A 72,089-nucleotide genomic window follows, 5' to 3' on the forward strand; every position below is an offset into this window, starting at 1 on the left:
CAGGTGAGGTGTTGCTGGGAAGGGGCATGACCGCACAATAGTACCTCCAATTCAAATTATGCCACCCAGTAGTACTCCTTAAAAACATTATGCCACACTCTGTAATGCCCCTTAAAACACATTATGCCGCACACAGTAATGCCCCTTAAAACAAATTATGCCACACACAGTAATGCCTCTTAAAACACATTATGCCACATACAGTAATGCCCCTTAAAACACATTATGCCACACAGTAATGCCCCTTAAACCACATATGCCCTTAAAACACATTATGCCACACACAGTAATGCCCCTTATAACACATTATGCCACACAGTAATGCCCCTTAAAACACATTCTGCTACACAGTTATGCCCCTTAAAGCTTAAAACACATTATGCCACACATAGTAATGCTTCTTAAATCACATTATACCACACACAGTAATGCCCCTTAAAACATATTGGGCGGAATTCAATTGTTTTAGCGTGCCTTATCTCCTGTCTAAAGTGACCTGGAGATTCTGGGTTGCCATTCAATTCATGGTAATTATCGCATTGATCCTTCCCCTCCCCCACCTCCCCCTCCCTCCCTGCTCACCTTCTGCATCTTCCCTGCCCTGGGCAATGCTTCTCTTCGTGCCTGGGGTGACAGGAGGTGCGGCTGCCGATTAAGGAGGAAGAGGAACAGTGACGGAGCCAGAAAACAAGGGACAGCTGTTCCCCTTGGCGGCACGGCACTGGCCGGAACAGCCCGTCTGGCCACCGGGCCAGTCTGCCATTTGACAGAAATGCCAGATGGGCAGTCCAGCCCTGGGTTTAGCAGAGGGGCTGAGAGTTAGGTAGGAGAGAGAAGCTGTCACACATAAGGGGTAGGGGCGAGGATACATGATGTTGGAGTTAGAAGATGTCAAAAGTAGAGGCTCAGAGGGCTGCCATATACAGAGAATGGAGATTGTCACTTGCAGATGAGAGGGGGAAAGGCCATCACACGCAGGGCATGGAGACAGGCTGTCATATTAATTATGAAAGGGTAAGAAAGGCTGGGGAGGCAGGCTGTCACTTGCAGGAGAGTGGGGTGGAGGGGGACAGACGCAGAAGAGAGAGAATGGGGGGCCAGGTTGTCACGCGCAGAAGAATGTACAGGATGGAAGATATAACCATGAGATAGTATTATTTTAAAATATAACAGTATACATACACAGGCAAACCCAGATATCACTGCCAGGGTATGGAAGCTTATTTTCACCTCTGTGCTGTGGTCAGATATGCCAGGCCGAGCAGCTGCTTTGTGCTGGTACAGTCAGTGGCTATGGCCGGCAGAGCTGTACGTGGTGCTGGAACAGGAGCAGCGGCCCCCATGCTGCTTCCCCCTCAGTGTCCCAGCGTAGCCTCTATATCATGCTTGTCTGAAGTGACAGTTCCCAAGCAGTGCCTGTGCTACAACTCCACCCAACTCCTGTAGCAGGATTTTTTTTTTCTATCTCCAGTAGGTTAACAAAAGAAATGTCACCCGGCCCCACAGGCACGTCGGCCGACCGAGATTCTTACCGGTAAATTCTATGGCCAATCCGCCCCTGAGTACTGTACATCAGTGCTTTTAATTGCAGAATTGTGACACAATACTAATTTTATTCTAAACTAAACTACTAGGTGGTTTGTATATAATACAAACACCATTCTGTTGTGGCTAGTATTCATCATAGATCTCATTCTCTGTTGGCCAGTGTACAATACAGGCCCATTTTTTTCAGAGGCAGAGGAGACTGTGGGCCTGATTCAGACCCACTCGTGAGCGCACAGCGCTCGCTAGCGGGTCGATGGTCCAACACTGCGCATGCGCACGCCACAGCCAGCTCCGGCGTGCGCATGCGCTAGACCCGGCCAGCAACATGCGCTCCGTTACTACGGGTCTCGCACCAAAACGGGGCGGCTGTCGATTGTGAATGATAGCTCGCCCCGTTTTGGAGGTGGCCGGGGGGTGGCTGGCCAAATGGAGGTGTTACAAAATGCCTGCCGTTTGGGGGCGGCCACAGTAGTGAGCTGTCGGCTCTATTAGAGCCGGAAGCTCACTGGGGCTTCCGATGGACGAGATCCTACCACAAGGGTGTCGTCGCGACCATCACCTGGCCGCTCGCAAAAGCCGTGGGTAGTCACCCACAGCTTAGCGAGCGGCCAGGAGGTCGGCTCCAAAAAAAAAACAATGCCGCCCTGATTCAGAGCGAGCGCTCTGAAAGAGCGTCCGGCTCTGAATCAGGCCCTGTGTGTGCTGGGCATGAGAGAGAGGCTGCTGCCACTGATAGGTAAGAGGAGGGGGTAGGGGGGGACACGGTGGACTCGGGCCCCTCCAACAAACACGGGCCTGGATAATAATTAGTAACCCTCCCCTCTCGGCCCTGTACACAGATACTGGAACGAATATACTGTATACCGTATCTTGTAACTTATTACTGAGACTTCCAACTAAGATTTGCTGGTGGGCTTTGAGTGTCCGAGCCTGGTGTGAATAAAATATTCGATTTACACAGATCCTTAAGTGCTAGTTTTGGCATGAAAATCAAATAAAATGTGAATTATTTGCAAGTTAAATTAAGATAAGCAGATAAAATGTTATAGTGTATCGAACGAGGATCACACGATACTTTGTACATGAGGAAAGAATGTAGAAATCACTTAAACAAATATGTTTTTAGATTAGTTAGGACAGAATTCTAAGTAATGTTTTTACTACAAATGAACCAGTGAAATAGCTCTCAGCTACTGCAAATACATACGGCCTGGGAGGCCATCCCTTCAAATGGATTTGAAATCCTTTCTTCAGCAAACGGTCTGGCGTTGATCATGGTATGCTGGCATTACACATGACAGCTGTGCTGGGCTAGGTCCAGTGTCAATGTATTTATTATACGTATGTATAATTCAGTAGGTAGAAAGGACAAGTACAGTAAATCTGTGATATGTGAATCAAGTTCTAATATCTGTAATAGTTTAGAGTGGAAGATGTGTTATTCCTTTAAAAGCGTAAATGTCCCAAATCAACACTGAAATAATGACATCACACCTATCTATTTATACAGATATTATTTAAAGGTGGTTACTGTACATGTCTAAATGTTGGGTGGTAAGGTTACATATGTATAAATAATATCACACTATAGCTATTCAGGGGATCACTATAATAAGGAACATCAATATTGGGAGCCATTTTTCTATAAAAGGGATAGGAATAATATATGTTCAAAGAATTGCATATGGGAGGTGTTTCCATACAAGAACATGAATTATAGCAACTCTTCTACCCCAAAACAGGCAACTACACAAATAATATAAGCTACCTGACTGATAGTCACTATTATGCTAATGGCACAAGGGTGCATTATATGGGATGGGTGTGTTATAAGAGATCGACAGGTATTAGGTTCAACACCAAATGGTCGACAAGCAATAGGTCAACATCCAAATGGTCGACAGGCAATAGGTCATCATGGTCAAAAGGTCAACAGGTACAAAATATCGACTGACAAAACGTCGACTGTGCAAAAGCTCGACATGTTCAAAAGGTGGAAATGGACAAATGGTCGACACATTTGGTCAACAGATTTTTTATTTTAAGCCTAATCCCAAACCTCCCACTAGCGCCTAACCCTAACCCTCCTCCTGGTGCCTAACTCTAACCCTCCCCCAACCGCCTAACCCTAACCCTCCTCCTGGTGCCTAACTCTAACCCTCCCCCAAGCGCCTAACCCTAACCCTCCTCCTGGTGCCTAACTCTAACCCTCCCCCAAGAGCCTAACCCTAACCCTCCTCCTGGTGCCTAACTCTAACCCTCCCCCAAGCGCCTAACCCTAACCCTCCTACTGGTGCCTAACTCTAACCCTCCCCCAAGCGCCTAACCCTAACCTCCTACTGGTGCCTAACTCTAACCCTCCCAAAGTGCCTAAACTTAACCGTAGCCTAAAGCTGGGTACACACATAACGATGTGTACCCAGAGCCAGGTGTGTATTAAGAGAGGAGGGGGCCCGTGTTCACTCCCCGTCCGGGGCTCCCTCCTCTCTCCCCAGCTGCCGCCAGCGAACTGACAGCAGCAATAGACTCCGGCCACTAGAGTATGCCCGGAGTCTACTGTGCATGCACAGTTCACCGGGAAAATGGCCGTGGCGCCCATTTTCCAGGCGTTTTTAGAAGCACTACTCCGTGGGACATCAGAGAGGTAAGTAAGAAAAAATAGAAGTATGGGTGTGCGGTGCGGGCCTCCCTGGACCCAGGGGCCCATGTGCACCACACACCCTGCACCCATTATAAATACGCCCCTGCCCAAAGCAGTGGCGTGCATACACACTTGTTGATGCTGGCAGCGATGGAACAACAGCGGGGGCCATGCTGCATTAGGCAGCATGGCCCCCACTGATGTTATCGCCTGTCGAACATGCATGCATGTCCAAGGAGCAATGTCGCTGACGATGCATGGGAGCACGCATGGTCAGCGTCATAACGGGTACACACTGGCCGATGTGCCCAATATGTCGTCCGATCCAGCGGATCGGACAACATATCGTCTAGTGTGTACACGGCATAACACTAACCCTCTCCCTAGTGCCTAACCCTAGCCATACCCCCCCGGTAGCCTAACCCTCCCCCCAAGTGCCTAACCATAACCTTCCCCCATGTGCATAACCCTAAAATGTGACCATTTTTGTGTTTCAGACAAACTTTTGTACCTGTCAATCTTTTTCTCTTTCGACCTTTTGTCAGTTGATCTTTTGTTCCTGTCGACCATTTGTCCCTGTCAACCTTTTTTCTGTCGACCTGTCAACCAGATACCTGTATGTGTGTGAGCATGTGATAGGGAATATAGATTGTAAGCTCCACTGGGGCAGGGACAGATGTGAGTGGCCAAATATTCTCTGTAAAGCGCTGCGGAATATGTGTGCGCTATATAAATAACTGGTAATAAATAAGTAAATAATAATAAAATGAAGACACGGTTAAAATGTTGACAGTAAAAATGTATGCATGCACACGGCATCTATTCGAGGGGGAGCCTGGGGGCAGCCCAGCACCCCCGTTCGCCCCAGCAGTGACGCGAACGGGGGTGCCGCGAGACTCCATCCCATTTTAGAGAGATCTCACCCATATCTGTGAGGCTTACAATGGAGCTTATCCCACTTTCCTGGATCCTACAACTGATGGTTGGGAGGTATGCACACTTACCCTCTCAGAGCTCACTCACTGATCCCCTTACAGCTCACACTGCCCCCTAACAGCACTCACTGCCCACCTCAGAGCACTCACTGTCCTCTTCACTTGTCCACCTCACAGCACTCCTCCTTCCCTTCATTATGCACCTCACAGCACCCCCCACTTCAAAGTCTACCTCACAGCACCCTCTGCCCCTTTAATCCCCACCTCACAGTATCCCTCGACCCCTTCATCCTTCTCACAGTCAGTGGCGTAACTAGGGTATTTGTAGCCCAGGGCAAATTTGAAAAGGGAGCCCCATGTGCACGCGGCAAAAAAATGGGCGTGGTCACTTAAAAATGGGGCGTGTCAACATGACACACCCCTTTATTTTCAAACTGAACATTCCTATCCATATGCACCTTAACCCCAGTAGTACCCCTTATACAGTACCCCCAGTATGCAGTTGTGGTCCCTCTCATGCAGGCCCATAGTAGTGCCCCTTATACAGTATCCCCAGTAGTGGTCCCTCTTATACAGCCCCCAATTAGTTCCCCTTACTCAGTACCCCCAGTAGTGCCCCCCCCAAATGCAGTGCCCCACGTAGTGTTCCCCCTTATGCAGTGCCCCCAGTAGCAGTCCCCACAATGCAGTGCGCCCAGTAGCGGTATCCCCTTATGCAGTGCCCTTTTATATAGTGCCCCCAGCAGTAGTCCCCCCCATGCAGTTTTCCCAGTAGTGGTCCCGCTTATGCAGGCACCCTGTAGTGATCCCCCCTATCTAGTGCTCCCTGTAGTGGTCCCCGCAGTGCCCCTAGCAGTAAGCCCCTTATATAGTGCCCCCAGCAGTAGTGTCCCCCCCTCCCATGCAGTGCCCCCAGTAGTGGTCCCCCTGATGCAGGCTCCCAGTAGTGACCCCCCCCTATCCAGTGGTCCCTGTAGTGGCCCTTCCTATTATTGCCCCCAGTAGTGGTCCCCCGAGTGCAGTGCCTCTAGTAATACTAGGCCCCTTTTAGAATGCCCCCAGTGGTAGTCCCCCCCCCAAGTAGTAGTCCCCATTAGAGTAGCCCCCCCCAGTAGAGGTCCTCCCAATGGCACCCCCAGTAGATGTCCCCCCCAGTAGTAGCCAACCCCTCCCCCGTTGTGCAGATAGGTTTAAAAATAAATAAATATATATAAAAATATACTTACCTGATTCCACGCTGCTCCTGTCCGCGATGCCGCTCCCGCCCTCCAGTCCGCCCTGGCTGGCGCGCTCAGCATTATGGGACTGACGTCATGACGTCAGTCCCATTACCCACTGCAGGAGCCGGACGGAAGTCCGGCTCTTGCAGTGGGTGCTGCAGCAGTCAATGAGAGTCTATCTGACACTCATTGGCTGCTGTTTAACACACGCATCGCTGCCAGCGCTGGCGGCGATGCGTGTGTTATGCACAGCCTGAGCCCGCCTCCTGGCGCTATTGGGCAAGCGCTCAGGGGGAGGGAACGGGCTCAGGCGTGCAGCACAGGACCGGCGCTGGAAGCCTAGCGCCGGTCCTGTGCAAATGTGTAGCGCTGACCGCACTCATTGCGGTCGGCGCTACACTGGCTATCTAGGGCGGGCGGGCTGGTACCGTGGCCGGCCGCGCCCCCCCCCCCGCTCCGCCGGTCCAACGGCGCCCAGGTCACGAACCCCGCTCGCCCTGCCCTAGTTACGCCACTGCTCACAGTACCTCCCTTCAGTAATCACCTCACAGCACTGCCCCCTTCAATAATCACCTCACAGCACCCTCCTTCAATAATGACCTCATAGCTCCCTCTTGAGAAAGTCCCGGTGATTTACGGGACGAAACGTGTTGACGTCATCCACACACACAAGGTCCCTTCACCAGCAGCATTGCAGCTTGCTGTCACCATCGAGCGAGTCCTCAATTGACAGACCGCATCCTACTCACAGCCCTCCGCCACTCTGCTACACAGCAGTCTACATACGTCAACTGCAGCTCTACACCATTTGAGAGCATCAGAGCCAGGACGGGCTCATGCACGGACACACTGTACTAAGGTTATATCATATATTACCATATTAACTGTGCCAGTAATTAACTTTGAATGCGGATATTTGCTCACACTGGGACGCCAGTAGTGAAGATAATACATCAATTAATGGAGCATTTTGTGTGGCTATTAACTGTATGTGGAATGGGATATTAGTGGGAGCTTATTTACTGCCAAATAGTGACAAGCTATTCATTTTCATTTTTATAGATTGGGAGCCTGTTTGATATAGTAACTTCTGTAGCATTAACACATTGTTACAAAGTCTCACAGACAGAGACATCTCAATTGAGAACAAGTTAATTGTGGTTTTATTTAAATTCTCTTGTTGTTTGTGGTATGTTGAGTGTTTTATTTGTGATTCATGTATTAAAACTTTGTAATTTATTGACGCCTCCTGTTTATCAACAGACAGCAAACCATATTCATTTGATATCTTATTTAATACACACAGTGTTTAGCACAGTATACCCCTTTTTTTGTTTCACTATATCCTATAGAGACTGTGGTCTCCAGGGTTCTAACTGAACCCTTAACTACTTGCTGCAAACACTGGACCTCATTCAGAGTCTCTCGCAAGATGCGATCGCTCGCTGGCAAAAAGGGGCCGGATATTGTAATGAAGCGCTCGCACTGCGTCTCGTAAGGACGCCCACTATGTTTTTGCGAGCTACGGCAAAGTGCGCTCGCAAGTGTCTAAAGACGCCCCCTTGACACTCGCAACAGACATCATCTCCGGGAAATGAAGGATTCATTGGGACCATCGAGAGCCATCGGAGCTGCTCGCTGCCCTTGGGGTTGTCATAGCCTGCGATCAGTGTGGGCTGAAATACATTCAGGCGACGTGTACCATGACGCTTCTTTGTAAATTATGCACGCCCTTTCAACGGCATTTTGGTCGCCTGACACGCCTGCATTCCCACATCCACTCCCTCGTTCACAAGCACCTTCCCCTGTTACCACCCACAAACGGCACTATCTGTCACTCAAAGCACCGACCTGAAAGTGGCTTGCGAGCTACCAAAATCAGATTGCAATGAATGACTTGCGCACACGCACTGCGAAAATCGCTTCCAGCGAGCGAGCGTGCCTTAGCGAGCGGGTCTGAAAGAGGTCCACTGTGTTTTATTCAATCCATACAATTAAGCGCCAGGTGTGGTCAGCAGCTACACTGCTGGTCGTTGCTATCTTCTCACAGCTCCCTCCCCTTAAATAATCACCCAGCAATCTTAGCTTCTTTACTTTGATCTCTGGTCTCCCGTTCTGATCTGTGCTGGCTCTTGTGTTTTGATGGCGGCTTTCTCCCCTGCAGCGGCGTGCAGCAGCCTGCCCTGAGGTAACATTATGTCACCAGCAGCATGCCCGTCCGGCTGCTTGATTGTGTTATAGGCTAGCAGCATAGAGCAGCTGGGGAGCATCATCTCTGCCTGCCTCCCACAGCCAGCCATGAACATGCAACTACGGGGGCGGCCCTAGATCATCAAACTTACACCGGCCTGTGGGGGTGGGAGGCAGATGGCACTCTGACCCCAGGCCAGTTCGCCCCTGGGGAGTCGGCTTTTATGTGAGTGGGAATAGTTTGAATTGGGGGCCTGATTCAGCAGTGCACTGCTGATCGCAGATTCCCGATTATCGGGAATCTGTGCATTGGTAGGACCCATTCTGCAAGTGTGCAAAATGGGTCCTGCATAGTCGTACGCAGGCCCTTGAATGCCTCTGCCTGATTGACAGACAGAGGCATTTAAGGTGCGGTGCAGGGGTGGGGTTGGACGGCGTTCCCGGAAATGGGGGCGTGTCCATCCCATTTTATGGGAGTGGCCAGCCTAGGATCTGTGTTGATCAACACAGTGTCCTGGGCTCGCAAGCCGGCCAACTTCAGTAAGCTGAGGCTTACTCAGCTGGCCAGAGGCCCGGCGCCATCCACCATTATGACCATCGACCACCAATGGTCGCAGTCACAGTGCTGGGATCACAAATGCAGCAGGGGATGTCATACACCTCCTGCTGTATTTGCATAATAGCCTGCGTGCACTACACACTACAGTATGTGCCTGCATGCAGCTTTGTAGTTGCGATCCTCACTGACTCAGGCCCTGGGTCAGGAAGGGAGGTAGAAGGGGAGCCAGTGTAGGGCTTGTAGTCATAGTTGCTGACTTTCTGGAGCAGCCAGATCGGCAGGGTAACGGGGGCGTGGCCAGAAAAGGGGGCATGTCTGGATGGGTGCCTGATGTTTGGAGGCGTCACGGGGGCGGGGTCACGCGATTACGTCATTTTGGCCCCGCCCCCGCTACACAATGCCAATACAAGCATTGTGAAGCAGGGGGCGGGGCCAAAATGACGTGATTCAGCGCGAATTGCATCACTGGCCGCCCTCGCAGTGGGGTTTAACAGTAAATTGCGGGGGGGCGGGTCGGGGGGATCGGCGGCCGCCAGGAGGGAGGCTCCTGGCCAAATCGGGAGGTAGGCAACCCTGCTTGTAGTAGAGGGGAGGCAGGTGTAGTGCAATTCGTCAACATTTTGGTTGTCTAATTATTGTACCTGTCGACATTATGTTGTCTGTTTTGAATGTCTAATAACTTTACCAAACCCAATGCTACACCTGCATATTCTTCTAATGTTGGGAAGACAACATTTTAACGCTCTGTTTTCCTGTGCATCGCAGGCGGTATTAGTTACTGGCGTTACTATTGTTCATTGCAGTATTTAGGCTGCCTTCTACATACAGTACTACATGTACCATACACACCATTGGTAAAAAATGGTGTCATGTGTCCATAGGAAGCATTGAGAAACACAATTAGTAAAACTTCATTATTTGAGTCACCTGTTACTTGAAAACAACTGTGTCGCTGTATGTATACGGCAGGTTAAACTATTATAATTAAGAGATCAATTTCCTGGGCATGTTCAATATTTTAAAATACCATCTAGAAAATGTTACTGATATATTTTTTTGGCAGGCAAATTTATTAACACTATCTAGTTTTGCCTATAAATAAAAATAAAAAATGGCTGCTTTAAACTATGGATGTGTGTAAGGTAAAGTGGGCATCCTTATGTAGCGGCATAGCGATCGCAATGGATTAGCATATCATCGCAGTTGAACTGCATACGTAATCGCAGTTGCGATCCGTAGTGAATGAGGTCCTCAGAAGGATATTATATTACAAAACGGTCTAACCTCCTGTTATTGTTTGGGGTCTTCTACAAAAATATTTCTGTGAATGTTGAATTACTGTCTACTGGATCAGCTTTAGGGTCTTTGGCCCATTAATGCCTTGTACATTGGCCCATTAAACGCCATTGTATCTCCTCCAGCTACTGTGCACAGATCTACTTCCCAGGAAGAGGCTTCACAAACTGATTGTAAAGTTAGAGCATCCTGGAGCTCTGCTCCCGCAGCTGTCAGGGAATGCACGGTCTCCTCACAAGGACCTTTCATCTCCTGCTACTAGATGATCTATCCTTTTACTAAGATGGTGAGAGACCAGATTTCACGTCAAAGCGTGAGTGTGAATATGAGAATTATAACCCCACAGATGTTGTGGATCTTGTGCTGCTTAGTCCAGAAATGCATGAGGAATGTTTGCATGAAAAACTACATGTTATTACAATAACAGACACTAAAGAAGTTGCCTAAGAGGGTTTCTCCAGCAAAATAAAATATGTTTATCCCAGAATGGGTATGTAAAGCGGCTGTCGGGATGCCTCCTGTCAGAATTCCGGCAGTGGTATCCCGACAGGGGTAAGTATGCTAACCCTAACCCTCCCTTTTTGTAGCCTAACCCCCCACACCCCGCACCGTAACCCTCCCCGTTAGTGCCTAAACCCTAACCCTAGGTTTCCCCTCTTCGTGCCTAAACCTAACCCGCCCCCCTTAGTGCCTAACACTAACCCCCCCACCAGTGGAGCCTAACCATCCCCCCTAGGGGTGCCTAAACCTAACCTCCCCCCCCCAAATCTAACCCTAACCCCGCTACGCTACCTAACCCTCCCTTCCCAGTGGTGCCTAATCCTAACCTTCCACCCTAAAACCTAATGCTAACCCCACTATTTTACCTAAACCTAACCCTCCTCCCCGCGGCTAACTCTAAGGGCGCCCCGGCTTACCTTCGTTCGGGCAGTCGTCCTCCTAGATTCCGGCGTCGGGATTAATATAGGCATCAGTATTTTGACACCTATATTAAGTACATTGTTTTCCTCCCAGTGTTGGGATTGATACCGGCGGCATCATGGCCACCGGTCTCATGACTACATCCCGCTTCGCCTTCGCTTAGTGCAATTATCTATTTTAATATGTTTTGCAGAGCTACAGCGCTGACTGCAGCCTCTGTCTGTCTCAAGGCAAGGTCCCAGCTACAGTATAAGCTGTTATAATACAGTAGTTCTAAGAGTTCCCAAGCCGAACGGTGAAATTGCCCAGGGCTCAGGGTCCTTAGGGCAGCACCATCACTACCCCAGGACACCTGCATTTGGCTAGCAGGGTGCCTGGAACAGCACACTACAGATAAAGGGGGTCATTCATACCCGTTCGCGAGCAAAGGACACTCGCAAACGGGTCGATGTTGCCCCACTGCGCATGCGCACGACGGAGGGAGCTCCGTCGTGCGCAGCTATACGAGCGTCCAGGAGGACGCTCCATTTTCATGGAGGAGGGCCCTGATTCAGAGTGAGCGCTCTGGTCAGAGCGTCCGGCTCTCAATCAGGCCCAAAGGACGCTCCAGGCAGGGTCTTAACTAGGGGTTTGTGAGCGTTGCCGTCGCACAGAGAGCAGGGCTCTCTGGGAATTACCATTGCTGCCCAATGTCCAAAGGGCCTTTCTTCTGCCTGTATCAGCACCCTACAGCCAGGATCACTGCTTCAGTGCTGCCTTTTGACCCTCCAGCCGTGCACACTGCAACCTGTACAAGCCTCCCGGAGTGTCATCGGGACTCTCCCTGCAGTGCTAAACTTCCCGGCACTGGAGGTGACGCCCTCTTGGCATGATGTCATGCCCGGTGAGTGCTAAAGATGCTCTGGCAATGGTCTATTACCAGCGACCCTGCCCCTATGGTGAGACATCATGATATCACGGGTTCGGGGAACGGGGATGGCACTGGGTGGCATAGAGCCCTGCTCTGGAGCTGTTGATACCTACTGTATAGCAGATTATACAATTTTTATTTGGAAAACCCTTTAAGTAGATGAGATCCATAATAAATTGCAATGACATTAAATACTATAATATTAAATTTGAGCCCGTTATAGCAGATTTTTCATACCTGCCCATAACTCCTGCACTAACATTTTCACCTGCTTGTACATGTAACCCATTCATTACCTGCAACCTGACTGAATTGTTTAATCATTAACCATATTAATGGATGCACACAAACCGTGGTAATAGATAAGCCACAAAGCACAAAAACAAGCAAACCATAACAAATATAGGACAATATACAGTATATATTTCAGTTTCTATTGTTCTCCTCTTTTAACATTTCCTCCACAATCCCATCCACTCACAGTTCATCAGAATATACAGGTGTTAGTAGTGTGTGTATCAGGACACATACTGAACCCTGCTAGGTCCGTCCCGTTCTGTTACAGTACCAGAGCAATTAATCACATGGAATCGGTATGAAATACTGATGGCTGAATAGCCGCCGGTTCTCATACCAACGTCGGAAGCCTGAAGGGAGGACATCCCAATAGCAGCTCATAAGTATCCTAACCATCCCCTGTCCCCCCCTAACCCTCCCTTGGTGGTGCCTAACCCTAAAACTCCCAGGGTGGTGCCTAACCCTAAGTCCCCCCCGGTGGTGTATAAACCTAACCCCCCCTTCGCGCACCCTAAACCTAACCCTCCCATGGGGAGGGTGTGCCTGACCCTAACCTCCTCCCCGGTTGGTGCCTAACCCTAAACCTCCCTTCCCCTAGCCTAACCCTCTCCGGGGGATGCCTAACCCTAACCCCCTCCCCCCCGGCTACAACCTAACTATCCCCGGCTTACCTCTTTTTGGATGCCGGCCATCGGAATTCGGCATGGGGCTAAAGATAGGTGTTGGCATTTCGACGCCTACCTTTAGTCCCGGGTCGGCCTTCCACCATCGGGATTCCGACGGACGGCATTCCGAGCAGCAGTAAATTAACCACATCCCCAAATCCCATTATCACACTTTAGCATTCTCGTGTACACAGACTAATGCAAACTAAAATATGGTCAGTTGCCATGGGTTACAGCATATGCGGTAATTAATATATACTAGCATACTGGATTTGTCATTTGTTGGGAAGAAGGGGTCTCTCTCTTTCCTCACTGCGGGTGCCTGAATGAAGGGGCAGCGGGGAGAGACCAGATGCAGCAAGCCCAGGAGCCGGGCATCGGCCAAGCGATGGTGCAACCTGGGTAAACGGGCCCATGCACCCAACTATGGATTGTGTGATCCTGCGATGGGATCGGAAATGTCGATGCGCCGGTCGGAAATGCGGACTGGCGGCCATCAATTTCCGCAACATGTTGGATTTCACTGATTTGCCGATCACAATCAAAATATGATTGTGATTAGTACATCAGCGAAATTTAACATGGAGAATTTCACCAATCCTTGCATAGCCGCTGGTCGGCATGTCTAATCGGCGGATCGGTGTTTCCAATCCGATTGCAGGATCGCGCAACCAGTCGGTAGGTGTATTGGGGCCTTTACTCCCTGCTGTCCCTTTAATCAGACTCCTGCAGTGGGAGCCCTTGGCATGTACTCCAGCTCACATTGCACAGAATGGAGACAGGATAGACCATAACCAATTATTAGATAGATGCTGGTTTGTGTCTCTGCATATTGTATCTAGGGCTTGTTAATAGGTTAGGAAACTGTCAGAGGAAGCCGAGTCTCATGATGTGTATATACAGCAAAGATGAAATCACCAATTTGTTTTTCAGAGTAAATAATTATGGGCGTCCCTACTCAGAAAATGTCAGAGCGTCGCATGTAATATATCTGTTATTGCCGTTTAACCAACGAAGTCTACAGAAATTACTTTTTCAAAATGTCCCTTAATAAGACAGAATATCACCCCTATATAATATTTTTTCAGGTATTTATTTAAATGTGTAACACATATGCTGCTCCCTGTTAGCGAGTTACTCAACATCAGAAGACATGTAGCCTGTTGGAATGATCTCTATGCTATTTTTCCCTGCTGGACCGAATTATAATGTATCCTCACTTTGGTAAATCATGCTATGGGCTGATCTTTTGATTTAAAGATCTGAAAGTTTGCTGTAATGTCAAAGTGCCCTTTCTTCAGTAGATTAAAGGCATTATTATAATTCAGTGCTTGCTAAGTAGAGGTCTATGAATTAGCATACTTTTTCTGTGGCTTGGTGAAGTGATTTAGGCTGCCATACAAGTTTTGACTTCCAAAAGGTCACATATGTCCCCCAACTGTGACCTATTGCTACACTTTGTGTAATACAGTTTTACTACTGTATAAGTAAATGTACATGTTTCCATTCAGCTCCCCAAGAGTAATTGCACATGGGCTGCTTAAATGCTACTGAGCCAGAAGGATACACGGGAGGATTATAACTACCCAAGTACTGTACACTACCCCTAATCCTCTGGTCACAAGGACAGTGTAAGACAGGTGCAATCTGACTGAGCCAGTTTAAACCCTGTGGTTGTGGGAGCAGTGTACCTTTAAGAACTTTGATGTTGGTGTCAGTCATTAGTGTTAGCCTATAGGGTGCCTTGGGGGTTTGGCCTTGCTGATATATTAGGTCTGTTATCCAAAGACTCAGTCTCTTTGTATCTGGTAATTTCCAGCCCAGGAGTCAAGGAAGTGGTCTGTGCATTTAATTGTATCAGTTGGTGCAGGATGTAGTCAGGAAGCCGACGGTCTAAATGCCGACCACTGATTTCCCAACTGTCTAATCCCGGCAAGGTACTAATGACAGGCGTCAAAATCCCGACGCCTGTCATTAGACCTACGCCAGGAGCCCGACGCACGGCATACCGATCGAATGTAAGCCGGGCACGGACCGCCGCAGGGGGGGAGGGTTAGTTTTTAGGGTTAAGCACCCCCCGGGAGGGTTAGGTTTAGGCTAGGGGAAGGTTAGGGTTAGGCACTACCCCCGGGAGACTTAGGTTTAGGCTGTGGGGAAGGGGGGGTTAGGTTTAGGCACTTAGAGGGGGGTTAGGCACTTGGCAGGGGGGGAGGTTAGGGTTAGGCACCCCTAAGGGAGGGTTAGGGTAGGGAGTAGGGTTAGCAGCACTTACCTTAATTAGCAATCGGGATCTTGACCCCTGCCGGGCTTCCGCTGTCAGGATTTGAACCGCCAGCCATGCGACCAGCGGTAATACCTACTACACCCGTTGGTGCATAGTGTTTTTTCTTGCTATTTACTTCTTATTTCTTTCTCTATCCTTGTCTTTCATCTATTATTTTCTTTCCTCTTGATCCAGTCTTTTTGTTCTCAGTCTTTTGTTACTTTCCCTCAGCTGTCACAGTACCCAGGGGGTCTAGGCCAGGAAGGGGGATAGGGCGTTTTTGCAGGTCCCAGTTGAGCACCCAGCAGGCCAGGCTGGGCCAGTGATTCGGGTGCAGCATAGTGCTGCTGTGCAGGGTGACATAATGCCCTCTCGTAGCCGGATGGCTTATAATGCTCTGCTTTATAGTGAGGTGGTGTCTGCGGGGTGGGGCCGCTTTTGGTGTGGGTCACTTGACGCTGGGTCATACTTAAACCCCCCCCGTTAGCGCAGCATGTGCGGAGGGCGCACTTGCGTAATTTCTATGTTAAATAATTAGCACTAGGGGTGAGCGGGTTCGGATTTCTGAAATCCGAACCCCCCCGATCCGAGGCCGATCCGAGTCAGGCTCGACTTTTCCTGCCTGACTCGGATCTGAAATCGAGGCAAAATGTCATCATCCCGCCTTCCGGGTCTCGCGGGTTTTGGATCCTATATAAGGCACCCGCGTCGGCACCATTTTCTCACTCGGCTGTGGACAGTGAAGAGGGAGGGTGGGAGTTAGGGCTGGCTGGGCTGTGTAGTGCAGAGTAGTGATGTGCTGTGCTGTGCTGCGCTGTTGTTGTCCACTACTTCAAAGTCCATAGGGGCTGGCTGTGTTGTGCTGTGCTGCTGTTGTTAATAGGGGCTGTGTCCACTACTTCAAAGTCCATAGGGGCTGGCTGGACTGTGTTGTGCAGTCAGTTGTCCATAGGGGCTGTGTCCACTCCAAAGTCCTGTGCAGTGTCCCAGTCCTAAAGGGGTGCTGCAGTGTTGTCTAGGGGGTGCTCTGTCCATCAGGGGTGCTCCCCCCAAGTGCTAAAAAAATAATATTTTTTGTGTGTTTGTGAATTGTGTGCGCAGTAGCCGCACGTGCATCAACAAAGTAGTGCCAAGCGTGCGCCTGTGTCATAAGAAAAGGGCCGGCTGGCTTGACCGTTAAAGGGTGCTGTAACCCCCAAAGTACACTCTAGTCCAAACCAAAAAATTATATATTTTCTGTGTTTGTGAATTGTGTGCGCAGTAGCCGCACGTGCATCAACAAAGTAGTGCCAAGCGTGCGCCTGTGTCATAAGTAAAGGGCCGGCTGGCTTGACCATTAAAGAGTGCTGTAACCCCCAAAGTACACTCCAGTCCAAACCAAAAAAAAAAATATTTTCTGTGTTTGTGAATTGTGTGCGCAGTAGCCGCACGTGCATCAACAAAGTAGTGCCAAGCGTGCGCCTGTGTCATAAGTAAAGGGCCGGCTGGCTTGACCGTTAAAGGGTGCTGTAACCCCCAAAGTACACTCCAGTCCAAACCAAAAAAAAAAATATTTTCTGTGTTTGTGAATTGTGTGCGCAGTAGCCGCACGTGCATCAACAAAGTAGTGCCAAGCGTGCGCCTGTGTCATAAGTAAAGGGCCGGCTGGCTTGACCGTTAAAGGGTGCTGTAACCCCCAAAGTACACTCCAGTCCAAACCAAAAAAAATAAATATTTTCTGTGTTTGTGAATTGTGTGCGCAGTAGCCGCACGTGCATCAACAAAGTAGTGCCAAGCGTGCGCCTGTGTCATAAGTAAAGGGCCGGCTGGCTTGACCGTTAAAGGGTGCTGTAACCCCCAAAGTACACTCCAGTCCAAACCAAAAAAAAATATATTTTCTGTGTTTGTGAATTGTGTGCGCAGTAGCCGCACGTGCATCAACAAAGTAGTGCCAAGCGTGCGCCTGTGTCATAAGTAAAGGGCCGGCTGGCTTGACCGTTAAAGGGTGCTGTAACCCCCAAAGTACACTCCAAACCAAATAACAAAATATTTTTTCTGTGTTTGTGAATTGTGTGCGCAGTAGCCGCACGTGCATCAACAAAGTAGTGCCAAGCGTGCACCTGTGTCATAAGTAAAGGGCCGGCTGGCTTGACCATTAAAGGGTGCTGTAACCCCCAAAGTACACTCCAAACCAAAAAAATATATATTTTCTGTGTTTGTGAATTGTGTGCGCAATAGCCGCACGTGCATCAACAAAGTAGTGCCAAGTGTGCGCCTGTGTCATAAGTAAAGGGCCGGCTGGCTTGACCGTTAAAGAGTGCTGTAACCCCCAAAGTACACTCCAAACCAAAAAAATATATATTTTCTGTGTTTGTGAATTGTGTGCGCAGTAGCCGCATGTGGATCAACAAAGTAGTGCCAAGCGTGCGCCTGTGTCATAAGTAAAGGGCCGGCTGGCTTGACCGTTAAAGGGTGCTGTAACCCCCAAAGTACACTCCAGTCCAAACCAAAAAAAAAATTATTTTCTGTGTTTGTGAATTGTGTGCGCAGTAGCCGCATGTGCATCAACAAAGTAGTGCCAAGCGTGCGCCTGTGTCATAAGTAAAGGGCCGGCTGGCTTGACTGTTAAAGTGTGCTGTAACCCCCAAAGTACACTCCAAACCAAAAAAATATATATTTTCTGTGTTTGTGAATTGTGTGCGCAGTAGCCACACGTGCATCAACAAAGGAGCAGCGCCAAGCGTGCGCCTGTGTCCCATAAGTAAAGAGCCGGCTGGCTCATTTCTTAAAGGCTGGTGTAACCCACAAAGTGCACTACTCTCCAGCAAAAATAAAAAAATATTTTCTGTGTTTAGCCGCACGTATATATCAAATCGATATAACATAAATGGAGGACCAAACTTTCTCCGATAAAAATAAAATAGAGAAAGATCAAGAACCATTTCCTCCTAGTGCTGAAGCTGCTGCCACTAGTCATGACATAGACGATAACATGCCATCAACGTCGTCTGCCAAGGCCGATGCCCAATGTCATAATAGAGGGCACATACAATCCCAAATGACAAAGTTCAGGAAAATGACCTTGAAAAAAACATTTAAATCAGCTGAAGAGAAACGTAAACTTGCCAATATGCCATTTACGACACGGAGTGGCAAGGAACGGCTAAGGTCGATCCCTAGTATGTTCATGACTAGTGGTTCAGCTTCACATGACGATGGAAGCCCTCCTCCCACTAAAAAAATCAAAAGAGTTAAGCTGGCAAAAGCACAGCGAAGAACTGTGCTTTCTAAGAAGATATCACAAATCCCCAGGGAGAGTCCAAGTGTGGTGGTGGTTGCGATGCCTGACCTTCCCAGCACTGGACGGGAAGAGGTGGCTCTTTCCACCATTTGCATGCCCCCTGCAAGTGCTGAAAGGAGCACCCACAGTCCACTTGCTGATATGCAAATTGAAGATGTCACTGTTGAAGTACAACAGGATGAGGATACTGGTGTAGCTGGCGCTGAGGAGGAAGTTGGTGAGGAGGATTCTGATGGTGATGTGGTTTGTTTAAATCAGGCTCCGGGGGAGACAGTTGTTGTCCATGGGATGAAAAAGCCCATCACGGTCATGCCTGGGCAGAAGACCAAACATTCCACCTCTTTGGTATGGCAATATTTCTATCCAAATCTGGACAACAACTGTCTTGCCATATGTACCATATGTAAAGGTGAAATAAGTAGGGTTAGTGATGTCAACCACCTAGGAACATCCTCCCTTATACGGCACCTGCAGCGCGTTCATAAAAAGTTACTGTCAAGTTCACAAACTTTGGCTAAGACCGTAAGCAGTCCAGGGACACCTAAATCCCATTGTCCTGTTGTATCCAAGCGCCTGCAAACCACACCGTCAACTCCCTCCTCATCAATTTCCTCCTTAGTCAGGATCGGAAGTAGTCCTGCAGGCCATGTCACTGGCATGACTGACTCTCCTATCCGGGATTCCTCCGGAGGATCCTGCATTGCTACGCCTACTGCTGCTGTTGCTGCTGCTGGGAGTCGTTCATCATCCCAGAGAAGAAGTAGGAACACCACTACTTTTACTAAACAATTGACCCTCCAACAGTCCTTAGCAAGGAGGATGAAGTACAACAGCAAAACGTATAACTGAGGCCTTGACTGCTATGTTGGTGTTAGACGTGCGTCCGGTATCCGCCATTAGTGCAGTGGGATTTAGACAATTGATGGAGGTAGTGTGTCCCCGGTTCCAAATCCCGTCTAGATTCCACTTCACTAGGCAGGCGATACCGAGACTGTACAGAAACGTCATAAAAAGTGTCCTCAGTGTCCTGAAAAATGCGGTTGTACCCAATGTCCACTTAACCACGGACATGTGGACAAGTGGAACAGGGCAGACTAAGGACTATATGACTGTGACAGCCCACTGGGTAGATGTATCACCTTACGCAGCAACAGCAGCAGCGTCACCAGTAGCAGCATCTCAGAAACGCCAGCTCGTTCCAAGGCAGGCTACGCTGTGTATCACTGGTTTCAGTAAGAGGCACACCGCCGACAACCTCTTAGAGAAACTGAGGGAAATCATCGCCCAGTGGCTTACCCCACTTAGACTCTCCTGGGGATTTGTGATATCTGACAACGCCACCAATATTGTGCGGGCATTACATCTGGGCAAATTCCAGCACGTCCCATGTTTTGCTCACACAATAAACTTGGTGGTGAAGAATTTTCTGAAAAGCGACAGGGGCGTGCAGGAGACGCTTTGGGTGGCCCGAAAAATTTCTGGCCACTTTCGCCATTCAGCGACTGCGTGCCGAAGACTGGAGCGCCAGCAAACACTCTTGAACCTGCCCCGCCATCACCTGAAGCAAGAGGTTGTGACGCGGTGGAACTCAACCCTCTATATGCTTCAGAGGATGGAGGAGCAGCAAAAGGCCATACAAGCCTATACATCCACCTATGACATAGGCAAAGGAGGGGGTATGCACCTGACTCAAGCGCAGTGGAGAATGATTTCCGTGTTGTGCAAGGTTCTCCAGCCCTTTGAACTTGCCACACGTGAAGTCAGTTCAGACACTGCCAGCTTGAGTCAGGTCATTCCCCTCATCAGGCTTTTGCAGAAGCAGCTGGAGAAAGTGAAGGAGGAGCTAAGACGGAGCGATTCCGCTCGGCATGTGGGACTTGTGGATGAAGCCCTTCATTCGCTTTGCCAGGATTCCAGGGTGGTCAATCTGTTGAAATCAGACCACTACATTTTGGCCACCGTGCTCGATCCTAGGTTTAAAGCCTATGTGGTGTCTCTCTTTCTGGCCGACACAAGCCTGCAGAGGTGCCAAGACCTGCTGGTGAACACACTGTCAGCTGAAGCGGAACGTGACACGTCAACAGCTCCTTCTTCATTTTCTCCCGCAACTGGGGCTGCCAGGAAAAAACTTAGGTATCCTAAGCAACCCGCTGGCAGTGATGCAGGGCAGGCAGGACCAAGTTTGGACATCTGGTCCGGACTGAAGGACCTGGCAACAATTTCTGACATGTCTACTGTCACTGCATATGATACTGTCACCATTGACAGAATGGTGGAGGATTATATCGGTGACAGCATCCAAGTAGGCATGTCAGACAGTCCATACCTGTACTGGCAGGAAAAAGAGGCAATTTGGAGGCCCCTGTACAAACTGGCTCTATTTTACCTGAGTTTCCCCCCCTCCAGTGTGTACTCCGAAAGAGTGTTTAGTGCAGCCGGGAACCTTGTCAGCGAAAGGCGTAGGTTGCTTTCACAGAATGTGGAGAAGATGATGTTCATCAAAATGAATTATCAGCTCTTCCAGGGAGACCAGCCTCCAGAACGTACAGAGGGACCTGTGGTGGTGGATTCAAGTGGGGACGAGTTAATACTTTGTGAGGATGAGGATGTACACACTGAAGAGGGTGAGGAATCGGTGGATGAGGAGGATGAGGATGACATCTTGCCTCCGTAGAGCCAGTTTGTGCAGGGACAGATTAATTGCCAGCTTGTTTTGTGGGGGCCCAAATGAACCAATCATTTCAGCCACAGTTGTGTGGCAGACCCTGGCGCTGAAATGATTGGTTTGTTAAAGTGTGCATGTCCTGTTTATACAACATAAGGGTGGGTGGGAGGGCCCAAGGACAATTCTATCTTGCACCTCTTTTTTTCTTTGCATTATGTACAGTTTGGGGCCTTGTTTTTCAAACTGCCATCCTGTCTGCCACTGCAGTATCACGCCTAGATGGGTCACGTGTTTGTGCCGCCCACTCGTGTCGCTTAGCATAGTCATCCAGCTACCTCGGTGCAACCTTTTGGACATAAAAACACTATTGTGAGGTGTGAGGTGTTCAGAATAGACTGGAAATGAGTGGAAATTAAGGTTATTGAGGTTAATAATAGCATAGGAGCAGAAAAACCTACAAATTCTGTGATTTTAGCTGTTTTTATGCTTTTTTAAAAAAAAATACAGATCCAAAACACAAAACCCAGAACCCAAAACACGGAAGGGTGGTTTTGGCAAAACCAATCCAGATCCAAAACACGAAGAAAGATCCAGATCCAAAACCAAAACACGAAAAGTGGCCGGTGCACACCCCTAATAGCACCACCGTTTTTAACATGTATCAGCATTAATAAATAACCTGTGCAACAGCTAGGAGATCTGGACACCATGCACTGTTAGGGATGCGCTGCTATAGAGCCCAATGTATACATATATGTCCAGCGCAGTGCTAGGTCCTTCTGCATTTGATCCAGACCCCCGGACTTGCTACAATGATCTGGAATGGTGCCCACATCTGAAATAAAAACATTTAGCTCAGGCAGGATGGCCCTACTGCCTCATCTAATGGCGTACTGTGATCAATGGTCCTATATACCCTGGAATTATTACACACAATACACTATGTATGATGCATATAATGGGTTAGTGTGATCACTGGTCCTGTATATGCTGGAATTATGACACTCAATACACTATGTATGACACGTATAATGTGTTACTGTGATCACTGGTCCTGTATATGCTGGAATTATTACACACAATACACTATGTATGACACATATAATGGGTTAGCGTGATCGCTGGTCCTGTATATGCTGGAATTATGACACATAATACACTATGTATGACACATATAATGGCTTAGTGTGATCACTGGTCCTATATATGCTGGAATTATGACACACAATACACTATGTATGACACATATAATGGCTTAGTGTGATCACTGGTCCTGTATATGCTAGAATTATAACACACAATACACTATGTATGACACATATAATGGCTTAGTGTGATCACTGGTCCTATATATGCTGGAATTATGACACACAATACACTATGTATGACACATATAATGGCTTAGTGTGATCACTGGTCCTGTATATGCTGGAATTATGACAAACAATACACTATGTATGACACATATAGTGGGTTAGTGTGATCACTGGTCCTGTATATGCTGGAATTATGACACTCAATACACTATGTATGACACGTATAATGTGTTACTGTGATCACTGGTCCTGTATATGCTGGAATTATTACACACAATACACTATGTATGACACATATAATGGGTTAGCGTGATCGCTGGTCCTGTATATGCTGGAATTATGACACATAATACACTATGTATGAGACATATAATGGGTTACTGTGATCACTGGTCCTGTATATGCTGGAATTATGACACTCAATACACTATGTATGACATATAATGGGTTACTGTGATCGCTGGTCCTGTATTTGCTGGAATTATGATACACAATGCACTATGTATGACATATATAATGGGTTACTGTGATTGCTGGTCCTGTATATGCTGGAATTATGACACAATACACTATGTATGATGTATATAATGGGTTACTGTGATCCCTGGTCCTGTATATCCTGGAATTATTACACACAATACACTATGTATGACACATATAATGGGTTACTGTGATCCCTGGTCCTGTATACCCTGGAATTATGACACACAATACACTATGAGGGCTATTCAATTAGGTGCAAATGGCTGTTGAATGTGATTTTGTCTAAATTTTCGCCAGCGAATAAGGTTTCGCCAAATTCAATTAAACTTGCGAATGTTGTGAAAATCGACAATTCGCCTAAAATACTAATCTATCCACTTTAGAATTGTGAAAGTCGAACGTTGCTGTTCAATTACAAATATGCATATATCATTCGCCAAAAAAAAAGCGAATTTTGCCGTGAATTCGCAAAAAACTGTCTGCACCTCTTGTGGGTGAGAGTTTTAATTCAAATGGTTTAAAATTACAAATTTTTCAGGTAAAATAAGTGTGTTACAGCAAATATGCTTTCCCAGGCATTATTTGTTTTAAATGGTGTTGATTATATATATTTTTAAATGATCTATTGGCTTGTTACAATAATGGTTCAGTCCGTTACAGTTGGTTCATTCCAAAGTTAGAAATAGACCAGGTAGTATTTTTTAATCACTCATTCCAGCAGCAGCATCAGCAGCAGCAGGTGGAGGAGCAGGAGAGAGAATATTATTACCTGTCAAGGAACTACGCACCTGAATCTGGAGAAGGAAGAAGACACCTGACACAGATAATAGTATCCTTATAATTTGATTGATTATTATCATATAGAAATTTCCGTTTTTTAAAATGGAGCGCTTTCCGGCTCAAGTGTGGGAATTCATGTTTGCAGCATGTGTTCAAGCGAGTAGGCTGCAGTTTAGGGCGCAGATGAGTATTGCAGCGACTCCTGATGAATCAGCTGTGAATGTGGGTGTTTCTGCAGGTGTACCTGAAAGTACTCCATCTTCCTCGGGTGTTGCGAGAATCCCAAGGCCACGTCTATATAGACAAAGACGGTTGTTGGATGGGATTCGTGAGGATGAGGTGATAAAATGTTATCGCCTCTCCTCTGCTGCCATATACCAGCTGTATGATCTGCTGGAGAAGGATCTTGAACGTGTTCCTACGAACAGAGCAGTTCCAGGCTTGGCAAAACTGCTAGCCACACTCCATTTTTTGGCATCGGGAACATTCCAACCGACCCTGGCGATAATTGCTGGCTTTTCACAAGCCACTTTTTCTCGCTGTTTGTCACAGGCCCTTCTGGCAATGCGGAAACATGTTTCTGAGTTTGTACATTTTCCTCAGACAGAACATGAATGGAATGCGGGTTTTTTTGCCGTGGGATGAATCCCCAATGTTTTGGGTGCAATAGATTGCACCCATATTGCTCTCATGGCCCCCCGCCAAATGGAAGAGATTTTTCGGAATCGAAAATCTTTCCATTCTCTAAATGTACAAATGATTTGTGATTCAAAAATGCGTTTCATGCAGGTGTTTGCTGGCATGCCAGGGGTTTCTCATGATTCCTTTATTTTGCAGCAATCTAGCCTCTTTGAGATGTTTCAACAACAACACATGCCTCATGGATCGCTGATTGGTAAGTAAATAATTTATTTAACTTTTAATATTTTTTAATGTTCTTTTCAAAGTTTAAAATATATATATTTTTTTATTTTAGGCGATCAAGGATATGGAAGTCTTCCCTGGCTGCTAACTCCACTGGCTAATCCTGACACCCCTGCAGTACACAGGTTTCAGGCAGCTCACATTAGGACTAGGGGAGTGATAGAACGCTCCTTTGGTCTGCTTAAAACCCGCTTTCGTTGTCTTGACAGGTCAGGGGGTGTGTTGCTGTATTCGCCAACAAAGGTTTGAAATATAATTATTGCTTGTACAATTTTACATATTTATATTGCAAACCGTTTGGAGGCTAGGATTGATCCATTGATCAGTCTCGATTCTGACCTGTCTCCTGCAGTGGTTGATGATGCTGGCCGTGATCTGATAGCATAATTTTTTCAATGTAAGTTTTTAGAACAATTATTAATCGATGTTAAACCCATTTCCCAGATTTGTTTTTCATGTTTTTTTATTTTCCTTTCAATAGAACATCAACCTTGAATCACCAATCTTTGAAGTTTTGGCCTCTACTGGAACAGTTTAAGTATTCCCAAAGTTTAAACACCGTTTTAGATAAGTGTTACATGTGTTACAAATGTTTTGGTCAAGTTGGATCAGTTTTTCATTTTTATATGTTTGTTTTTTATAGTATTAGTTGTCTAGTTTTTATTTTTCAGTGTAAACATTAGTAGTTGTTCCTGCATAATCAAATCCCTTAACCTCCTGGATCTCCAATGGACAGCTGAGCAGCGGGGTGATGTGTTAGCCATCCCCAAAAAACCATGTAAGTATTAACAAACCTCATTGCTGGTGTCATGTAACCTGTGTCTTTCCCTCCCCTCCTGATTCTAAACTATTCCCTGGAGCAGAGCTGACAGCTTGAAAACCTGCACATGCTAATCACCTTTCTTCTTCTCTCCCTCTTAGGGAAGTGGACCGGACCTTTTTTGGACACCCAGGATGCAGATCAGCCCCATCCTCCGGGATCTCCAATGGACAGCTGAGCATTGCGGCGATGTGTTAGCCATCCCCAAAAAGCAATGTAAGTATATTGTAAGTAATCAATTTTGAAATGATTTAAAATAAAACCAATGTAAGAACATTATTTTTTATTTTTTTCAACAATCTGTTTTAAACAGAAATCTTTTATACCAGGAATGTTTTTTTAACAATAATTTCTTGCCCATTTATATAATAATTGTTTTTTAGTTTAATTTTTTATTTTTAAACATGTCAAACTATTTACGTTGATTTTTTTTCTTGCATTCAAAAAAACAACTTTGCCATCTTCTTTTTAACTGGAACATTTGAAACCTATAAGACAATGGAAAATTTTAAAAATTTAAAACAATTCATTTTGCCAACCTCATAAACCCTAATTTAACTCCTATTAAGATTATTTCACTGTTAAAGTAGTAAATGATTATAATTAACTTGCATATTAAATGTTAAGAAAATATCATATATACATGGTGGCCAATCATCTGAACGAAAGTTGCGGAGTTGGGTCCTTACCAATTATGCGTGAGCCAAGAACAAATCCAGCCTCACAGGTCTCAGGCTGATCCCCCACTTGGCTCTCATGTCAAAAATCTCCATTATGCTGTGCCCCCTGGCTGAATTAGTGTCCCTATGTAGTGCCCCCAGGCTGGCCCCTTATGCAGTGCCCCCAGGCTTTAATAGTGCTCCTTAGACAGTGCCCCCAGCCCAACACTTACCTTTACTTGCTCGACACTCGCGCTTCCACTGCCACTGCCTTGCTCTGACTGGATCTAACTAGGTCCAGCAAGCGTGCGGGGCAGGCTCGTGATGTCACGGGTGACATCCCCCGTGCAGTGCATCATTGGGAACGCTTGCCTCTGAAATGATCAGAGGCTTCTTTAGCTTTTGGTCACTTCAGAGCCCAAGCTTCTACAGCGGTGGTCGGCGGGGGAAAGTGGCAGGTGGTAGGCTGTTTCAGCTGGGCGAGGCATCCGCAGAAAACAACCTGAGGAGAACACTGCCTTGCCGGGATTAGACGGTCGGGAAGGCGGCATTTGGGAGTCCCTTTGTCGGCTACCCTACTGCATCCCCATATGTTCTATGTCCCATATGTCCAATAATTAAGATAATCTGTTATTTAAATATACATGAAAACAGTAATTTCTTTTTTAAACATGGATTTTTAACTGTATAATTAACGCTAATAAACTAATTTTTAAATATATACCTTAAATCCAAATTAGGCAAAAGGCATCGTAGCAGGGATTACTTCGGATTCAACAATCGATTCATTTTCCGGGAGAAGACGTCTCCGTGTTATGGAAGTTGAGTCATCCAGCGCAGGAGTTTTCAACAATGAACCTGTTTGAATTTGATTTGGAAGATTGGTTAGGCTTTGAACTGGGTTTAGAATATTCGGTGGACCAACAACGTGGTCAAATCTGTTGGATGGAAATAATTCAGATTGAGTTTGCGAAAAATAATCCTGCCTCATGACTGGTGTTCTCAATAATGAGCTTGAAAAATCAGGAACATAACTACTTATTGGTGTGTTTCGACGGACAATCTGCTCCTCCATTAAGAATTTTATTCCAGATGACATAACTAATAAAGCAGAAGACAGAACCTCTTGTTGTTCTGAAATTTTCTCAAAGGTCTTCGACATTTTTGAAAGTTCACTATTCATTGCACTTGCTACTTGTAGGGATTCTCTATGATGCTGATCTATTTGTGTACGTGAAGTATGGATTTCTTCATAATGTACTCGACTAATGCTTTTCAAAGCATCTTTAACCTGGATTAATGCTTCAGTTATAACTTGTAAATCACCCTCAATTCAGAGACGATGATCTTCTTGTTGATCATTCATAGACTTGGCAAAATCTGTGATTGCATCAAATGGAGTCTCAACCTGTGCTTGTGGTCTATCTGCAGGGGTAGACCTTACCATTAGATTTCTAAAAGCTTTTGCTAGAATTTTAAAAGCAAGAATAGATCCTAGAAAAAGTAAACTATATTAAATGAAAAATTCTCAAAATTTACCAAATTTACCTAACATACATAAATAACTAACTACCTGGAGTAACAGAAGCTGGTGAAAAAGTCAAGGATCCCACTTCAATTTCCGAATCTTTATAGAAATATAAATATTTTTTTTTATTGTAAAACGCATTTATTAGCATAGTGCATTTTTCAACATTCAACCTTCACATACCAGGTGAAATATCTCCAACATCTCCAACATCAGGAATAAGTGGAGTTATAGGTCTTTGGGGGTCATTCAGACCCACTCGCAAGCGGCAGTACGCTCGCAAGTGGGTCGATGTTCCCCACTGCGCATGCGCACGACGGAGGGAGCTCCGTCGTGCGCATGCGCGAGACCCGGACTGCGACAGCCAAGCTGTCGCTCAGGGTCTCGCACCAAAGGGGGCGTGCTGTCGATGGTGACTGACAGCACGCCCCCTTTGGCGGGCGTGCCTGCCAGACGGAGGCGTTCCCATGGGAACGCCTACCGTCTGAAGCCGGCCCCACTGACATCATTAGTGATGTCAGTGGGAGTGATTTTGGCTCTGATAGAGCCAAAATCACTTCAGGGCTTGTGGCTGGGAAACCCTACCGCAGGGTTTCTGTCGCAAGTCCGATGGTCGCGATGGTCAAGACCATCGCGACCATCTTTTTCGACGCTCGTATATATGCTGTGGGTGGTCACCCACAGCTATATGAGCGTCCAGGAGGACGCTCCATTTTAATGGAGGAGGGTCCTGATTCAGAGCGAGCGCTCTGGTCAGAGCGTCCGGCTCTGAATCAGGCCCTTTGTTCATCTCTTTGCATAATCAAATTTTTTGAAACTGTTGAAATTAAAAGGTTTTAACATTAACAAAATTTAAAATTAAAAAAAAAACAAACAGCTTAAATAAACATACTTTCTGGTGCTCTAGGATTGGCCTCGAATATCTTAGAATCAATATTCTCCAGATCTATAATGTTTAAATTTTATTATAAAAAATCTTAAAATTGTAGCAAATATATATTTAAAAAAAAAAAATTAATACACTTACATGGTGACGATATTGGAAAACGCTCAAAAAGATTTTCCGGGGACTCAACTTCAATTTGCATTTCCTGAACTATGAAGATTAATTGATTTGGTTCAAAATAAAGTATACCTTACCTAAGCAAACCCATTACAATTTTATACATACGTTGTCTTTTTGAATTATTTGATTCAGTGGAGGAATTTATATTTTCTCCAGATTGTATGACTTCAGGCGTTGAAATGGGTAAAGATGAAATAGCCGTTTGGGGCAAAGATTAATTTGTTAGTGTCACTACAGGATTATAGTTTAAAACCCTTTTCAATCCTTTGTCAGATGAAGTTTTTCCAGCTGGAGTTGTTTCTTTTCGGGAGGCTTGAGAATTTGTTTTTTTACCTTTTTACAAATTAAAATAAAAATTAAAATCTGTTCATGGCCAATACACATTTTAATTATACTGTCCAATAAACATACCTGCTATGACTCTTTTAGGACCTAGAGAAACAATCCCTGTAGATGTGGTGGCTCGTTGTGAATCATCTTGCATCTGGATCTGTGTTTGTTTATGCAATGTTTGGACAACTGCCCCACAAAAAAAAATAAAAGTACATTTACATACATATCTTCAAAAAATAAACTGATAGAAATATATATACACAAGCATCAATACCTTCCAATGGAATGGATGATTGGTTTGTCGTATCAATACTTCCAAGTACTCCCTCAACCAGGACTGGAGAAAGATGTTTCCTTAATTTCTCTTCCCAAACATTAAAGATTAAATTTAATGGTGGCCCACCACCAGTTCCACGTTGGTGATTTGAAATTTTGGCCATTTTTTTCTTTGCACTACGTTTGCAGTCATGAAATCGCTTTTTACAATGCTTTATCGTGCGTGGTTGCACAGCGATAGAACTAATGTGGTCTGCTATATTTTGCCATATTGCAGTTTTACGTCTTCCTGGGGTACTTTGTTCTCTTTTACCAAAGAGACTGTGGTATGATTGTAGTACCATCGTAACCAGTAAATCACCCTCTTTAAAACTGAACTGGATATTCCTAGGAAGAGACCCATCTTCTCCATCCGAACAAATGCCATCATCATCTTTGTCTTCTTGTATTTTGGTTTTCTTTTGTCTGGAACCTTTAAAAAAAATAATAATTTTTTTTTTTAAATTAATACATTTGTATTTATTTAATTATATATGAATATACCTCTATATATATATATATATATATATATATATATATATTTATATATATATATATATATATATATATATAAATATATATCTATTTCTATCTATATATATATATTTATCCAATGTTCAGCACGCACATCGAATACTTTTCTGGCACATCGGTGAGGTGCACACCAGCTGTGTCTCCTGGGTCAAGGGTTCACCAGCGAAGATACGTGTTTAGAAAAGATGGCACTCACCAGTAGAATTGCAGCTTATTTTATTCCATTAGACAGTAGGCTAACATACAGGCGGCGACGTTTCGGTCCCCAAACAGACCTTTTTCAAGCAGTCAAGCCTTAAGTTTCAGAGTGATAACCAGATACAGTTCCCCGTGGAATGAAGTTCCCACGGGGAACTGTATCTGGTTGTCACTCTGAAACTTAAGGCTTGACTGCTTGAAAAAGGTCAGTTCGGGGACCGAAACGTCGCCGCCTGTATGTTAGCCTACTGTCTTTCTAATGGAATAAAATAAGCTGCAATTCTACTGGTGAGTGCCATCTTTTCTAAACACGTATATATATATATTAGGGGTGAGCGGGTTCGGATTTCTGAAATCCGAACCCCCCCGAGCCCCCCTGATCCGAGTCCGATCCGAATCAGGCTCGACTTTTCCCGCCTGACTCGGATCTGAAATCGAGGCAAAACGTCATCATCCCGCCTTCCGAGTCTCGCGGGTTTTGGATCCTATATAAGGTACCCACGTCGGCGCCATTTTCTCACTCGGCTGTGGACAGTGAAGAGGGAGGGTGGGAGTTAGGGCTGTGTAGTGTAGTGTAGTGTAGTGCTGCTGTTGTCCACTACTTCAAAGTCCATAGGGGCTGGCTGTGTTGTGCTGTGCTGCTGTTGTTAATAGGGGCTGTGTACACTACTACAAAGTCCATAGGGGCTGGCTGGACTGTGTTGTGCAGTCAGTTCTCCATAGGGGCTGTGTCCACTCCAAAGTCCTGTGCAGTGTCCCAGTCCTAAAGGAGTGCTGCAGTGTTGTCCAGGGGGTGCTCTGTCCATCAGGGGTGCTCCCCCCAAGTGCTAAAAAAATAATATATTTTCTGTGTTTGTGAATTGTGTGCGCAGTAGCCGCACGTGCATCAACAAAGTAGTGCCAAGCGTGCGCCTGTGTCATAAGTAAAGGGCCGGCTGGCTTGACCGTTAAGGGTGCTGTAACCCCCGAAAGTACACTCCAGTCCAAACCAAAAAAAAAATTATTTTCTGTGTTTGTGAATTGTGTGCGCAGTAGCCGCACGTGCATCAACAAAGTAGTGCCAAGCGTGCGCCTGTGTCATAAGTAAAGGGCCGGCTGGCTTGACCGTTAAGGGTGCTGTAACCCCCGAAAGTACACTCCAGTCCAAACCAAAAAAAAAATTATTTTCTGTGTTTGTGAATTGTGTGCGCAGTAGCCGCACGTGCATCAACAAAGTAGTGCCAAGCGTGCGCCTGTGTCATAAGTAAAGGGCCGGCTGGCTTGACCGTTAAGGGTGCTGTAACCCCCGAAAGTACACTCCAGTCCAAACCAAAAAAAAAATTATTTTCTGTGTTTGTGAATTGTGTGCGCAGTAGCCGCACGTGCATCAACAAAGTAGTGCCAAGCGTGCGCCTGTGTCATAAGTAAAGGGCCGGCTGGCTTGACCGTTAAGGGTGCTGTAACCCCCGAAAGTACACTCCAGTCCAAACCAAAAAAAAAATTATTTTCTGTGTTTGTGAATTGTGTGCGCAGTAGCCGCACGTGCATCAACAAAGTAGTGCCAAGCGTGCGCCTGTGTCATAAGTAAAGGGCCGGCTGGCTTGACCGTTAAGGGTGCTGTAACCCCCGAAAGTACACTCCAGTCCAAACCAAAAAAAAAATTATTTTCTGTGTTTGTGAATTGTGTGCGCAGTAGCCGCACGTGCATCAACAAAGTAGTGCCAAGCGTGCGCCTGTGTCATAAGTAAAGGGCCGGCTGGCTTGACCGTTAAGGGTGCTGTAACCCCCGAAAGTACACTCCAGTCCAAACCAAAAAAAAAATTATTTTCTGTGTTTGTGAATTGTGTGCGCAGTAGCCGCACGTGCATCAACAAAGTAGTGCCAAGCTTGCGCCTGTGTCATAAGTAAAGGGCCGGCTGGCTTGACCGTTAAGGGTGCTGTAACCCCCGAAAGTACACTCCAGTCCAAACCAAAAAAAAAATTATTTTCTGTGTTTGTGAATTGTGTGCGCAGTAGCCGCACGTGCATCAACAAAGTAGTGCCAAGCGTGCGCCTGTGTCATAAGTAAAGGGCCGGCTGGCTTGACCGTTAAGGGTGCTGTAACCCCCGAAAGTACACTCCAGTCCAAACCAAAAAAAAAATTATTTTCTGTGTTTGTGAATTGTGTGCGCAGTAGCCGCACGTGCATCAACAAAGTAGTGCCAAGCGTGCGCCTGTGTCATAAGTAAAGGGCCAGCTGGCTTGACCGTTAAGGGTGCTGTAACCCCCGAAAGTACACTCCAGTCCAAACCAAAAAAAAAATTATTTTCTGTGTTTGTGTGCGCTTTAGCCGCACGTATATATATCAATATAACATAAATGGAGGACCAAACTTTCTCCGATAAAAATAAAATAGGGAAAGATCAAGAACCACTTCCTCCTAGTGCTGTTGCTGCTGCTGGGAGTTGTTCATTATCCCAGAGAGGAAGTAGGAACATCACTACTTTTACTAAACAATTGACCCTCCAACAGTCCCTAGCGATGAGGATGAAGTACGACAGCAGTCATCCTGAAGCAAAACGTATAACTGAGGCCTTGACTGCTATGTTGGTGTTAGACGTGCGTCCGGTATCCGACATTAGTGCAGTGGGATTTAGACAATTGATGGAGGTAGTGTGTCCTCGGTTCCAAATCCCGTCTAGATTCCACCTGCATCCTCAAAGCAGCAGCGACAAGCGTGCGTCTGTCTGTTAAAGGGTGGTGACACCCTCAAAGTGTGCTACACAAACAATTAAAATATTGTTCTTTTTTTTTCTGTCTTTGTGAATTGTGTGGGCTGTAGCCGCACCTGCATCCTTAAAGCAGCAGCGACAAGCGTGCGTCTGTCTGTTAAAGGGTGGTGACACCCTCAAAGTGTGCTACACAAACAATTAAAATATTGTTCTTTTTTTTTTGGTCTTTGTGAAATGTGTGGGCTGTAGCCGCACCTGCATCCTTAAAGCAGCAGCGACAAGCGTGCGTCTGTCTGTTAAAGGGTGGTGACACCCTCAAAGTGTGCTACACAAACAATTAAAATATTGTTCTTTTTTTTTCTGTCTTTGTGAATTGTGTGGGCTGTAGCCGCACCTGCATCCTTAAAGCAGCAGCGACAAGCGTGCGTCTGTCTGTTAAAGGGTGGTGACACCCTCAAAGTGTGCTACACAAACAATTAAAATATTGTTCTTTTTTTTTTGGTCTTTGTGAAATGTGTGGGCTGTAGCCGCACCTGCATCCTTAAAGCAGCAGCGACAAGCGTGCATCTGTCTGTTAAAGGGTGGTGACACCCTCAAAGTGTTCTACACAAACAATTAAAATATTGTTCTTTTTTTTTCGGTCTTTGTGAAATGTGTGGGCTGTAGCCGCACCTGCATCCTTAAAGCAGCAGCGACAAGCGTGCGTCTGTCTGTTAAAGGGTGGTGACACCCTCAAAGTGTTCTACACAAACAATTAAAATATTGTTCTTTTTTTTTCGGTCTTTGTGAAATGTGTGGGCTGTAGCCGCACCTGCATCCTTAAAGCAGCAGCGACAAGCGTGCGTCTGTCTGTTAAAGGGTGGTGTAACTCTCAAAGTGCTCCAAAAAATAAAAAACTATTTTTTTAATGTGTTTGTGACTTGTGTGCGATGTAGCCGCACCTGCATCCTTAAAGCAGCAGCGACAAGCGTGCGTCTGTCTGTTAAAGGGTGGTGACACCCTCAAAGTGTGCTACACAAACAATAAAAATATTCTTCTTTTTTCTGTCTTTGTGAATTGTGTGGGCTGTAGCCGCACCTGCATCCTTAAAGCAGCAGCGACAAGCGTGCGTCTGTCTGTTAAAGGGTGGTGACACCCTCAAAGTGTTCTACACAAACAATTAAAATATTGTTCTTTTTTTTTCAGTCTTTGTGAAATGTGTGGGCTGTAGCCGCACCTGCATCCTTAAAGCAGCAGCGACAAGCGTGCGTCTGTCTGTTAAAGGGTGGTGTAACTCTCAAAGTGTTCCAAAAAAAAACAACCATTTTTTTAATGTGTTTGTGACTTGTGTGCGATGTAGCCACACTTGCATCCTCAAAGCAGCAGCGACAAGCGTGCGTCTGTCTGTTAAAGGGTGGTGACACCCTCAAAGTGTGCTACACAAACAATTAAAATATTGTTCTTTTTTTTTTGGTCTTTGTGAAATGTGTGGGCTGTAGCCGCACCTGCATCCTTAAAGCAGCAGCGACAAGCGTGCGTCTGTCTGTTAAAGGGTGGTGACACCTCAAAGTGTTCTACACAAACAATTAAAATATTCTTCTTTTTTCTGTCTTTGTGAATTGTGTGGGCTGTAGCCGCACTTGCATCCTCAAAGCAGCAGCGACAAGCGTGCGTCTGTCTGTTAAAGGGTGGTGTAACCCTCAAAGTGTGCTCCACAAACAATAAAAATATTCTTTTTTTTTTCTGTCTTTGTGAATTGTGTGGGCTGTAGCCGCACTTGAATCCTCAAAGCAGCAGCGACAAGCGTGCGTCTGTCTGTTAAAGGATTACATCGGTGACAGCATCCAAGTAGGCATGTCAGACAGTCCGTACCTGTACTGGCAGGAAAAAGAAGCAATTTGGAGGTCCCTGTACAAACTGGCTCTATTTTACCTGAGTTGCCCCCCCTCCAGTGTGTACTCCGAAAGAGTGTTTAGTGCAGCCGGGAACCTTGTCAGCGAAAGGCGTAGGAGGTTGCTTCCACAAAATGTGGAGAAGATGATGTTCATAAAATGAATTATCAACTCTTCCAGGGAGACCAGCCTCCAGAACGTACAGAGGGACCTGTGGTTCCAGCAGGGACGAATTAATACTCTGTGAGGATGAGGATGTACACACTGAAGAGGGTGAGGAATCGGTGGATGAGGAGGATGAGGATGACATCTTGCCTCCGTAGAGCCAGTTTGTGCAGGGACAGATAAATTGCCAGCTTGTTCTGTGGGGGCCCAAACGAACCAATCATTTCAGCCACAGTTGTGTGGCAGACCCTGGCGCTGAAATGATTGGTTTGTTAAAGTGTGCATGTCCTGTTTATACAACATAAGGGTGGGTGGGAGGGCCCAAGGACAATTCCATCTTGCACCTCTTTTTTTTCTTTGCATTATGTACAGTTTGGGGCCTAGTTTTTCAATGCCATCCTGTCTGCCACTGCAGTTTCACGCCTAGATGGGTCACGTGTTTGTGCCGCCCACTCGTGTCGCTTAGCATAGTCATCCAGCTACCTCGGTGCAACCTTTTGGACATAAAAACACTATTGTGAGGTGTGAGGTATTCAGAATAGACTGGAAATGAGTGGAAATTAAGGTTATTGAGGTTAATAATAGCATAGGAGCAGAAAAACCTACAAATTCTGTGATTTTAGCTGTTTTTATGCTTTTTTTCAAAAAAATACAGATCCAAAACACAAAACCCAGAACCCAAAACACGGAAGGGTGGTTTTGGCAAAACCAATCCAGATCCAAAACACGAAGAAAGATCCAGATCCAAAACCAAAACACAAAACACGAAAAGTGGCCGGTGCACACCCCTAATATATATATATATTCCCAAAAATAACTGGACAGCACTCACAGAATCTTATAAAGTGCTATATTCAATGATGCCACAGGGCGACGTTTCGAGGTGTAACCCTCTTTTTCAAGCTTCCAGCATAGCCACAAAGACAGATCTGTCTTTGTGGCAATGCTGGAGGCTTGAAAAAGAGGGTTATATTGTACATAGCACAGTAGTGTGTCTGAATTTAACTAAAATGGCCAATGGGGGAAACTCCCCCAATCCTCTGTGGAGACCGAAGCCATCAGCCACCACTGACCGCTCCGCCACCAGCCCCTTGGCAGGCCGCTTGATGTCACACCAGCCTGGCAGCTGCATATGTATATATATATCCAACATATATTACATATATATATAATGTATATATTAAGTATAACACACACATATACATATACAGTCAGGTCCATAAATATTGGGACATTGACAGAATTTTCATATTTTGGCCTCTATTCACCACCACAATGGCTTTGAAATGAAACAAACAAGATGTGATTTAACTGCAGACTTTCAGATTTAATTTGAGGGTAATTACATCCAAATCAGGTGAACGGTGTAGGAATTACAACGGTTTCTATATGTGCCTCCCACTTTTTAAGGGGCCAAAAGTAATGGGACAAACTAAACAATCCTAAATCTAAACTTTCACTTTTTAATACTTTGTTGCAAATCCTTCGCAGGCAATTTCAGCCTGAAGTCTGGAACGCATAGACATCACCAGACGCTGGGTTTCATACCTGGTGATGCTCTGCTAGGCCTCTACTGCAAATGTCTTCAGTTCCTGCTTGTTCTTGGGGCATTTTCTCTTCAGTTTTGTCTTCATCCAGTGAAATGCATGTCAATCGGATTCAGGTCAGGGGATTGACTTGGCCATTGCATAACATTCCACTTTTTAGCCTTAAAAAACTCTTTGGTTGCTTTTGCAGTATGCTTCGGGTCATTGTCCATCTGCACTGTGAAGAGCCGTCCAATGAGTTCTGAAGCATTTGACTGAATATGAGCATATAATATTGCCCAAAACACTTCAGAATTCATTCTGCTGCTTTTGTCAGCAGTCACATCATCAATAAATACAAGGGAACAAGTTCCATTGGCAGCCATACATGCCCACGCCATGACACTACCACCACCATGCTTCAATGATGAGGTGGTATTTTTTGGATTATGAGCAGTTCCTTTCCTTCTCCATACTCTTCTCTTCCCATCACTCTGGTACAAGTTGATCTTTGTCTCATCTGTCCATAGGATGTTGTTCCAGAACTGTAATGGCTTTTTTAGATGTTGTTTGGCAAACTCTAATCTGGTCTTCCTGTTTTTGTGGCTCACCAATGGTTTGCATCTTGTGGTGAACCCTCTATATTCACTCTTGTGAAGTCTTCTCTTGATTGTTGACTTTGACACATATACATATACCTCCTAGAGAGTGTTCTTAATTTGACCAACTGTTGTGAAGGGGTTTTTCTTCACCAGGGAACTAATTATTTTGTCATCCACCACAGTTGTTTTCCGTGGTCTTCCGGGTCTGTTGGTGTTGCTGAGCTCCTCGGTGCGTTCTTTCTTTTTAAGAATGTTCCAAACAGTTGATTTGGCCACACCTAATGTTTTTGCTATCTCTCTGATGGGTTTGTTTTGATTTTTCAGCCTAATGATGGCTTGCTTCACTGATAGTGACAGCTCTTAGGATCTCATATTGAGAGTTGACAGCAACTGATTCCAAATGCAAATGTCACACCTAGAATCAACTCCAGACCTTTTACCTGCTTAATTGATAATGAAATAACGAGGGAATAGCCCACACCTGTCCATGAAATAGCTTTTGAGTTGATAGTCCCATTACTTTTGGCCCCTTAAAAGTGGGAGGCACAAATTGAAACCGTTGTAATTCCTACACCGTTCACCCGATTTGGATGTAATTACCCTCAAATTAAATCTGAAAGTCTGCAGTTAAAGCACATCTTGTTTGTTTCATTTCAAAACCATTGTGGTGGTGAATAGAGGCCAAAATCTGAAAATTCTGTCAATGTCCCAATATTTATGGACCTGACTGTATATATATATATATATATATATATATATATATATATATATTTATTTCATCTATTCCTCAACACAGCTTCTACTCTGGCTGCTTTATGTGTGTGTCTGTAAACACCAGGATTGAAAATGGTTGCAAGAAAATATTTTAATTTTTTTAGATTAGTCTGACACTACTTTATTTGATGACTCCTCGTTCAATTATATTGATGACAATCATGGGCATATTAATATATATCCATATAAAAATATATATATATTCAAACAAAAAATGACATATTTTTATTACACATTTTAAAAACACAAAGCAAAAGTATTTTTGGAAATTATTTTTTTTTTAAAATTCCATAGACAAAATCAATCATGTACCTACGGTTTTTGTTAACATACAAGGGGAATAATATATATTTACCCAGCCCCAAAGCCACCTCTACCTCGTGCAAAAGGCATTTGAACCGTAAAAAATGCCCACACAAACTTATAAATCATTGTAGACGCTTCAATATTGCGTGAGGAAACTTCCTTTTAAAATCCTTTAGCATTCTTACAGCTGCGCTGTTTATATAGTTCCCCCATATGCAGTGCCCACAGTAGTGGTCTGCCTATGCATTGCCCCCAGTAGTAGTCCCCAGTAGTAGACCCCACTATGCAGTGCTCACAGTAGGAGTCCCTCCTATGCATTGCCTCTTGTAGTAGTCCCCACAGTAGTGCCCCCGTTTAGGTCTGGAGGCACTGCATAAGGGCCCAGCCTTTAGACACTGCATAATGGGGCCAGTCTGGGGACACTGCATAATCATGCCAGTCTGGGGACACTGCATAATGGGGCCACTCTGGGGACACTGCATAATGGGGCCACTCTGGGGACACTGCATAATGGGGCCAGTCTAGCGGGACTGCATAGGGGCAAAACAAAAGGAGTAATGCAAAAAAGGGAAAACTACTGGGGGCACTGTATAAAGGACACAAATACAGGGGGCACTGCATATGGGGATAACTACAGGGGACACTACATAATGGGCACTTCTAAGGTCAGGGTTTAAAACACTTTATTTTTGCTAAGGCCCCACCTGGCTACTTCTTGATACCACACGGCTGGCAAAATTTTCTGGGGAGAACACTGCCAATGAAGCACTAGGATCAACCATCTGACCATATGTGGCGTTTCCCACGAGGCTGTTTCTGCCTGCTGCCACGCCCTGCCCTATTTTGAAAGGGCAGAAAGTACATTCCCATCTAGTGTGGCACCCCACTCCTTCATCCACAATGTCATACACACCATACAGCACTAGGATCAGCCATTTGACCTTATAAACAGTGCTACATTAGAATACAATAATAGGAAAAACCATTTCCAGTGCAGCATAATACTGGACTAGGATCAGCCCTATTACACCACTTAATATATCTATCTAGCTGACTAACACACATCACACATGTGGCTCCCAGCAAAACAGACAGACAAGATAAACAAAATAAAAATACACTTTTGGATTCCCATTGCAAAAATAAATAAACAAAATAAAGCAGGAAGAACACAACCTTAAACCTGCTAGACACACAAGTAAATCATATTACATTACACCAGCAATTAAAATCAGTAACAATCCACTCACCTGTACCTAGAAACCGCTATTTCTTCCTCTTCTCTTGGTCAGGAGGAGGAGGATGGTAATCCTCATCTTCATCTGATGCCGGAGAGCTGGATTACTGCTGAGTTGCCATCTCCTACTGCAGAGACTGACGCACCTCGAATTCGCTTAAATACTGGCGTAGAGAGCTCCAAATTCTCCCTGTGGAGAGAAATGATACAATTCCCGCCCTCGCCAAACGTTGTTGATTTCGCATTCGACATAGGTGAATTTATGGGAAATTGAATTAGGTGAATTAAAAAAATTAAATTTGCATTTTTAGGAGGCGAACATGGCGAGTACAATAATTTGTCGAAGCGTACTTGCAATTCGCACCTAATTGAATACTCCTCTATGTATGATGCATATAATGGGTTACTGTGATCGTTGGTCCTGTATATGCTGGAATTATGACACACAATACACTATGTATGACACATATAATGGGTTACTGTGATTGCTGGTCCTGTATATGCTGGAATTATTACACACAATACACTATGTATGACACATATAATGGGTTACTGTGATTTCTGGTCCTGTATATGCTGGAATTATTACACACAATACACTATGTATGATGCATATAACAGGTTAGTGTGATCGCTGGTCCTGTATATGCTGGAATTATGACACAGAATACACTATGTATGACACATATAGTGGGTTACTGTGATTGCTGGTCCTGTATATGATGGAATTATTACACACAATACACTATGTATGATGCATATAATGGGTTACTGTGTTCCCTGGTCCTGTATATGCTGGAATTTTGACACACAATACACTATATATGACGCATATAATGGGTTACTGTGATTGCTGGTCCTGTATTTGCTGGAATTATTACACACAATACACTATGTATGACACATATAATGGGTTACTGTGATTGCTGGTCCTGTATTTGCTGGAATTATTACACACAATGCACTATGTATGACGTATATAATGGGTTACTGTGATTGCTGGTCCTGTATACGCTGGAATTATTGCACACAATACACTATGTATGATGCATATAATGGTATACTGTGATCGCTGGTCCTGTATATGCTGGAATTATGACACACAATACACTATGTATGACACATATAATGGGTTACTGTGATCGCTGGCCCTGTATATGCTGGAATTATGACATACAATGCACTATGTATGACACATATAATTGGTTACTGTGATCGCTGGCCCTGTATATGCTGGAATTATGACACACAATACACTATGTATGACACATATAATGGGTTACTGTGGGCCTGATTCAGACCCACTCACGAGCGTAGGACGCTCGCAAGCGGGTCAATGGTGCCCTAATGCACATGCGCACGATGGAGGGAGCAAAGCCGTCGTTATGGGTCTCGCACCAAAGGGGGCGTGCTGTCGATGGTGACTGACAGCACGCCCCCTTTGGTGGGCGTGCCGGGGGCATGGCTGCCAGACGGAGGCGTTCCCATGGGAACGCCTACCGTCTGAGTCCGGCCCCACTGACATCAGTAATGATGTCAGTGAGAGTGATTTTGGCTCTGATAGAGCCAAAATCACTCCTGGGCTTGCGGCAACGAGACCCTACCGCAGGGTCTCGTCGCAAGCCCGATCAAGACCATCGCGACCATCATCGTGGACGCTCGCTATAGCTGCGGGTGGTAACCCACAATATGCGAGCGTCCATGAGGCCGCTCCAAGAACAGGTAGGAGGGCCCTGATTCAGAGCGAGCGCTCTGGTCAGAGCGTTCGGCTCTGAATCAGGCCCAGTGATCGCTGGCCCTGTATTTGCTGGAATTATGACATACAATGCACTATGTATGATGCATATAATGGCTTACTGTGATCCCTGGTCCTGTATATGCTGGAATTATTACACACAATAAACTATGTATGACACATATAATAGGTTACTGTGATCGCTGGTCCTGTATATGCTGGAATTATTCACTTTGTATGACGCATATTAAAGCTGGATAAGTGCTAATTATGCCCTCTTCATGGACTGGCCACACTCACTCTAAAGTCAAGTATTTGGAAACCCCCCTCTAGAAATCCTACATTTGCCACTGGTGGGGGTCACTTGGCGCTGGGTCATACCTACACCCCGCCATCAGCACAACGTGTGCGGCGGGCGCGCTTATGCAATTCACGTGTTCTTCCCCGGCAGCTTTCTCTAGGTGATGCTGCACCTGTAGTGCAGCATGTTCCATTACCTTCCTCCCACCCCGTACTCACGGGTCCCGCGCCTATGCTTGCTCCTCCTAGTTTGTAGCCATCCCTACCTGCAGCACACACTGATCCTTTCATGGCTGCAAATGCGTTACTGGCTTTGGCAGGTGCTTTGGCACCTTTGTTGGCAGCGCAGTCCACGTCGGCCTTCCCAGTGTCGGCGCAGCCATCTACACACTTACAGGAAACTTCCCCCCCCCCTTGACAGGTTAGCTTGCGCGGCGTTGTGCATTGCGGCACTGCAGCCATATCGCGTGGTTTGCTCAGGCACGTGCGTGATCGTATCACTAGAGTTAAGTACGCGGAGGTATTCAAGCTTGCTCTAAAGGCACATGTCTGCTAGCAGACCTCAAAGCGACTGCGTGATTGCAACATTGTGGTCGTGCGGGCGTTTGTCAGTCTGTGGGGTGCGAGCAGTCATTCATTGTGGGCACATCAATCATCTACTAACATGCTGAACCTGACGATATCGCCAGGTTGTACAGCACATCTACACGATGATAGATGTCTAAACGACCAGCGGGAGTTGTTCGGTCGCTCAAATGAATCGTCTGTTGGATGTGTGCCTTATGGTGCATATACACAGTCGGATTTGTCGGATCAACGATTTGAATGATTTGAATTCCGTCAACGATTTGGCTTCTGCTCAATCTTTTTCCAATCGTAGTGGCCGCGAAAATTTGGGGGGAGAGCCTGCGCAACTCTAGCTTAGTATTCTGATGCGACAATATGGGGGTCAGCGTAACCAGTGGATTGAAGGGGTGTGCACCGCTCCTACTGCAGCAATATGGATGCTTTACAGATTGCCGATCTTTCCCTGCCATGAAATATAGCAGACACAAGACGCAATCGTGAAGGGAGGGCGGGAGAACAGAATCAAAGAGGCTGGATATCTCTTCAGATATTACCCATACTCAGAGTAACCACTCCCCCTTAACAACAAACAACCTATCCTGTGACTTACACAACTGCCAATTCTAAATGACCACTCTTTTCACTTTATTAACCCCAACCATCCCTGTCTAGAGGTTTATATGCCCTCTGGCCCTGATTCAGAGCCGGACGCTCTGACAGAGCGCACGCTCTGAATCAGGGCCGTCCCTGCTCCTTTTTGGAGCAGCCTCCTGGCCGCTCGCATAGCTGTGGGTGACCACCCACAGCTATAGCGAGCAGCCAAAATGATGGTCGCGATGGTCAAGACCATCGCGACCATCAGGCTTGCGACGAGACCCTGCGGTAGGGTCTCGCTGCCGCAAGCCCAGGAGTGCTTTTGGCTCTATCACTAGTGATGTCAGTGGGGCCGGCCCCAGATGGTAGGCGTTCCCATCTGGGCAGCCACACCCCTGGCACGCCCACCAAAGGGGGCATGCTGTCAATCACCAGCGACAGCACGCCCCCTTTGGTGCGAGACCCATAATGACGGCTTGGCCGTCGTTATTCTGGTCTCGCGTATGCGCACGACGGAGGCGCCTCTGTCGTGCGCATGCGCACTTGGGCACCATCGACCCGCTTGAGAGCGCTCGTGAGCGGGTCAGAATCAGGCCCTCTGTTCTATGCAAACCTCGGTTATCTTAAACTCTCTATTGTCAGATGATGGATATAACCATAAGTTCTTTAAAACCATATTTTCCCAAAATAAAGACACAAACCAAGTTAATGCCATTCAAAGATAATAGTTCAGCTTTACTTATTTACATTAATGAGTATGGTGGCAGAGGAAAGAACGGCAAACCACCAGTGACTCTTTTTGACTTAGGCAAAAGATGTCCACAACTTACCAGGGCCAATATCCCAATTAATGGTAAGTGTGATATAAAATACTTGCAAGGACCACTGTCCCTTTATATCAAGTAAGACACCCATGCCAATATAAAATACTTGCAAGGGCCAACTCTCTCTTTCTAGCAAGTGAGACGGTATCCAACACCCATACCAATGCACCATTTCGGCCCAGTGGATTGAAGGGGTGTGCACCGCTCCTACTCCAACAATATGGACGCTTTACAGATTGCCCGTCTTTCCCACCACACATAGGGCCTGATTCAGACCCACTCGCAAGCGGCTGTCCGCTCGCAAGTGGGTCGATGGTGCGCATGCGCCAGACGCGACAAGCGAAGGACTTTCCTTCGCTCGTTGTGTCTGATCAAAGGGGGCGTGCTGTCGATGTTGATTGACAGCATGCCCCCTTTGGTGGGCGTGCCTCCCAGACGGGGGCGTTCCCAAGGGAACACCTACCGTCAGAAGCCGGCCCACTGACATCACTAGTGATGTCAGTGGGAGTGATTTTGGCTCTGATAGAGCCAAAATCACTCCGGGCCTTGCGGTTGAGAAACTCAACCGCAGGCTCCGGCTCGCAGTGGCGATGGTCGCGATGGTCAAGACCATCACGGCCATCAACCTGCACGCTCGTATAGGCTGTGGGTGGTGACCCACAGCTATACGAGTGTCCAGGAGGTCGCTCCATAATTATGGAGGACGACCCTCATTCACAGCGTGCGCTCTGCTCAGAGCGTCCGGCTCTGAATGAGGGCCATAGTTCCCAGTAAGGAACCAGGCCCGCCACCATACTACCTAGCTTACTAAACCCTCCAACACTGAAAATTGCTCCTCAAAGAACAAACAATTCCTCTCCTCCATGAGTTGAACCCCAACCCTGCAAAAAAGGTAAGCATCCTGGACTCTGAGTAGTTGATGATGCACCACAATCCCATCCTACTCGTGTTTGACTACCCACTTGTCCACCATTTTCACAACCCCGCTGAACCTGCATCACCGAGCCTGACACAGATCATTCCCCCCCTAGAAGTATCACTAACACACAAGGAAACCCAAAGGAATCTGCTGCCGTCTGTAGCCTGGGCAACAAAGCAACCCACAAAATACGCCTATGACCTAACTACCGCACCATATCCCACCATGGGAAAAATAGAGGAACCGGATGAAAAACGAAACTGTGGAGCTCTAAATATAAGTAAGTGACCAACCAGTCAGAAGAGCCTAGAATCCAGGAAATCATCTGTAGTACACACAAACAAATATGAGGAACATGTAACTATGGAAACCATCATCGAGGGAGGGATGGGGGAGGGAAAGGGGGGGAAGGAGGACTTGACCCGAGGTGAAAACCTACAAAAAACTTGCTGGATTCTTTTAATTTTTGTTAGTATTGCCATTCACTTATTTTTTTGTTGTTTATTTGTCTACATTCAGAATTACTATTTTATATTAGCCAATCGTCCTAAGCTGGGCAAAACATAGGGCAAAATCCATCGAGACCGGAAAGGTGGCAAGTTGGCCGAAGCACTCAAGTCCACAAACAATGTTACACATCATGATTCCACATGAATATATCTTAGATAGGCATTGGACTTCCATATTCACAGAGCCTGTATCTCCTGCTGAGCTGTGACTCTGCAAGAAAGTCTCTCACTGCTGCCACAAAGCCTGATAGGCAATCAAGGTCTGAGGGGCCAAGGGCCGACATGCAAGACTCTCCATGTTGGCTCAAGAACTGGAAGGGTACCAACTGTGCTGACGACTCCAGGCCTGGCAACAGAAGTGACATGATAGATCCCAGGGGTGGCGGTAGGAGTGACTGTGGGGAGTCCGACCACATCGACATCTGAAACAAAAAGAACACAGGGGCAGTATCTTGCGAACTCCTCGGTACCCTGCAGTCAGGCTATGCGCAGGCGCAGTAGTGGAAAGAGCAAAAAAGACAGAGAGAGCAACAGGCAAAGAAGAGAGAGACAGACCACAGATCCTCCCTAACTGCTGAATGAGTGTACCCAAGTGCGCCGGCATGGCTGATGCTGGAGGCACAGACGATGACATCCCTTGTTGCAACAGTGCCCCCTGACTGCTGTGACAGCAGGGGCATCGAAGCATCCCCACTGACACTGGCAGCGCTGCGAAGGCTCCTGAGTCAAGGGACGAAGTATTCCCTGATACTGGCAACCACGCATCAAAGCTGCTACAAAAAGCTGCCTCGGTTCTTCCAAGCCAGTAGGAGCCCGCAGTCTACGGCATGGGGGAACCCAAGCCAGGGTCATTTCCCGGTATAACAGAGGGCTGTGTATAATATACGGTGTGTTTTGAAGAGCATTGCATATGAGGTGGTGGACTCGGGTCAAACCTGCTTCTGTATGCAAGATATATAGACAATTAGGTCTTATTTGGGACGGGGATGAGACCGCAATTTAAATTGTGTAGCTCATCTAAATTCCATGAACACATATTTGGAATATAAAAACTGTCAACACAAAACTTTTAAAATAAAAACAATATTCCCAAAGGCCAGTTCCTGCATCTTAGGAGGCACTGGTCCAGTGAGGAGATGTTTGAAATAATCCCAGCAGTTGTATTAGAGCTTTGTGTAACATGACTATCCCCATAATGATTCAGACAAAGGGCCTGATTCAGAGCCGGACGCTATTTGCGGTCGTTCGTTCTGAAAAAAGGGGTGGCTATTCAAATGAACCGTTCGCTCTTTGCGGTCTGTTCACGCCTCTAGGTCTGAACGAGCGAACAAAACTTGCGGTCGTTTTTTTGGAAACTACGCCCCCTGGCCGCTCGCATCCTACGTCATGTCCTCTATTTATTAGATTAATCGAGTACATCGACCAGCGTATGAACTGCTCGCTATTCTTGTGGTTGGTTTTTCCTACTGCAATCATGCGAGCAGTTCTGACTATAAAATAACCCAGGGACATGGTCAATGACGCTGCTGTATTAATTATGCACACGCATAAAACGCCCGTTTTGACCTTTAAGCACACCTGCGTTCGGATCTCCCCTCCCCGTTTTCAAGCACCTTCCCCTGTTACCACCCACATACGCCTCCTCCTGTCACTCAAAATAGCAGGCATTCACTATTTAGCGAACAAACGATTTTCGGCCGCACTAACTGGTTCGCGCATGCGTATTACGATCTGTACGCATGCACAGTTGGGCAAACATCGCTCGGAACGAACGAGCGGCCGCTTACGAGCGGCTCTGAATCAGGCCCAAAGCTCTTTAAATAGACAGTGGTATATAAAGACATCCTCCCATGGGTAAGAAAACCAATCCACGGGCACAGGCTAAAGGGAACAGGAGCCTAACTTACGTGAATTAATACAATTCAGCTACAGAAAGTATCAGGAAAATCATAAGGACCAAAGAAAATGCTAAATTAATAAAGATGGATCACTTTTATTTTTTTTTGTTTTTCTTTGTTTTGACATCTACCAAAGGAGATGTCACCTCAATAGCATCATACACAATTAAAGAGGTATTCCAGCTAAAAGGTATTCTGAACTGCAAATCAAAACCTGCACTTGTGGCATACAATATTTAGGTTTGCACTATTCATACACCAAATATGTGGTTATTAGAACATAAATGAGGTGCAATCCAAGGACTACAGTCACATAGTGTCCCTATGCATGTACGTTTAGGACCAAGAGGTGGTCTAAAATTCTAACTGTGAAAGCGAGTAATCAAATTAAGTTTAATAGAAGAGGAGGTGATAAGTTCCCAATACTTAGAAGCATTTCAGATAGTAGATTAAATTCCCCGGCCCCCAATGGTCTCTATGACAGTATAGAGCTAAACAACGTTGAAAATTATTTCAGGTACAGTATATTGGAAATTGTAGACTGTGAGCCTGTGTTACCAATTCACAAGATGACAACAACTTCAGCGGATGGGGAGGGGGAGCTCTTACTCTCTTTAGGTCCCTACATGTCCATTAGGTCCCATGTCACTCCCAATCTCTATTTGACTTAAAACCCATCTACTTTAGACTGCAATCTGATTTGATATAACTGCATCCCTCTACAATTATTTATAATATATTATACTGCTGGCTTACCAATACATAAGTTATAACAGACATAACAATATACACCTAATTAATACCAGAAAGGACCAAATTAATTAGCACTTTTACCACTATGAGGGGAATTCAATATGAAACGTAAACTTCGCTGTCGAATAAAGGGCGCGCGCCCGCTTATCCCCATATTCAATATGAAACTAACGAAAACGGGAGCCTGCGAAGTGGGATTTGCGTAAAGTTACGAAATTTTCCTTAAAAAAATTGTAGGACCCCCCTAAAGTTGTAAAATCATGGGGGATCACTATGGGTACCCCCGTTTTAGCCTGCAAATGAAAGTCGGGGATTTAAATAGCCGCAGCAGGTGTTTTTTTCCCGACATTGAAGAAGTGTTGCAGAAGAGCACTTAGGTTATTTTTTTCGTTTTTTTAAGTGGTCCCATCAAATTTGGGGTACATGAAAATGGGTACTAGCATATTTTTATGTCCCTAAAGTAAGTTTTTAAAAATTCTGCAACTATGCACCTGCCGCTAATAGCCTATTCTAGAAAACACCTGCCGCATACTTACAGAATAGCCCTGAACCTATTTCCCTATTTTTAAACACTTTTTTCCCATTTTTTTTTTCACCCCAATTTTTAAATTAATTTTTTTGGGTGTCCCTATTTTTTTTATTTTATTTTTTTGACAGTTATTTTTAAAATGTCATTCCCAGGGGTGCAGGCTATTTTTTTTAAGCCTGTACCCCTAAACCCCAATTCTGCACTTTTTTTCGCCACCTATTCAGTGGTGAAAAGTTATCCCCGTTTTTTTTCAAAGACTTTTCGAACCTGCGAAAAGTCTTTGAAATTGAATACAGTGTAAAACTAAAACCTGCGATAATGACGTCATAGGTGCGATATTAACGCAAAAAACGGAGTTTTCGCTCCATATTGAATTCCCCTATTAGTGTATCATCCTCAGCCTTGTATTATTGAAAGTGCATGTACTAATAAATACACCGTTTATGAAATGAATTACCAATTGCCAGGAGGCGTGTAGATAGCGCTCCCCTATGCTAAATAGAAAAATCCTATATATAAAATTGCTGACTCTGACCAGCATCCTGGCTCCATCCCCCGCCGCAAAAGATGGCCACCGCAGCAGCGTAAGCCGGCGCCATGAATGTCCATGAGGCCTCCTCCTATCCCCTGAAACCTCGCTGTTAACAGTCCCAGTGCAGGACACAGCTGAGGGAAAGGGGGAGGGCACCGCCGGAACCTGCGCTGACAGCCGCGCCGATAGCAGCGGCGAGCACACAGCAAAAACCGAGGGGACATAGGAGAAACTGCGCACGCCTCACCGGATCGCCGGGAGGATGGGCGCGGCCGCCCATAAGGGAAAGAAGGGGCCATGAGTAAGGGGGGATAAGTAAGGGGCTGGAGGGCTAAGGCAAGCACTATCCCAATTCTGGCTGCATTAGACAGACAGGCAGTGATGGCGCTGGGAAATATTCTCAGAATCCCATACTGGGATGCAAACCCCAGTCACACAATATAATAATGCAGTGTAATGTCCACTGCACCAGCACGGTATTGCAGTGAGATATAGGAAGAGAGGAAGATGAGAGACAGGAGGAAGTGGTGAGGAAGGAATTACACCGAGAGAAAGAAGTGAAGCTAGAATACAGAAAGAAGAAAGAGGGAGGTTAGGGACAGATGGCCTGATTCAGATCCGCTCGCGAGCGCACAGCATTCGCGAGAGGGTCGATGTTCCCCCACTGCACGTGCGCTGCCTCTTGCATGCGCGAGCCCCAGTAAGCTCCATCGCTCACTACAAGACGGGGCGGCTGTCGATTTTGATTGACAGCTCGCCCTGTTTTGTAGGCGGGGAAGGGGGGTGGCTGCACAAACGTAGGAGTTCCCCTAGGAACGCCTGCCGTTTGTGGGCGGCCCTACTGACATCACATGTGATGTCAGTAGTGGACTTCCTGCTCTATTAAAGCAAGAAGTCTACTTGGGCTTGTGGAAGCCGAGACCCTCCCGCAGGGTCTCAATGCAAGCCCGATGGTCGGGATAATCGCGACCATCCCCAGGCCGCTTTCACTAGCCGAAACTAAAAAAAAAATTGCCCTGATTCAAAGCGAGCGCTCGCAAACAGCGAGCGCCTTTGAATCAGGCCCAGAGTTAGAAAGAAAAAAGTTCATAGAAATTTTAGGCCTTATAAATGACATAATGAGATCTGCAACCTGTGACCATTCAGTCTGCATAAACCTTCTATCGGATGAGGAGTTGTCATGTGTGCAAACCACTTATCATACTAAGATAAAATAAAGACACTGAGACGTGGATTTGGCAGATAACTTGATGGCGATTTATTGGAGCAATAATAATTATTATTTATTTATTATTTATTTAAGGATGTATGGTGGCAAAGAAAGGACGGCCCGAAATCAGCCATCTGCTATGCCCACACACAAACAACAAAAGGCATAGCAGGCGTAGATCGCCCAGAGTGCATACACATAACCATGTAAATCATGTCAACAACAAAAGGTAACGCTCACCCCCATCTTGACTTCCCACCCGGTTAGGTGGTGATACTGCCCCCCGTTAGGTTGGTACAGCCAACTACCAGTCAACGAAGGGAGCGCCCTTAAATCATAATTGCACCCGGACTGGCGACCTGCCGTTCTTTCCCGCCACAGCAAGGTTCTGCTTATAGAACCGCCGCACCACCACCATACCAAGTACTACCCCAATAACGCCAACTCCTCAAAAAGATCCCCAATAAACAATGACAAACCCTCCTCTGTTAAATGAACTCCATCAGGTCTATACATATAACTAAATCGAAATTGAATGTTCTTATGGTAAATGACACGGCCATAATTGGCCATCACAAATTTGGCAACTGCGAAATTAAGTTTCTTCCTAGCTTCGTCATTAGCAGGAAAACTCCCAACCCCACGCCAGACCTGTCGAGGTACAATGCAAGACCAAATTAATTTACACAAGGGCCAGGCCGATAGTACCCTCGCCAAATCGTTGACAATATCAACTCGTAATTCTACAGTGGACCTCTGCCCTAAGTCGTTGCCTCCTAAATAAGCCACCAAAATACGTGGCCTACCAAAAAGCCTTGCATACTCTAACAGTTTAGGACAAAAGGAATGCCATCTCATACCTCTGGAACCTATCCAACGGACCCTAGCTGAATATTCAAAAATTGGAGCTTGATCTGAACTCATAAACCTAGCAGCCCAGAAAATATATGAGTGGCCTATCACCCAAATGTCCTGCGTGTCAAAGAGCAATCCTAAAGGTGGAGGAAAGCAGTAAATAAAAAATTAGTAATTGTCATAAAACAATAAAATTTTATGGTGTATTAGTGGGATCTGATAGAACATAAGTGAGTATCTGCCAAAAAGAAAAATTTTCTATTGGTCGCCGACTTTACTATTTAAAGTGGCTAAGACAAACAGAAGACACAAAGGGGAAGAATGGGTGGGGGGGAATTGGGAAAAAACAGGTGAACTCGGCAAGAGGTAAAATAAAAACCTGCTGAGGGATGGACTATGGCCTAATTAAATGATTGAGAATAGCCGAACTGAATCCGTCAGTTCAGGTAAAAATTGTAAAATCCCTCAAGACTCCCATTGCCAGCAATGGCGAGTAGCTAATCCCGAGTAGGTGACAAGACAGGACAGTACATGAGACAAGACAAAAACCAGGCAAGCATAAAATATAAACGTAACCGGAACAGACTGTGAAATGACTTTAAACAAAGGGCCTTAACGCCTAGGTCGAATGTAACCTTTATAACTATCCGATTTCCAACGTCCTAGGGCCTTAATTTCTGATGCCGAGAAACCCGCAGCTGCTGCCGAAGTTGCGGCTCAGATCCGAAACGAGTGTGTACCAAAATCTTGAGGCGGGAGGCCTAAAACGGATACACACCTCTTCAAAAACCAACCAAACTGGTATTTGGTAAGCGGAGTCCTGTCCATATGAATGAGTCATGAACCAGGAACATCCGGCCGCAATAACTCATACCGCATAGCTAGTGCCACGGGGCAGATCTGTTCGTCCCTAGATGGACCCAACGAGATCCACCTACCCCTACCAGTCTGGTCGGTCTTCGACCGCCGAATCCTACAGAGAACAGACCTCTCACTGACCAGGATATCCGAGAGGAGCATGGCGGCATCAACCCATTTGGATGATGCCACCAGCTCCGATACCCTCAAGGTGCCGTGAAAAGCCTCCAAAAACACCACTTGAATCAGGACCGCCTCATATGCAGTAAGAGCCACTCCGAGAACTGCCCCTAATACTGCCGGAAGCAGATGAGCGTCCACAGGTCTCCTACGGTCAGCTACTGGCCGGGAGACCCGTGCCCAACCCTTTAGAGCCTTCACAATCAGAAAACTTTTAGTAAAGTCAGGTTGGCCCTTCAATTTACAATAAAATGCAATGCCCCCCAAAGAGCGCGCAACAGAAGCCCTGGATCTGCCAGCCAAACGGAGACTCCAAATAAAAGAAAGCATCGAACGATCCTGACTCTTACCTGCCTGTTTGCTGCTACGGGAATAATCTTCCCATTCATTCCATGCCTGCCGATATGCTCGCAACGTGGAGGGGGCTAGAGACTGTTCAGCTAAGCCCTCCATGCCGGCTCGATCACCTGCCGAACATAAGAGGGGCAAAGCACAACGTCAGCACCAGGGGCCACAGATCGGAACCTAGCCCACTGGAAACGTGATAACGCATCGGCTATCTCATTCTCCACCCCAGGAACGTGTCTTGCCTTAAACATGATGTTACAGCGCAAACATGTGAGCACAGCTGCGCTAGCCAGCAGGGAAGCCGCACATTGCTGATTGTATCGCATGGACCGCGCCCAGGTTGTCACACCTGATAATGATGCTGCGATTGCGTAACCATTCCCCCCAGATTTCCAAGGAAACCATAATGGGAAAGAGTTTGAGAAGGAGTAAGTCCTTAATCAAACCCTTTCCCACCCATTCTTCCAGCCAACGGCCAACGCACCAGGAGCCATCAAGGTAACATCTGAACCCCGTGGTGCCTGCTGCGTCGGTGAACAGCTGCAGCTGCAAATTGTCAGCGGCAGGAGACATCCACAACCGAACGCCATTAAAATCCCGAAGAAACGAGACCCAGACAGAGAGGTCCTGCTTAATCTCTGAGGATAAACGTAGCAAATGTCTCGGTTAGTGACACCAGCCGTGGCCCTTTCCAATTTACGTGAAAAAACTCTGCCCATTGGAATTACTTTACAGGCCCAGGAGGGATTGCGCCTGCCGCAGGGTAATTCTACTGGAAGCCGTGCATTCCGCTATGGCATTACGCAACTTGACAGGCTTATCGAGAGGAATGCGACAAGAACCCACCGAGGTACAGATCTCGATACCCAGGAATGACAAGCAAGGGGAAGGGCCCTCCGTTTTGCCCGCAGCAACGGGAACTCCAAATGAAAAAACAGCGCTCGTAAAGAAAACAAAAGATAACTGCATCTGCCTGAACCGGAAGGGCCGACACACAGAAAGTCATCGAGATAGTGGGCTATCCCATGACTACCGCAAAAATTAAGTAAATAAATTCTGCGCACCAGTGTAGGAAGGTGCTAAAATGCTCGAAAAACACACAGGACACAGAACACCCCATAGGCAAGCATTTGTCTATGTAATATCCGTTGTCCAAGCTAAAAACCCATAAACTGGAATGACTCTGCACCAAAGGAAGTAGACGAAAAGCTGACTCAACATCTATCTTAGCCATCAGTGCGCCCAGACCATAACACCTAATGACGTCCAAAGCATCGTCAAAAGACTGGTACACCACTGAGGAAACCTCAACTGGTATGGCATAATTTACGGACGAGCCTGGCGGATAAGACAGATGTTGCATGAGCCTGTATTTTTCTGGAATTTTCTTGGGAACCACTCCCACCGGGGAATTCACAAGATCCCTAATGGGGGTTCTGCAAAAGGCCCTGCAATGTGCCTGACACTAACCTCGCCAGCCACTTTTTCCCTAAGAATGTGAGGCAATACAAAGGCAGACTTCAAATTTCTAGGCGAATATGTGTCGACATCCCTGCAAATAGGTAAACAAAAACCAAAACTGAAGCCTTTTAACGAAAATTCTGCATCCTGCAGAACCGGGTACCAACTCAACCATTTTGCTATCGCTGTGACACGAACAGGGGATGGAGCTTTACTTAGCACTTGTGCCTTTTGCTGGCTGTGCAGGCTGCTGCTGGGCACCCCCCTTGAAACACTTGGCAACTGGGTGGTTGCCACCACATCGCAAGCAGAGGTGACGAAAACGAAATTTTCGTCCCTGCGTACAGGTGGAATTATTAAAGGCGAAGCATTTTCTCCCAGACGCCTGCTGTTAGCCCTGACGAACTGAACTAGCTGCTTTGCTCGCATTGTACCCCTCATAGGCAGGACGTGAAGGCTGCGTGACCTCCAGCAATGTATATTTGTCGAAGTAGGAGCATAGCTGAGAATGGAGCTTCCCGGTGATAGCTGTTTTGGGCAGTGATTGCAATAATAAGCTGTGCACCCTGTAGAAATTCACTGTAGCACATGCATTCTGTCTATTTTGTAAGTTAAATGCTCAGAATACAGTATATAATACAATCTCCTCTATTGACTGATAATAATGATTCAAAGGAGATAAAAGCTAGATCTTAGGTGCTATACATAAATAAAGCAGTGTCAAATTCATTACCCCTTACTGTCAGATAACGCATCACTAAAGCATTCTATTCCCCCAATGATACCTCAATGCCCAGCATAATACTGACACTGTTTGCTGCAACTGTTTTCTACCATTAAGAGGGCATAATGAGCACTTAGACCAGCTATAAAATACATCATACGAATGTACTGAATGAAATAATTCTGGCATATACAGGACCAGCAAACACAGTAAGCAATTATATGTAGAAGTAGAGCCATCCTGTCTGAGCTGAATCTTTTTATTTCATGTGCAGGCTCCTTTACAGATCATTTGACCAAGTTGGGGAATCTGGGAGAGGGCAGAAAAAGAAACCATGCACTGTCCTGGACATAGATGCACAGATTGGTCCCCTTATGTACTGGATGGTGTATTATCCAGTATTAATAATTGATCCAATAGGTGGTCCATATCAGTGCACCCCGTACAGTGCATGTTTTCCAGATCTCCTAGTTGGTGCACAACAGTATTCATTACTGGCTTTTAAACTTTTTCTACTGGCTGACACATTTAAAAGATCAACAGGGACTGTAGTGCTATTTATTTCATTTGTGACACTGAGGGGATCCTAAAAAACATGCAACTTTAGTATTATGCTATTTCTATTGTGGTCATCATAGTGTGGGCTGAGGGGGGGGGGGGGGGTTCAGGCAAGGCACTCATAAACCCCTCCTGCATTTGCCTATGGTGCTGGCCACTGCAGCCACAAAGATGATATTGACCAGGGGCATTAAGGACTGAAGGGAAGTACCCCTCCCCCGCACTGGCACACCTTCCACAAAGCTGCTGCAGCAGCCTGAGGGGGGATAGAACTATCAATAGGGGAACCACACCTGCAGCCCCTACTAACATGGGGGCACTGTGGTGCCAGGGACCAGGGTCTGGGGAGGCTCATTACTAGGCAGGACATAGCTACAACCACCCCCAGCAGAACAAGAAATCAGAAAAGACAGTGATTGAGGACAGAAAGGAAAAGTAAAAGCAATTATATGAAGTAAATGAAAAGAATGACTAAATACAATAAGGAAAAGGAGGAGAGAAGAAGGAGAAGCACTAAGAGAGTTTTATTAAGGAAAATGACAACTGACAAAATGCACTTCCCTGTCCTGGAGGAATCTGGAACAAAGAGGCTTTCGCCCACACTTTTAGCCCATTATATAATGTTCCTGTTACAAACCCACCCCTGCTTGCCATAGGCTAACTCCCACAAGTAATTTGCATACATGCCTGCCCCCATCCTAGAGGTTTAAAACACCTCTCTTCTTATGCAATCTTTCGGTTTCTCGAACAAACAGAGAGAAAGAAATTAATCTAGAATACAGAAAGAGGGAGGTTAGGAACAGAGGGTCTGATTCAGAGCCGAACGCTCTTTCAGAGCGCTCGCTCTGAATCAGTGCCCGCCTATTGTATTTTTAGAGCGACCACCCACAGCTAGTGCGAGCGGCCAGGATGATGGTCGCGATGGTCAAGACCATCGCGACCATCGGACTTGCGACGAGACCCTTGTGGTAGGGTCTCATTGCCGCAAGTCCCAGTGGACAAGAAGTCCACCTACTGACATCACTTGTGATGTCAGTGGGGCCGGCATTAGATGGGGCAGCCATGCCCCCGGCCCACCCACCAAACGGGGCGTGCTGTCACTCAACATCGACAGCACGCCCCCTTTGGTACGAGACTTGGAGCGACGGCTTGCCTGTCGCTATCCGGGTCTCGCGCATGCGCACGACGGAGCCGCCTCCGTCGTGCGCATGCGCACTGGGCCAACATCGACCCGCTTGTGAGTGCTCAGCGCTCGCGAGCAGGTCTGAACCCGGCCCAGAATCCCTGATTCAGAGCCGGACACTCTGACAGAGCGCTCGCTCTGAATCAGGGCGTCTTTTTTTTCTACTTCAGGGTCCATAGGGTATCCACAGGATACCTTGGGGTATAGGTGTGACGTCAGTCGCAAGGCACCAAAGAGTTAAGCTTTCAGCCTCCCAGGATGCACTGGGTCCCCCTCCTATACCCCGCCCCCGAGCCAAGGCACCCCAGTTTAGTTTGGTGCCCGGCCGGAGTCGGGTGCACCTGTTGGAGTGGGGGCTAGAAGAGCCCCTGAAGCTTTTTCTTCATGCAGCTGTGGCTGCACATCTGGATGAACAGCATGGACAGTCAGTCCTGACGTCCATGCTGTCTTCCCTACACCCCGCCGGTACCAGAACGCCGGTACTGATCCGGGGATGCTGGTGGGCGTCTGGGGTCACAGCTAGCGGTGACCCCAGATGCTCCGGACCATGGCCGGATTCAAGGGGGACAGAGGTAAGCAGCGGGGTCCCGCGGTGGGTCCCCGCTGATCACATGGTCCTAAGTCCCCAGGCAGGGGGCTCCCTGGGGACTGGCTGCAGCGTGGAGCCAGGCGACCAACCTGCGCTTCCACTACCCCCTGGGACAGCGCACCGCAGCAGAGCGGTAGCGCTGCGGCGTCCCAGGGGTTAAATGCATGCCAGGGGAGCGCGCCTTCCCTGTCTCACAGCCGGCGCATCCCCCGCTGCACACAGCCCTCTCTGCACTGTGCTGACTGGTCCTGTGTCAGCGCTCCTCCCCCAGGCCAGCTTCTCTCTGCTCCTCGGCGGCCATCTTCTCTGCAACGCATGGTGAACGCTGCTGGAAGCCTGGAAGGAAGCATCGTGGTCTGGGTCCCCCCGCATACCTCTCCTCCGCTGTGGCTCAGGTCTGTGTATGCAGCGCTGTGTCCTACCAGGCCCTGTGTCTGTGTATTTGAGTGATCAGCGCTGTTAGTGCAGGAATTGTTATATCTCTGCATTGTATGTGACTGTGCTAGCGCTGCCTGTAACTTTTCTTCTCTAAACTGTCAGCTTTATTACTGTCCCTGTTCTTTCTGCTAAGCCCTTGCGGTGCGGTGCTGCAGGGTGGTCTCTCGCCTATTTAATATATAATTGGTGAGAGGGGTCACATACGTGGTGCCATCATGTCTGAAAGTGATTTTCCCCTCCGGCTACAGTGTACCACGTGTAAAGTACCGTTAGCGGAGGGGGAGGGTAGCGCGGAGGGCCTTTGCCGGCAGTGTTTGTCCATGGCGCGGCCTCTTACGGTTACAGCACCGGTACAGGAGCCGCCCTGGGCTTGTTTCGCTCAGGCGCTAACAGCTTTAGTGGGCCAGTTAGCTCCGCAGCCCGCGTTTACTCCGATGGGTTTGTCCCAGCAGTCTGTGGTGTCGTCACCCATGCAGGGTTTCCCACGACAATTGGTGGTACCCCACAGTCTCCCTATTTCCCCGCTCCCGGTTTCTCAGGAGCCAGCGTGGGTTAACTCCCTGACGAGTTCTGTACAGCACTTGTCGGATGTATTGCAAGGGGAGTCTGTGATGCGGCCTCATAAACGGCCGGTGGCGTCTCTGTCTGCTCCTTATGAGGATGACGAAGGGACGTCTGATGATGGGGAGATTCTGGATCCTTACGATCAGGAACCTCTCCATACTAAGGACGCTGATGCTAAGTCCAAAGTATATATTCCTGGACTTATTCGGGCAGTCCGCACAGCCTTGGTGATTGAGGACGAAGTTCCCCCAGCGGCTAAGTCTAAATATGCCTTTTTCAAAGATGTGAAGGGCGATGCCACAGTCTTTCCTCTTTTGGGTCAGTTGGTGGACCATTTAGAGGAGGCGTGGAAACAGCCTGGCAAAAGATACCAGCCGCAGAGACTCCTGGCGGTGGCTTATCCGTTCGCGGATAATTATTTTGCTAAGTGGGAATCCCCTCCACAGGTGGATTCTCACGTGACCCGTCTTGTCCGTAGTGCCACATTGCCGATGCCATCCATGTCCTCCCTTAAGGATGCTACGGACCGCAAGGTGGAAATCTGCCTGAAGTCCGCTTATTCCCTTGCGGGGGGGGCAGCACGGCCGGCTATGGCTATTTGCTGGGTTGCCAGAGCGATGGAGCGCTGGGCGGATTCATTAGAGGCTTCTTTTGATTCCGACTGTCCGGCCGAACAGGCGGAGTTGATTGGCAATCTCCGTGATTCGGCCACTTACATCAACGAGGCTGCTCTAGACATTAGTACTCTGGTGTCTAGAATTTCTTCAGCAGCGGTAGCTGCTCGTCGCACCTTGTGGCTGCGATCCTGGAAGGCGGACGCAGATTCCAAGAAGGGTCTGGAAGCCTTGCCGTTTACCGGAGAAGTGCTCTTCAGTCCGGATCTGGATAAGATTGTGGCCACGCTGGCGGCAGCCAAATCGGCTTGTCTCCCGTCGGCCGCTGCTCCTTCTGGTTCTGGACCATCGTCCTTTCGGTCATCTAGGGCCCAGGGCAGGCCCAAACCACAGTCGTTTCCTCGACAGGCTGGTCCTAAGAAATCAGCCAAGCCCCGGAAGCAGGCATGGAGTACCAGACGTCCGGCCCCCAAGCCAGATGACAAGCCTGCGACCTGACGGTCCGGGCCTCCCTTTGGGGGATCCCAGGGTGGGAGGCCACCTGCTACAGTTCGCCCAGTGTTGGTCGACCACTACGACAGACACTTGGGTTCTGGAGGTGGTTTCCCACGGATACGCCCTCTCCTTCCGGCACAGACCCCCGGCTCGATTCTTCACCACGGGTCTACCATCAGACCGGAACAAGGCTACGGAGCTGCGGAAGGTATTGCACACTATGCTCCAGGCTGGAGTTATAGTGCCTGTTCCATTCTCCCAGAGGGGCCAGGGTTTCTATTCAAATCTATTTTTGGTACAGAAACCCAATGGGTCATATCGTCCGATTCTCAACCTCAAAGCACTCAACAAGTCTTTGCGGGTCCCGAAGTTTCGGATGGAGACCCTACGGTCCATCATTCTGGCGCTGGAACCTGGGGACTACATGGTGTCATTGGACATACAGGACGCTTACCTGCATGTCCCTATTCTTTTGCGCCATCAACAGTTCCTTCGGTTTGCAATCCGCAGCGACCACTTCCAGTTTCGGGCGTTACCTTTTGGCCTGGCGACAGCACCACGTGTTTTCACCAAGGTGATGGCGGTCATGGCGGCATCTCTGCGGCTGCAGGGAGTCCGCATGTTGCCGTACTTGGACGACCTGTTATTGGTGGCAGGATCTCCAGAGCTCCTGTTACACCACTTGGACCTGACCATTGCACTGCTGCAACGGCACGGCTGGCTAATCAACTGGCAGAAGTCCACTCTAATCCCGTCTCGGAGGATTCTGCATCTTGGAACCTTATTGGACTCGGGACAGCAAAGGATCTTCGTGACGGAGGACAAGATCTCTGCTTTACAGTCAAGGGTGCGCAGTTGTCTGCACAGCCGCCGGGTGTCCTTACACTCGGCGATGAGGTTACTGGGCTCCATGGTGTCGGTGTTCGACATGGTGGAATACACCCAGTTTCACTCCAGACCTCTGCAGCACCTGATCCTGTCCAAGTGGAACGGGCTGCCTCAATCTCTGAAGTCCCAGACGATTGTGCTCACCCCGGAGGTTCGCCTGTCCCTTGCGTGGTGGTTAAAGACGACCCACCTCAACAAGGGACGTCTGTTCTGGGTTCCAAATTGGGTCCTGTTGACAACGGACGCCAGTCTTCGGGGCTGGGGAGCAGTTTCGGGTTCACACTTGTTCCAGGGCAGGTGGACGCCGACAGAAGCGGAGCTTCCAATAAATATCTTGGAACTCCGTGCGGTCTTCATTGCTCTCCAGCAGGCACAGCGGTTTCTCCAGGGTCACCCGGTGCAGGTCCAGTCGGACAATGCTACCACCGTGGCCTACATAAACAGGCAAGGAGGAACTCGCAGTCGGGCGGCTCTCGTAGAGGTCTCTCGGATCCTGGTTTGGGCGGAGCGCAATCTTCCGGCCATATCAGCGGTCTTCATCCCGGGAGTGCTAAATTGGGAGACGGACTTTCTAAGTCACCAGGACGTTCATCCAGGGTAATGGGCCCTGCACCCGGACGTTTTTCAACTACTGGTGGACAGGTGGGGTCTTCCAGAAATCGACCTCATGGCGTCCCGGCACAACAACAAGTTGCCGGTGTACGGGTCTCGCACAAGAGACGAAGGGGCATCTCTGGTGGATGCTCTGTCCGTCCGGTGGACGTTCCAGTTCGCATACCTGTTCCCTCCGGTCTCCCTTCTTCCACGGGTAATCCGGAAATTCAAACAGGAAGGAGGGACGCTCCTGTTGATAGCTCCCGCGTGGCCCAGACGGCACTGGTTCTCAGACCTTCAGGGTCTGTCCATGGACAGTCCTCTGCGGTTGCCACTACAACCGGACCTTCTGTCTCAGGGTCCTTGCCTTCACCCGGACCTGACTCAGCTGTCTTTGACGGCGTGGCTGTTGAGACGGCCATGCTGAGGTCCCGGGGGTTTTCCAGCTCTGTGGTGCGTACCATGTTACGAGCTCGGAAACCGTCTTCCGCGAGGATATACCATCGCGTGTGGCATACGTTCTTCCAGTGGTGTCGACCGAGAGGTTATGCACCGCGGGAGTTTCGTCTGTCTCGGATTCTCGCCTTCCTGCAAGCGGGACTAGATCATGGGCTTCGCCTTGCTTCTTTGAAGGTACAGGTTTCGGCCCTATCTGTGTGGTTTCACCGTAGGATTGCTACAATCCCGGATGTGCGCACCTTTATGCAAGGTGTTCTCCGTATTCAGCCGCCCTTTGTTCCACCTGTGGTGCCTTGGGATTTGGCTGTGGTCCTGAGGGCTCTCCAAGGACCGCCGTTTGAACCACTGGGCTCAGTGGATATTAAATGGCTAACAGCTAAGACTGTTTTCCTTCTGGCCATTGCTTCGGCCAGATGTGTTTCTGAGTTAGGGGCTCTTTCTTGTAGACCCCCTTTCTTGGTTTTTCATGGGAACAGGGCAGTGCTCCGCACTCGGCCCGAGTTTCTTCCCAAAGTTGTTTCCCAGTTTCATGTTAACGAGGAAATAGTTGTTCCGGCCTTTAACTCACCGGGTCTTTCCGTGGGTGAGGCCTCTTTGTGCGGGCCTTAAGGACTTATGTTGACCGCACTTCTTCGTTTAGGAAGTCGGACGCTTTGTTTGTCCTCTATGGCTTCCGTAAAAAGGGTTGGCCTGCTTCAAAGCAAACTTTGGCAGCCTGGATCCGTATGGCTATTTCTGAAGCTTATCTTCATGAAGGCCTACCGGTCCCTCCTTCTCTGAAGGCTCATTCCACTAGGTCTGTGGGTCCTTCGTGGGCAGTTCAGATCTGCAAGGCTGCTACGTGGTCCTCTGTCCATACCTTCGTGAGGTATTACAGGTTTGACACCTTCGCCTCTCAGGATGCTTCCTTCGGGCGGCGGATTCTCCTTTCTGCACAGGAGCGTCCCCACCCTTAAAGGATACTGCTTTGGGACATCCCCAAGGTATCCTGTGGATACCCTATGGACCCTGAAGTAGAAAATATGAGATATGGTAAGAACTTACCCTTGTTATCTCTATTTCTACGAAGTCCATAGGGTTCCACAGGACTCCCGCCCTGTCGCACCTGTGCTGCAGATGGGCTTTGCTCTGGTCACCGGTTTTCCGTCTCCCTCTGGTGAGATTGTGATTCTTGTATGTGTCCAGATCTTTGTTCTCTCTCTTCCTTCTCCTCCTCTGGCCTATGGCTTGGTAACTAACTGAGGTGCCTTGGCTCGGGGGCGGGGTATAGGAGGGGGACCCAGTGCATCCTGGGAGGCTGAAAGCTTAACTCTTTGGTGCCCTGCGACTGACGTCACACCTATACCCCAAGGCCTCCTGGCCGCTCGCATTGCTGTGGGTTGCCACCCACAGCTAATGTGAGCGGCCAGGCTTGCGACGAGGCCCTTGTGGTAGGGTCTCATGGCCGCAAGCCCCAGAGAGCTTTCGGCTCTAACAGAGCCGAAAGCTCTCCCACTGACATCACTTGTGGGAACGCCTCCATCTGGGCAGCCACCCCCCCCGGCCCGCCCACCAAAGGGGGCATGCTGTCACTCAACATCGACAGCACGCCCCCTTTGGTGCGAGACCCGGAGCGACGGATTGCCCGTCGCTATCCGGGTCTCACGCTTGCGCACGACGGAGCCGGCTCCGTCGTGTGCATGCGCTCTGGGCCACCATCGACCCTGTTACGAGCGCTCGGCGCTTGCGACCGGGTCTGAATCAGGCCCATAGTATACACATTTAGGCCTTATAAGTGCAAAACACAGCTCCACAACCTGCGTGAGACCATTCTGCTTGCAGATCTGAATCAAAGAGGCAGAATATCCTTCAGATATTACCCATACTCCCAGTAACCACTCCTTCTTGACAACAAACAGCCTACCCCTGTGACTTTAACAACTGCCAATCCTAAATTACCCCTCCTGTCACTTTATTAACCCCATCCATCCCTGTCTAGAGGTTTATATGCCCTCTGTTCTATGCAAACCTTGGTTATCTTTGACGGCAGTGAAAGGTGCGTGCTTATTTGCAGTTTGAAGTTCATTCGCTCAACTTGGCATTTGCAATGGCGTTTCACGTCGCATTTAGGGTTAGTGAGTTGGTGGCTCCAGTGCGTGCTTCGGCGTCTACGCTGCTTCGTCAGGGCATTGGGCCTCATTCAGAGGCGGTCGGAGGATGCAAGCGGTCGCTCAGAAACTGGGCGGCTACTTGCATCCTGACCGCCCGCCTCTGTTGCGGTCGTTAGGCTGTGGGTTAACACCCACAGCTCTAACGACCGCTCGGTTGATGGTCGCGATGGTCAGAGACCATCGCAACCATCGGGGCTTACGACGAGACCCTAGGGTAGGGTCTCACTTGTCGTAAGCCCCGGAGAGCTTCTGGCTCTGTCTGAGCCGGAAGCTCTCCACTGACATCACTAGTGATGTCAGTGGGGCCTCCCCCAAACAGCAGGCATTCCCATAGGAACGCCTCTGTTTGGGCTGCCACCCCCCCGGCCCGCCTTCCAAATGGGGCGAGCTGTCAATCAACATCGACAGCTCGCCCCTTTGGAAAGAGACCCACTACGACCAGCGCTGTCGGTCGTAGCGGGTCTCACGCATGCGCACGAGGGAGCCGGCTCCCTCGTGCGCATGCGCACTGGCAAAACATCGAGGCGGCCGTGCGGTCGTAGACCGTACGGCCGCCTCTGAATAAGCTCCATATTGTGCAGCGAGGATTCTCTGTCACGCAAGATACGTCGCTCTAAAACTGACCAGATTGGGCGGGGTCGCTGGCTAGCTTTGCAGAAGTGTCAGGACACCGGGATCTGCCCGGTGTTTTTGGCGCATGAATGTTTGCAACAGTGTCCAGAGTGTGGGGAAGCGTGGTTGGTGCATCATGATGGGGTTCCAGTTAGTACATATTAATTTGGTCAGTTTTTGCAGCAGTGTATCACAGCTCTCGGTCTCCCTTCCCATGAATATAGCGCTCATTCGTTCCGAATCGGGGCTGCCATGTCTGCTGCCGCTTCCGGTTTTTCCAACGTCAGAGATTCAGGCTCTGGGTGGGTGGAAATCCGGAGCATTTCGTAGTGATGTGCGTCTGGTCAGGATGCTTGCTAGCGCTTATTCATCATGCTAGGAGTTTAGACTACGTGCTTTCAGTGGTTTGGAGGGATTTTATTTTTTCCTATGGAGGCAGCAAATAGTTCCCCATATAAGTAGAAAAGATACTAGTAGGTTTTTGTTTTACCTCCAGCCTGGTTGGCATGCTTGTGTTTGTCACTAACAACGTTATTGTTGTTTTATGTTGTCTTGTCTGTGGTTTGCAGGTGTGCATGGTGTGGTTTGAGAGTTGTGGGTTCTTTGATGCCTTTATTAAATAAACTATAGTATTTTTCTTACAGGATTGTATGATGATAAGCCAGCCTGTATTATTGGCCGTTCATTCATTTATTGGGCTGCTAAGTCGGCCGTGCTTAGGCCCATGGGGTTAGGCGGTTGGTTTGTAGAGGAATGCTGTGGCGTGAATTGAAGGGGCGCCTGATGCCTATGGTGCAAATTTTTGGTCGGCCTACGGTGTTGATCGTGCACTTGGGTGGAAATTGATGGCAGAGTTGTGGTTCATAGTGCACACAGGTTCAAAAACATGCATCTGACGGGGTCCGTTTTGTTGGAAGCAGGTTTGCTTATTTTTGTGGAGGCTTTGTCTAAGGTGATGGTGGAGTTGGTTTAGTTTGTTTGGTGGCGGGCTGCGGCTTCAGTTCCCTTGCTTTGGCGGAAAGAACGGTAGTGTGCTTTTAGTTATACAAATTAAATGGGTGCGCTCTCCTTGTTCAATGATAGGCCAAAAAACGTCCCTACAGGGAAATGATGCAGCCCGTCCGGGCGTACTTTTTGCTGGAGAGTTGAACACCAATCAATTTCAATTGGCAACATCTAATTATCTATTTTGATAGCCCAAATTCAATATTTTATTAATTAGTAATTAATTATTAATAATCTGATGTCAAATAAAGTTGACCTTTAATTTTAAATCCAACTCCTATTGTCCGTGTGTTTATTTTTAGATAAGTTTTTAGTTGTGTTAAGTCTGTAAGGTATAGTGCACATATCAACCATAAGGAGTTTAGTGAGCGACAAACATGGTTTTTGTATTGCTGCCTCACACGTCACTCTATAGGTGATTCTAATACGTACAGTTTCTGAATACATATGGCTCTGTGACATCGAATATATTGACAAACTATGTAGACACACCAGTATGTTGATGCGGTTTTAAAGTTGGTTAAAGCACTTTAACCACGTTAGAAGTATTACTGTACATATGATAGTAAAGCTTCATTTTTAAACTAAAGTGATACTGCCAAAATGGTTATAATGCGCTATCTAACTGTACAATCATGTCGGCATGCTGACATCGGCATAGTCGTATCCACATATAGGGCTTGATTCAGTAAGGATTGCTATTGCGATTGCAGCAGTGATTACGCACGCAGTCTCACTGCGAAAATATGCTAATGATTGCAATCACAATGCCGTCACAGGACAACACAAGGACGCCCACTTTACCTTACACACATCCGTAATCCTTAGCAAGTTTGCGAAATAGTCGATAACATTGAGTACCATCGCAGCCTCACGCACACTTGCACAAGCTCTGACCTTACTCAGGAATTGCTAACCTCATCGCACGCAGTGAAAGGCGAAGCTGCGTATGGCATCGCAGTGGCTAATTTATGCACGCCCCTGCAACGGCATTCAAACACACTGGCACTCCTGCGTTTCGCCGACCACCCCCTGTCACCACCCTCAAACTCTCACTGCCTGTCAATCACTCTGCCATGGGTCTGCATAGTCACTGCAATCGCAGTCCCGTTCGCAGTCCGAGTCTTCGCGCACTGCGATGCATGCACAGAACGCAACAATCGGCCGATTGCGTGCGTTTTCACAGTTGCAATCGGCAATGAATCGGGCCCATAGTATGTTAACATATTCACTGGCTACATTTTATGGATACATATAGTGATTATTGGCGTATACAGTAGTTACACAGCGGGGGCAACACGCTTCCTTAGTCATATAATTGTTAATAAACAGTTAGGGAACAGTTACACACAAAGGAAACTTGTACATATATAAATGTGTGTAAGTATGGTACGTGCAACATCTCCACTGGTCCTCTCCTCCACTCTTTTCACTGCTTGTTACATCAACCCCCTAGGTGCGTGACAACACTCACTACTCGAAGTGGAGGCTCTAGACTCTCTCCAGGAAGTAGAGACTAGTATATAGCCCCTAACCCAGCCACAACCCAAAGAACTTGTGTGGCAGCCAGTGTCGGACTGGGGCATAAAGGGCCCTTCGGGTGAATGCAGTAGTAGGGCCCATGCTTAAGGGGTGTGGTCATCCACCAGAGGGGGTGTGGCAAGCCACCACAGTTGCTTGGCTAAGCATTAGGCAAATATTGGTGTCGTTTCTGTAGAAGAAAACAAGAACCAATGTTTTTGAGTGGTCCTGCTCCACAAGGTAACTGACCCTCCAATAGAGTAACGGTGTTCAATTCAGTGCACAGAGGTTCCCAAACTTTCTTGAATCGCGGCACCCTAGTGTTTCAGCATTTGTCTAACGGCACCCCTAGGCAAGAAATTCCGTTATTGAGAAATTCAGAAAAAAATATGAAATGAAGTAAGTTGTGCTTACTTGTCACTTTTAGGATGTAGTGGTGGACAGGATTGCATTTCTGTTTGTCCACGTATTTTATGATTGGCGGCCCTCAGCACTAGTTTTACCTATCACACTGACCATAAATAATTGGATTTGGCCCCGGACCACCAACCCGTGGCACCAGGGCCGTCTCTAGAGAGGAGGTGGCCTGTGTGCATCCCCCGACACAGGCCCCCTCCTCCTGTCACTCCGGTGGTCGGCAGCCAACTGACGCGGCTGGCCGGCCACCGCAGAATCAATCGACTCTGGGCACTAGAGTGTGCCCAGAGTCTATTGCGCCGGAAAAATGGCTGCGGTGCCCATTTTTCGGCGTTTGAACAGCATCGGGAGACCCGACGTAGGACTTCGGAGTGGTAAGTCATACAAAGTATGGGTGCAGGTTGTGCGGAGCGGGCCCCCCCTGGACACCACACACCCTGCACCCATTATGGATACGCCCCTGCGTGTCACCCCTGCAAGTGCACGGCGGCACCCACTTTGAGAACCACTGCTGTACGGTATTGTGGGGCATAATGAACTTGATCCATCTTGTGACAGATCTGACTAAACATACTTGAAAATATGTTTTTTATACATGCATACAGTCTAAGCTAAATGCGTCCAAGTGTCCTATACTGTGTGTATTGGAGTATAATAGATACTTGGGCAGCCTATTTCTTGTAAATTGTTTTCGTATAGCTCAGTCGTGAATATTGAATATATTGAACTCTCAAGTTAGAAAGGTTTAACAACCATTTTTGTTGGCTACAGGTAGAAAAGTACAGTATATTTATGAAATGAAGATCTGTAAGAAGCATTAGGGCCCTATTACCTATTCCAGTACAACCCAATCTGGAGACTCTCTGGATTGTGTCCAGGGTGGGACCATCGTAAAGACCTGGACTTGCAGACGTTTCTCTTCTTTTCTCCAAGTAAGCTTCGACAAACGCTTTTTGAGGTCCCAGTTGGCACCTTTTCAACTTTTCATATTGTTTTCTGAGAGTTCAGCTGGTTTCTGGTATTCATTTTATAAATCATCAACCATGTTTTTGAGGTATGACATGTAATGAGGAACATCTGCTCACCATAATAAAAGTGGTTTATGCAAATAATAAAAAAAAACCAATCTGACTGTTTTCATCCGTGGTGCGATGCAGATAACACAGCGCTCACATTTTAAGACGTTAAAGGTGCCACGCTGATGCATTCCACCATTGTACAGATAATGCTGGCATTCAAAGTGAAAACTGATTAAAGATTCATGGAAAGTTGGCCCTATCTGAAAAGTATTTTTGCATATTTTTTTTTTTTTTAGTTTAAAACAAAGCTTGTTTTTTTTATTGGTGAAAAAAGTTCAGCAATGTCACAAATACAAGATCATATTAAAATGAGCATTTTACTGTAAGATGCTTGTCATAATTGGATCGTCCATTATGTATCCCAGGCTCCCAACTATGGCCAGTGGGCACTTAAAGGCCCAGATTACTCTAACACATTTTTATTAGGGGTGTGCACCGGCCACTTTTCATGTTTGTGTTTTGGTTTTGGATCTGGATCTTTCTTCGTGTTTAGGATCTGGATTGGTTTTGCCAAAACCACCCTTCCGTGTTTTGGGTTCTGGGTTTTGTGTTTTGGATCTGTATTTTTTGGAAAAAAAGCATAAAAATAGCTAAAATCACAGAATTAGTGGGTTTTTCTGCTCCTATGCTATTATTAACCTCAATAACATTCAATTCCACTAATTTCCAGTCTATTCTGAACACCTCACAATAGTGTTTTTATGTCCAAAAGGTTGCACCGAGGTAGCTGGACGACTATGCTAAGCGACATGAGTGGGCGGCACAAACACGTGGCCCATCTAGGAGTGACACTGCAGTGGCAGACAGGATGGCAGTTTGAAAAACTAGGCCCCAAACAGTACATAATGCAAAGAAAAAAAAGAGGTGCAAGATGGAATTGTCCCTGGGCCCTCCCACCCACCCTTATGTTGTATAAACAGGACATGCACACTTTAACAAACCAATCATTTCAGCGTCAGGGTCTGCCACACGACTGTGGCTGAAATGATTGGTTCGTTTGGGCCCCCACAAAACAAGCTGGCAATTAATCTGTCCCTGCACAAACTGGCTCTACGGAGGCAAGATGTCATCCTCATCCTCCTCATCCACCGATTCCTCACCCTCTTCAGTGTTGTGTACATCCTCATCCTCACAGAGTATTAATTTGTACCCGCTGGAATCCACCACCACAGGTCCCTCTGTACGTTCTGGAGGCTGGTCTCCCTGGAAGAGTTGATAATTCATTTTTATGAACATCATCTTCTCCACATTTTGTGGAAGCAACCTCCTACGCCTTTCGCTGACAAGGTTCCCGACTGCACTAAACACTCTTTCGGAGTACACACTGGAGGGGGGGCAACTCAGGTAAAATAGAGCCAGTTTGTACAGGGGCCTCCAAATTGCCTCTTTTTCCTGCCAGTACAGGTAAGGACTGTCTGACATGCCTACTTGGATGCTGTCACCGATGTAATCCTCCACCATTCTGTCAATGGTGACAGTATCATATGCAGTGACAGTAGACATGTCAGAAATTGTTGGCACGTCCTTCAGTCCGGACCAGTTGTCCAAACCGGTCCTTGAGTTATGACACAGGCGCACGCTTGGCACTGCTGCTGTGTTGATGCACGTGCGGCTACTGCGCACACATTTCACACACAAACACAGAAAAAAAAGAAAATGTTTTATTGTTTTTGGAGTGCACTTTGGGGGTTACACCACCCTTTAACAGACAGCCGCATGCTTGTCGCTGCTCCTTTGAGGATGCAGGTGCGGCTACTACGCATACATTTCATACACAAACACAGAAAAAAGATTATTTTATTTTGGTTGGAGCGCACTTTGGGGGTTACACCACCCTTTAACAGACAGACGCACGCTTGTCGCTGCTGCTTCGAGGATGCAGGTGCGGCTACTGCATATACATTTCACACACAAACAGAAAAAAAGATAATTTTATTTTTGTTGGAGCGCACTTTGGGGGTTACACCACCCTTTAACAGACAGACGCACGCTTGTCGCTGCTGCTTTGAGGATGCAGGTGCGGCTACAGCCCACACATTTCACAAAAACAGAAAAAAAAGGAAGAATTTTTTATTTTTTTTGGAGTGCACTTTGGGGGTTACACCACCCTTTAACGGACAAGCCAGCCGGCCCTTTACTTATGACACAGGCGCACGCTTGGCGCTGCTCCTTTGTTGATGCACGTGCAGCCACAGTGCACACAATTCACAAACACAGAAAATAATTCCTCCACCATTCTGTCAGTGGTGACAGTATCATATTCAGTGACAGTAGACATGTCAGAAATTGTTGGCACGTCCTTCAGTCCGGACCAGATGTCCAAACAGGCCCTTGACTTATGACACAGGCGCACGCTTGGCGCTGCTGCTGTGTTGATGCACGTGCGGCTACTGCGCATACATTTCGCACACAAACAGAAAAAAAAGAATTGTTTATTTTTTGTGGAGTGCGCTTTGGGGTTACACCACCCTTTAACAGACTTATGGGACACAGGCGCACACTTGGCACTGCTCCTTTGTTGATGCACGTGCAGCCACAGTGCACACAATTCACAAACATAGAAAATATATTTTTATTTTGTTTGGAGTGCACTTTGGGGGTTACACCACCCTTTAACAGACGAGCCAGCCTTCCCATTACTTATGACACAGGCGCACGCTTGGCGCTACTTTGTTGATGCACGTGCGGCCACAGGGCCTAATTCAGACCCGCTTGCGGTCAATGTTGGCCCAGTGCGCATGCGCACGAGGGAGCCGGCTCCCTCGTGCGCATGCGCGAGACCCGCATAGCGACGGGCAAGCCGTTGCTATGGGTCTCGCAAAAAAAGGGGGCGTGCTGTCGATGGTGAGTGACAATCATCACACACGTCATCTTGTTGCAATAATGACGCTACTGCTCGCAGAGCTAAGGGTAGCCCAGGGTCTACCTTAAGCATTGCGAGTGCTGGCGATGCTTATTGCCTCAACCGATGTTTGTAGGCAATTAACAATGTAACAGGTATTAATCGTGCTGACGTAGGTTGCCGCCTGCGACCGACTCTGAATTAGGCCGTAGAGATAGGAGGTGTGCTTTCATTGTTGTGGGTGTTTCCGCGCTTACGATGTGCTTTGCAACTGAGCGCTCGTTTTTCATATTCTCGGTCACTTTGGGTGCGACCGATCGCTCCCGAGCGACCGCCTCTGAATGAGGTCCGCAGCCCCTATGGACAACTGACTGCACAACACAACCCAGCCAGCCGCTATGGACTTTAGAGGAGTGGACACAGCCCCTATGGACAACTGACTGCACAACACAGCCCAGCCAGCCCCTATGGACTTTGGAGGAGTGGACACAGCCCCTATGGACAACAGCAGCACAGCACAACACTACACTGCACTACACAGCCCAGCCAGCCCTAACTCCCACCTTCCCTCTTCACTGTCCACAGCCGAGTGAGAAAACGGCGACGACGCGGGTACCTTATATAGAATCCAAAACCCGCGAGACCCGGAAGGAGGGATGATAACATTTTGACTCGATTTCAGATCCGAGTCAGGCAGGAAAAGTCGAGCCTGACTCGGATCGGCGTCGGATCGGGGGGCTTGGGGGGGTTCGGATTTCAGAAATCCGGACCCGCTCACCCTAATTTTTAAGTTTTTGTTTCAGTTTGACAAATGCAGGTGGGAAAACGATGCAATTCAGTATGTTGCCTAGGGCCCCATGGAGTCTCAATCCAGCTCTGCCAATCACAGTGACCCATACCTTTCTGTTGAAACAGATACCAAATAAAAATGTGTTTAGGAGAGATACTAAAGAACTCCTTGGAGGTAGTAAGCTGTGTATTGTGTTGTACTTTTATTGGATGATCCTGTATCTGCTATATCTGGTGCCTGGAGTTATTCATCACTGTGCCGCAATTAGCAGCTGCTATACAGTGGATAGTTGTGTGTACGGAGGCTAGAAGCACAGGCAAGGAGGTGGCATGTGTACCGGAGGGTTCAGACAGAGAGGTATTGTTACTCCATACGTGTCCTGGCTGTAGCTCAAACTGCCGGTCATGCGGCAGCCGGGATCCCATAACGAATGCGACTGTGCTAGATAAATGATAACTAGAAGCTGATTGGTTTGATACATTTCAGTCTGTTAACATCTCCATATGGTGCAATATTGAAGCCAATTTACTTGTAAATATCCCCAATTTCAGCACTAATAGAACTGAGACATTGCTTCTATTGTTATCATTTGAGACATCAAGGAATTATCTGGAACAATATGTTTTGGAATCTTTTACTTAACATCTATTAATATATCAACAACTTTTATTTAATCTCTTTATCACTCTCACACTCTCTTCTAGCTGGTCCAATCAGGGGCCAGAACAGCGAGCCAATCAGAGCTCTATGCAGGCTTCTTGAATTTTGCCACCGAACTGGTCTTTCAGCATCACTACCTCAGTCCCCTATCTCCGGCTCACATTAGCCGGTGTGGGCGTGGTGAGCTCAGTACAACAGCAACTAAGGGCAGGCACCTGTCACAGTTATTATACCAATGGTCTCTGCCTTACAGGCAGCCTAACACTGCTGGTGAAGGCCCCAAGTAAAATGCGCATGTGGGCCAGACACATGTCAAGG

General features: G+C 47.2%; 1 long non-coding RNA gene across 1 annotated transcript; it reads left to right on the top strand.

The window, feature by feature from the left end:
* Positions 1-25,222: 25,222 nt before the first annotated feature.
* On the top strand, positions 25,223-27,494 carry LOC148532208 (uncharacterized). The gene is made up of 4 exons (XR_015877768.1): positions 25,223-25,290; positions 25,375-25,671; positions 25,815-25,929; positions 27,113-27,494. It is a non-coding gene; the product is annotated as an uncharacterized LOC148532208 (long non-coding RNA).
* The last annotated feature ends 44,595 nt before the right edge of the window (positions 27,495-72,089 follow it).

This window comes from Taudactylus pleione, unplaced genomic scaffold, assembly GCF_031769625.1.
Source record: "Taudactylus pleione unplaced genomic scaffold, aTauple2 ptg000081l, whole genome shotgun sequence".
Classification (NCBI taxonomy): domain Eukaryota; kingdom Metazoa; phylum Chordata; class Amphibia; order Anura; family Myobatrachidae; genus Taudactylus; species Taudactylus pleione.